The following is a 71573-nucleotide window of genomic DNA, read 5'->3' on the forward strand; positions in this document are numbered from 1 at the left end:
ACTAAAAGAGATTATCCAGAGATAATCTTATTTTGTCGATTTTAGCTTAGTGTTTAGTTTAGTGACTGGAAGTAACTTGTTTGTTTACTGTGTGACTTTAAATGAGCCGTTGTTCCCTCACATAACAGACTGCAGTGGTTTCTGTGGACAAAGAGCACCAGTATGTGACAAGACTGCAGAGGCCAGAGCTGAATAAACAGGCTTCTTGCTGCTTCCAGCAAGAGTCAAGAGTTATAAATACAAATAATTAGCATTGTTCGTTCCACCTACCGGGGCAACAGAGGAGCATCACCTAGACTCATCATATATCAAGTCATTCTCATGTCTTACATCACACTTTCTGCTGTGCAAGTGCTACATTGAGTCAGCTAGATATATAAAGTGTGTGTGTTCAGCACTGCATACCTCAGAGTAGCTTTCCTCCTCAGACCTCCTCCTCACTTGTTGTTACATGTGAGCAATAAACTACAGCTGCTCTATTGTTTCATCAGCGTTGGAGCTACAGGAGCTGTCGAGGTTATCTTCAAGGACATGGCTGAGCAAAACAAACTTTTACCTCGTCCCATCTTCCGTAGAGATGTGACCTGGGAACCCTTCCCGAACTGGACCCAGCCAAGCCGCATCTTTGCTCAAGACTTTGGGCTCCCTCCTTTCCTGGAGCCCGGTGACATCGATTGGCTTGACTGGGCAAAGAAGAGGCTCGCTTCTTTCACCTGGCCGGGGTACATTCAGTCCCCTCTTCTGCCTCCATTGACCAGTCACCGTGGTGAACAGGACATACCACGGGTAACGTGTGGTGTGTCAGAGATCCAAACCGGGCAGAACTGCTGGAAAATCACCCTAGATGTCAATCACTTCACACCAGAAGAGATAACAATCACAACCAAGGACGGGTACTTGCAAATATCAGGTAAAGTATTGCTTTATTTAAAAATACATTTCTGAATTAATCTTTGCTAAAATTGCAATAAAATATTATTCTTAAACATTGATATTCTTTGAAAAATTGGTTTGTTGTCAAGGAACTCATGAAGAAAGGCAGGATAAGCATGGAGTGGTCTCAAGGTGCTTCAGTCGTAGATACAAGTAAGTTGTCTGACAGTATAATCCATTTCACACATTATACTGATTATTAGACCTGTTCATGAAGCACAGTTGTTGACAAATGAACTATAAAAATCAAGTTAAAGAAGCAGGCAAAAACGAGAAAGCAGTATCAACAACTCAATAGGCTTTATATTTTTATATGTCAATAACATGCAGCAAATTTTTCTTTCATTAACTTTCCTCTCGGAAACAAACTATGTGGTTGAATAAAAATTATTTGAAATCTAAATCTCTACTTGGATATGACTCAGATGATGCAAAGTATATAACAGACATCAAAAAACAAACTATTACTACATTTTGTTTGGTTTCACTCAACAAAACAACCTCAAATGTGAAGCACTTCTGTTTGTTATATACTGACAAACTGTATCTGTTTAAGGTTGCCACAGGGGGCAGATTTGCAGCACATCAGTTCGGTGCTGTCTGATGGAGTCCTGTCTGTAGAGGCTCCCGTCTCTGGCACATCTGTCAGCAACGCTTACAGTGAGATTGTTGTTCCAGTTCAGATCAAACAGACAGAAGATGGAGAGAAGTGAGCCAAAGACTCGGCTATGTAATAAAAGAAAAAAATTAATCAATCAGCGTCAATCTTTTAATATGATTACTTACTAAGTTTGCATGTTTTAAATATTGTAACGTAAAAAGCATCTAGACTATTTTAACACTTTTGTTTTTCAAATTGAAGAACTTAACCTAAATCTTTCCTGTTTCAAGCAAAAAATAATTTTATTTAGTTTTCTGACTTCTTTAGCAAAATTTGGGGTGAATAATCATCAAAATGCTACTTTGATATAAAATAATCTACAAATGTAATAATAAAACGCTTCTGGCATCTAAATAAAATAAAAAATGATTTTTTTTTTATAACTGTGGTTCAGTATGTTTGTATTTTCTGTATTTTTGGGTTTTTGCAAATAGGTTAACACCGACATCTAGTGGTCAAACCGAGTACTACATCCAAGTGGTTCAAAAGCAAGAAAAGCGGAGGCTTCTGTTTAAAAGTTGTTTAGAAATACTATTTCATTGATCAGCACAAAATTAAAAGCCTTTCACACAACCTTTGCAACCATCTAAGGGAAGTTATCAAACTTTCAGTCATCTGTGGTAACTGATATGGGCGGTATAATTCTACTATTATTATTTTTGGTTTCCTACCATAAACGCTAACCATTTACACCAATCAGTCATAAAATTGTGATCACTTACAGGTAAAGTCAATAACATTGATTATCTCTTCATCATGGCTCATGTTATTGGATGAGATATCGACAGCATGTCAACATTTTCCCTCAGAACTGAGTTGCTAGACAATCATAAAAATGGGAAAGTGAAAGCATTTGATTGAGACTGGTAAAGGCCAAATTGTCAGTCAGTCTGGCCTCTTTTAGCAGGGTTATGCACCCTGCCACAAAACAAAAACAGCCCAGGAATGGTTTGTTAAGCACCACAAGCATGAGGTGATAAAAAGAGCAGCAACTTCAGATCACAGTCAGTAAATCATCCATGCAAGGTGCTGTACAAGAAAATGGTAAGATCAATGCAGAATGCACCGCAGAACTTAAAGGATCTATTGGCAACATCTGGAAACCAGACATCACAATGCATTCTTAGGTTTCTGGTCCAGTCCATTCCTCAACTGCTCAAGGTTTTGGCTGAAAAAGGTGCACATTTACACCTTTATGTGGTAATAATATTATGCCTGATTACTGCACAGTAAATTCAGACTCTCAACATGTCACTGGACAGGAGGAGATAAAGTAAGAGGACTGTCCTGCCCCCTTATGGTAGCTTAAGGACATAGCGACATACATCAGGAATGGCATGTCAATAAAGCGAAGCAGAAGAAACAAATGTTTAAAAAGTGGCAGTTGCACCGTCACATCAGAGGTCAGAGATTAAAACAACACAGCCAAATTCAATTCCACTTGTTATTCTCTTATACATACATGCTAGTGTTAGCACTGCTGCACAGCTAACTGCTACAGGATGTTAGAATAGCAGCTGTTTCAAAATCCCTTCACTCATTACTTCACAATCTATAGGACTGTTTATGATCTGGTTATTAATTTGTGTTATGAGCAATTGCGTAACTTTAATGACAATGATCATGGTGAAAACACTTATGTTGCCAGTGTTTGTAACATTCAAATTGATGAAAGCAAAGGTAGAAAAGTTTTGTGTCAGTATTATTCAGACATGTTGTAAGAAGTCAGATCTAGTTTATTCTATTTTTTTCTTCATAATACAGTAATCAGACAGCATTTGAAGCTCCATATAATCCAATTTGATCTTTCAGAAAAACAATGTTACATCATAATAAAGGTATGTAAGCTTTAAAAAATATATGTTTTATATTGTAAATCCCTTACATCATGGAACATTATTCGTCTCATATTACAGATGTCTTAAAAGATGATAGTTAAAAAAAGGAAGAAAAGAAAAATTGCATCCCTTTAGAAATTACCTCAGCCTTGTTGAGATGTGCCTCTACTGTTGTGTCTCTTTAAAGGAAGGGGGAGTGTAGGAAAGGGACAGAGGAAAGAGATGAATAGAAGGCACCAGAACCACCTACCATGACCAAGTCCGCTGTAAATGTAGGGCAGAAATTCGAGTGGAGTACAAGCGGATCATTGAACGACACATTCGTGGAAAAATCATGTTTGGATGTGCCTTATCAGAATCAAGTGTTTTTCAACATGGTACCACATTCGATCACAGGAAGACAGGGAAACCATTTTTTCTCCCAAATATCTCCTGCATTTTGAAACGGAAAAGAAGAGAGTCAGGAAGACACATTACTGAGGTATCTTTCTGATTATCCATGGTAGGCTTTGTATAATTCGCCTTCATCCAGCGGAGCCGTTTAATTCCTCCTGTTTTCCGAGAGGAGGACGCCAGAGAGCGAACGACTACATCCAGAGGCTGCTCCTTTCGGTGTTGCCTGCAATTGGTTTGGCAATGCCCTTTTCTCTCGTAGGAAGGACTTGTACGCAGTAGTCGGGGAGCAAGCAGGGGAAAGGATGCATTTAACGCTGGATGCGTGCTGCTTTCGGGGAGATTCGGCACTGACAGCAGCTCCAGCGGGAAAAACGAGCGCGGAGGGCCTGGGAAGCACCCAGCCCCACTATCTCCTCCTTTTCCTCCCCCCTGCAGGACCATGCTTGCGTGAGGGATGAGGCCGTGCACAGGGACGCCAGGCCAGAGCTGCGGCCTACATCTAACCAGAGTCGGTCTCTCGACTGCCAGATCTGTGAACACATCACCACCATCAAATCAGCACCTTTGGTACGCTGCGCGCCCGAGTTCCGCCGTTTGCATGAAAATACGCGCGCGCGCGTGCACGGGCGCGCGCAAGTGTCTGTGTTCTCAGCTGTACAGCTGTAGTCATGGCAACCAGATCCAGTTAATGGATGTCATTCCCCCCCCCCCATCTTTAGTTTCCACTCTGCCTGCGCTTTTATGTGCGTGGATTGCGTTTGTAAGGACAAATATCAGCCAGATGCCTTCAGTCCCAGCCGTCTTGGTTTTTATTATAAAATGTGAAAGGTGTCATTAAAGATATTCCTATTATTCTGATTGGAGAGAGGTGTCTTGATCAGCCTTTTGTCAAATATTTTTTGTTCATTGTGCTAGCTTTTCGTCAAACCTGGCATTAAAGAGAAAATACTGCAACAAAATTTGATCCTAATCAACAGAGCTGACACTTTTTATGGGCTTTGATGTGATTTACCCGCACAAAGTGGCACGTCATTGTGAAACGGAGGGAAAATTTAACTTCCCCCCCACCCCTCAAAAAAGCTCTGATGTGCCGAGCTTTATATGACTATAAGCTGAGATTTTTAAGGATTTTTTTATTTTTTGACGGTCAATTTTAGAAGAACTCCCACAATTCCTCAGTTTGATTTATATAGCTCTGCTTGATGGTTCAGAGTTGTTTTCCACCAAGATCAACGTGGATTTTGCTCCTTAATGTTCTCATTAGTTCTGACCAATTTCCCTGTTCCTGCCAAAAACATTTACCCACAGCATGATGCTGCCACCACCATGTCACTGTGGGGGTGGTCTGTTCAGGGTTATTGTTTCATATGTTTGCTTTGTTTCTAAGAAGTCCACCCTTTAAGCTGGACTTCTTATGCAGTTGTGTTAGTTGTTGTTCCTATTGTTGGACAAAGAACTGAACAGCGCACCTTTAGATGGGATATAGTTTTGTTATCTACTTCTGCTTTAAACTACTCAACACTGCTATCCCTGAGCTGTATGATGTTCTCCCTTGTCTTTATGATGCAGTTTGTTCACTAATCTTCTCTAACAAAACCGAGGCCTTCACAGAACAGCTTTATTTATGAGGGTTAAATTACACACAGGATGATCCTGTCTATAGGGCATTCAGAAGGTCAAAGGTTGAACTGGATATTATTTGGGAGCGGAAGGGTAAAGGGGACTGAGCCACACTTTTCAGATTCCTTTTTTTACACTTAAATTTTTGAACACAACCATTTTACTTTCAGTTGTGTGGATGTAACTCTGTGACAATAAGCAGAAAAGCTGTAAGAAGATGTAAACACACTGACTGAATCCCACGATTAGTGAGGTTTGAAAAAGGCCCAAGTACAGAGACCGACTGTGGCACAATGAGAATTTTAATAATGAGACAGAAAGAAGACTTACAAAACTCAGAGAAACATGTGCGGACTGGAGAACAATAATGGTAAAAGGAGAATAAAAAAAATAAAAAATCCAGAAACTTAAACACAGTGGAGTGTGATTGTAGACAAGAGGCTGATTACTAGCAGGGTGTAGCTGGGAGAGGAAGAGAAAATGAATAATTAACACTAGGGGCAGAACTGAGACTCAAAGAAACTACAAAGCCGTACAAAAAGAATGATACTGATCTAAGAGGGCTATATGCAAATTCACAAGAATAGTTGCAGAAACTGTAATTCTATATAATGGACAGATACAGAAATACATTTCAAACAACAATGAATGCAGGAACCAGAATAGGGCATTGCAAAACATGTTAAGCAACAACAAGGAACAGAAACATAATCAACCCCAAAACCAAACACCAAGAAGCTTAAGAGAAAACTAAAAATAAACACAAAAATCACAACAAGACAAATGCTCTAGGCTCAAGAAAATCCCACACACTTATTTAAAGACTTAATCGAAAGTATAACTCTGCAAAAGCTGTTTTAAAAGGTCGCTGCACATTGCTCAGTCAGGGTAATGAAGCCACATCAACCATGTTCTTTGTCGAAACACCAAGATTTTCATCTAGTGGTAATGATGTCCAATTAAGCAGCTCATAAAGTTTGTAATGGTGAGTCCTTGCTTTTGCACCTGTTATAAATCACATAACAGCATTATAAACTATATCTACTTTTTGAAAAGACCATGCAGTTTCATTATTATAAATTACATCATCAATGTCTAATAACCTAAAGTAACCTGTGTGCACAAGTGTGCAAAACTTTAAACTGATACTTTGTTGAAGCAGATTTTAATTCACCTTCAACTTTGAGTCTTCTTTAGGTCACAACTGATATCAACTACAATGAAACTAACCTAAATAAAAGTTCAGCAGTCCTAGTAAGATTATTTGCATCTTTTAACTATTTATAAAGTCTCAGAATTATGTAATTTTACTCCTGATTTTGTATCAATCAGGAGAAGAATAGAAATGGCACAATGTAGAGTGTCATGTACAACTGGTCAGATAAAACATTGCAAAAACTGGACATTCTCTTTAAGCTGATGAAAAAACAAAAGGGAAACTAGACATGGAGGCCGAGAAAGGAATGTTTTTGAGTGATGTAGCCAGAGTTCAGAGCTAAATTTGAGAGAAAATATATGGAACCACATAAGGGGGACTGCAAGGAAGAGAATTCCTCATAATCTTGCAGCTAGAGTGGGCAATGCTGATTAAAATAATGATTAAAACCCATTAAATAAGACTGAAAGCTGAGGTTGAATCAAAACTTCCAGAGAGTATTAGTTTAAGGTTTTACACACTTATGCAACTACTTTATGGTTTACTTCTCTTTATTTTGTTAGGTGAATGTGACGGCAATGTTTGAAAGTTTTTATTTTGCCTTTGCTTTCGCCTGCTCAGCTTCTTTCCCTTCCTGCGTTCTCCTGTCCAGGGCATCAAGTAGATCCAGGAGCATGAGCAGGACTTTGAGCTGCGGGAGCAGATGTCTGGGTATAAGCGCATGCGGCGACAGCACCAGAAGCAGCTGATCGCCCTGGAGAACAGGCTAAAGGCCGAGATGGATGAGCACATGCTCAGGCTGCAGAAGGAATTAGAAACTCATGCGAACAACACTTACATTGAACTGGAACGGCTGGCCAAACGCCATGTTGCTCAAGCGGATAAAGAGGTATAAACAGCAGCTAGTTATGAATGAGCAGGAGACTAAGGAGGGATTTAAGTCTCATTTGTGTCTGTAGAAACGTGAGCATGTTCAGGATGGAGTGATTATTTCACTGTCTGTTCACAGATTAAATCAGTTGCAGCAGAGGAGAGGAGAATACAGCAACAGATTGTTGCTCAGCAAAAGAAAGAGCTGACTGGTTTCTTGGAGAGCCAGAAGAAGGAATACAGGCTTTGCAAAGACAAGATCAAGGATGTAACTATCACCAGCAGATACGTTCATGCGTGAATTCTGCTGAAGACATCTTCAGCATCTCCAACCTTCGATCCTGTTTGTGCTTTGTTGCAGGAGATGAGTGAGGATACTTGTGCAAGCAAGGAAGAGAAACAGGAACGACTGTCCAGGTACAAAGAAACAATGCAGCACTCCCAGGCTGAGGAGGAAGCTCACCTGCTGGCCCAGCAGAGGCTGGTCTATGACCGCAGCTGCCGGGCGCTCAAACGCAGGAGTCTGATCAGGCGGCACGAGTTTGAACAGGAGCAGCTAAGAGAGGTAATGGGATTTTCTGTCATTGCGCATCACTCAGCATTCAGGCTGTGAAGGCTGCCGCCGGTTTAGGGGAAATATCTTCTGTTTTCTGAGAAATTGTTTGTGACAAGATTCCAAGAAATAATCACATGAAGCTGTTTCTTGGTAATTTGTTTAACTTTTGCATTCATTATAATGTGGTACACAAGATAAGATTTCTCTGTTACCTTTCACATGTTATTCTTTGCAACTTGAGTATTATGACTACTTTAAAGTGTCTGGGAAAATTCTTTATTTCCTTTAAAAACCTTAAAAACAGATAGCTATCTTGGTAAACCTGCTAAAAAATTCCTGCAATAAATTTCTGCTCTCAATTCTTTTTGTTAAAATCATCAAATATTCGCCATGCAGGTTTTGTGAGATTCAGGAGGAAAGAACGGTTTGTCATGAAAACCTTGTGCATTTAGTTTGGCTTGGCGTAAAATAGCACATCACCAGCATAGATTAAAAACACAAAAGTGTAAGAAGCAAAAACATACAATTTATGTTTCAGATGTCAAATTTTGTCATCTTGTCAATGGGGCTTGTCAGACTGAAAACTAATGGCTATGAAATGTAATGTTGGGAATAAATACATGAATAAATAAGTACATAAGACATAAAAAATGCAAAACTGCTCTGAAACATCGTGTTGCAGGAGCTGAACAAAAAGAGGACACAGAAGGAGATGGAACATGCCATGATGATCCGGCAGGATGAGTCCACCCAGGACCTGGAGCACCGGCAGCTACAGATGCTGCAGAAGCTACGTGTGGAGCTCCTGAGGCTGCAGCACCAGACCGAGCTGGAAAACCAGGAGGAGTACAACAGCCGACGACAGACAGAACTGCACAGAAAACACACTCTGGAGCAGCGGCAGCAGCCCAGAAACCTCAAGGTGTTTGAGAAATCCTGCTTAGTTCTTTATTGTTTATTTAAACTTCATTGCTAATTGGGATTTATGTCTTCCTTACCTTTTCACAGACTCTGGAGATGCAGATCAAAAAACAGTTTCAGGATACTTGCAAGGTGCAGAACAAGCAGTACAAGGCTCTTAGGAACCATCAGCTGGAAGTGTCTAACAAAGGCGACCACAAAACTATCCTGAAGAACCTGAAGGAGGAGCAGACTCGGAAACTGGCTATATTGGCTGAGCAGTACGAACAGAGCATCAACGATTTGATGGCCTCACAAGCGGTACGTCGTATTGTCTTTTCAAAAGCATCATTATTCTTCATCTTTTGGATAGTTGTTTGATAGCAGAATCTTGACAATATATAACGTGGACACCAACATTTCCCGTTTCTCACTTTTTTCCCCCCAATCGTTTAATTTTCCAGATGCGACTAGAAGCAGAGCAGGAAGGTGAGATCCAAGCTCTGAAACAGCAGCTGAAGCAAGAGATGGAGCTCCTGGACGCCTACCAGAAAAAAACCAAGTCCCAAATGGAGACCCAACACGAGCGAGAGCTCCAGAAACTTGAGCAGAAAGTTTCCATTCGGAGAGCACACCTTGAACAGAAGGTAAAATCAGAGCATAAAATACTTCACGAGACGATAGCTGCTGATACTACATTATCAGTGGAGCATATATTATCTGATTAATAACTTTATTATTCAGATACTCTAATCCAGGGGTGTCAAACTCAATTTCACCAAGGGCAACTTCAGCATATTGGCCACCCTCAATGGGCCACATTGACGGTATAAATCAGGAATGCCCAAGTGCAGTCCTCCAGACTGCAACTTTTAGATGCGTCCCTGCTAAAACATACCCCGGACAAAAAGTTGACTTCCCTCATTAACAGCAACTCAGTTCTGAGGAGGCCTATGAATGAGTCCAGGTGTGTTAGAGAAGGAACGCATCTAAAGTTGCAGAGTGGCAGGTCTGGAAAACTAGACTTGGGCAACCCTAGCATAAATGTATGAAAATACAATCTTAAAAATAAATTAAACAACACCACATATTGTTAAATAACTAATTTTATGTATTCAAGTTTTAAATATTACATTTGAGTTTGCATGGATGTAAAATCACTGCTCAGTTTAAAAATATGCTCAGTATTTTTAAGCTGCTCAGCTAAACTTCGCTCTTTAGCTTGTTAGCTTGTCGATGTTTCAGTTTTTATTCGCTGGGAAAATTATTCTTTGTCTGCTTTAAAAATAAGCAGACAAAGAATAAAAACAAGTTTTGATATTAACTCTCAACTTCATTCACAAAACCTTTTCCTTATTTATTACACAACGAACATGTATTTCACATAAGAACAAAACAATGAGGTGATGCTGCCTGTAACTGAACACAAAGCTGATCCTCTTCACCCTGTCACCAACTCACACACATCCTCATTGTGTTCTGTAAATAAACACAAAACAAGCTAAATCAATAAACTATATGCATGTTCCATTATACTGAGTTTTGGTTTTACATTCATTCTATTTAAATTTAGTTTGTTCGTGCTTACTAATGTTTTCTGGCCGGATGTCTGGCACCGTTTTCCCCTGGTCAGTTCGTCATGTCCGGATTTAGTTCTATTCTGTGGCAATCCGCAAAACGGCGTGTAGGTTTTCGTCAGTAATGCGCGATCTGGTCTCCGTCTTGTTTAAAGTCATTATTGAAAACATCCGTTCGCACAGAGAGGTGCTTCCAAACATGGACAAAACACGAGCTGCATGGAGCCGAAGCTGTGGCATCAAATCAGGGGGCAGGAGACGGTAAAAGTCCTCGATTGAAACATCACGGGACTTCGCTCTTTAGCTTGTTAGCTTGTCGATGCTTTAGTTTTATTCGCTGGGAAAATCAGCTTGAGGTGACTCTGCTGCACTCTAGTGGCGAGAAGCCGTAATGTTGACTGGTAACAATCGGGAAGGCATTATGGGAGATGTAGTTTGTAGTCAATTCGTGCGCAAAACCTATTTTAAGTCAATCAATGGGGCTGTAAAACGGTGGTGGGGGGGAGAGGGCCACATAAAGTGACGTAGCCGGCCACTTGTGGTCCGCGGGCCTTGAGTTTGACACATGTGCCCTAATCCATGAATGCAGGGTAGCTACAAAACAGCGATGACGTCATCTTTTTCCATTTCTCTGACACAGGGAATCAAAAGGAACTCTTAAAAATAAATTAAATCTGCATACTTTCAACATGCATGTAAAAATATTTGTGTAAAATGCTGTGGAGCTTAAAAATTGGCAAAAAAAAAAAAAAAAACAGGTTCCTCTCATTCAACTAAGGAGGCCATGATTCATGATGTAAAGCTTCTCCCCAAACTTTAATATGAAATATTTTCTGAATATTTTAATTAGAAAACAAACACACCTGTTAGGGGAAAAATAGGAAAAAAGCAAAAAACTTCAATATCTTGATTGCATTTAAACTAATACAAGATGCACAAATATTGTATTTGTACATCACTGGATTTTGCAAAAGTTTTCCAAATTTGTCAGATTGTGAGGAAATCTCTTGTCCATAGTCCTTATCAGACAGATTTAGCTCTAAATCACCTCAAAACAAAGAGAAGTGATCAGGTGAAATCTTATTTTCTGAGAATGATTTTGAACAAAATGTAATGAACATGTTTTGTGTAGCCCAAATACCTTCCCTAACTTGTTCAAGGAAGCACAATAGGTCACCTTTAAAATGAATTTAAAATGAAATTCATTCTATTGGACCTTAGCTCTGCATAAAATGCCACTGAGGTTTGCAGGCATTAAAAAAAAGGAATGAGCAATACTTTTTCCACAGTTAAGTTATAAAGAAGATAATTTCTTCAGGTTTACAACTGTTAGAAAAAACATAGCTTTTAAAACATCCGAATAATTAATGACACCGTTTAATACGTCAATAGAATTGGATCTAGGAAACAGGAACTACCCAAAAGAAAGTCAAAGGGGATTCATAAGAAAAAATATTCAATGTGACCATAAATTTAAAAAGTTGCTGTGTCAGCCTAGCTGTTAGGTATTTGGAAAGTCTCAAGCAATTTGCAAACTGATTCAAAGACATGTCTGTCGAGACAAAACACAGTGTCTGGCTTCTATGACATATTAAGGTAACACTTTATTTGACGGGTTGGGAATAAGACTGTCATGATACTGTCATAAACATGACATAACACCTGACATGAACATGAGTAAGTCTTCATGAATATTTATGACTGGTGTCATAAAGTATTACTGATTAAACTTTAGCTTTAGTAACATAAAGCTAAGGTTTAATCAGTAATACTTTATGACAAATTTATGTCAGATCATGATTTCTTGGTTAATGACATGTTGTCATAACAAAGACATTTTGAATAATGTCAACTTTGTATTAAAAGTGTCATGATTTACCGAATGGCACTTTATGACAGCAGTCATAAATATTCATGAAGACTTACTCATGTTCATGTCAGGTGTTATGTCGTGTTTATGACGGTGTCACAACAGTCTTATTCACAACCCGTCAAATAAAGTGTTACCCATATTAATTGTGAAATGTATAAACTGCCCTTTTATTATATTTTATTGATATTTTAGAAAGTCTTCTTTCTTGAGATGTAACAACAATCAAAAATGTGATGATTAATTGAAATTAATTCACACTTGGTTGCTCAACAGTTTTTTTTTATGTTATTTGCTATTCAAGCCAGAGTTACCTTGTAAGAAAGAAAAAAGTTGTTTTCATGCAATATAACATCTATTTACATAATTTTTAGTGAGAATTAAGATCGTTTCAGGTATCAGACAGGCTTGTGGTTTCAGACAGAAGAGAGACCGTGGGTTGGCATTGTGCAGGATAGTGTGCACAGCTCTCCATTGCTGCAATAATTACCTGCTTTAAGACTCTGGTGGTAAGGATTTCCAGATTTAGGAACTTATTGTTTGTTCCAATGTTTTGTTTTTATTAATGGAAATTGTGTTTAGTTGAACAATCTGGGGAGAAATGGTGTGAAACTGTCAGCAGGACATATTTATAAAACCATTCTTCAATATAAAGTGCTGTCAATTCAGGATTTGCTGATCAGTATTTGGAAACCTAACAAACCAACACCCTACCCCGAGTTTTAAAAGCACTCCATAGCCAGGCTAGTTAGCATGTAGACAAAGCATGCCTTCTGGTCCTCTTCAGCTTTGTTACTCTGTATGTACAGACATCACTACTCAAATTTCTTCAACAGCTGTCATCAAAATAGCTAACATTAACTTTCCAATTACTGTTTTTAGTAGGTAAGGTGAAATTCATCCTCACAACTTGTGTTTACTTTCACAGAGCAATATTAATAATTTTGTAGCATACATGCTCACTGTAGTGTATTGTGCCTCATCAGAATGGTATTTTTGTCAAGAAAATAGTTTAACATCATTGTGTCTTTTAAACTCACCAAATTTAATCCCCAGATTTTGGGCTAAAGTAATCTTTTAGTTCATTTAGTTTCTTCTGATTGAATATATAATAAAATTTTGGAGTGGTTTAGCCACTCTGGACTTGAATTAAAAAGAACTATAGATTGATAACAAGGAGCCCTTCCAACACCTGGAGCTCATCACCAAAGATAAGTTGTCAAAATAGTAATAGAAATATATATAAAAAAGTGATTTGGAATCGTGAGAAGAACTTGATTGCTGCATTGCCATGAAATATTTCTTTCATGAATTAGATTGAGATATGCTATGATAAAAAAAAGAGAAATGATTTATTTCAAAATTAGTACGCCTTTTTTTTGATAAATTTCCGTCTCATTTACAATCAGAAACAGACTTTTCAACGAAATAAAAGATGATTTTGACTCTAAATCTGCCAGGAGCATGAATATTTCCAATTCCATCTGCGTCTGTTGTGCTGATTACAGATTGAAGAGGAACTGGCTGCCCTTCAGAAAGAGCGAACTGAAAGGATCAAGCACCTGTTGGAGCGCCAGGACAGAGAACTCTGCGCTTTTGACTCGGAGAGTCGGAGCCTCGGTTTTGGAAGCCTTGGATCTCTGGACTTCCCCAAAGAAGACAACAGATGAAAACGGATCTTATCTTTTTAAAGGACAACATATTGGTGCCCTTCTCATATCCACTCGGCCGTTTTGCTGCATCCACGATGACAAAACTGGATAACTTTCTCCGCTACTCTTCTTCTCTTTCTCTCTCTCTCTCACACTTCAGATATTGCATCGTCGAACAAGAGGATGTTTTGCTTTTGCTGTGACATTCGGAGGGAGAAAGCAAAACAGAAGAATCCTTAAACACGTCCGCTAACGAGCAAACTTAGTGTAACTCAATGTGTTCAGAAAACAGACTCTTTCCTCCATGCCATCTCCTCTTCTTTGGTATGAATTGAATAAATCAGGAAATTTGAGTAAAATGGGCACTTTGATATGTTCAATTAGAAACCCATCATGTTCATGATGCTTAATGTGTGTGTTACATGGAGGGACATTGTGGAATGTGAACTACGGACTCCCCCGTGGTGTTAAGCTGCTTTTATTTCTTTTTTATCATTATTTGATTTTTGCTGTATTTATTTAATTTAAATCTTTGAATGTGAATATTACTGTACGGGGGGTAACTAGGGGTTTTCTCTTATTTATTTATTATTTTTTTTACAGGATTCCTTTCTCCTACTGGTCACATATCCAACATATGCTTACTCAGTATACTGTGTTCCCTTACTTTTCTACCAGATTTTATTTATCAGTATGTAGAATCAATTGGCATCAACTCGATCGACCCGTTTAATCCTCTCACAACTCAAGATCCCACTCGCTCAAACTGCTTATTATTGCATGCACTTTAAGGACAAATTCAGGTTGTGAAGTGAAGCATGAATCTGTCAGAGATTTTAGCTGTTTGTAAATAACTGGTCATAGCATATGTTTTTTTTTTCTTCTTTCTTGTTTTTTTATTTTTCTTTTAAGCCTATCAATACTAGACATAAGCGCCATATTTGATATGATGTTTTTTTTTCACAAATGCCTTTATTTGAGTTGTGCCTGAAGCAGGTTTGCGTTAGGTGTTTGTAATATCAACATTTTAAATTACTTATGACGGCACATTTTCTTTTTGTTTTTTGTCTTTTTTTTTTTGTTGGGTTTGTCTAAACTTGTGAATCATTTAATTGTTCACTAATCTTGTAAAGGAAAAATGGTGAGATCTGTGCTGTATAATTTTTGATATGAATATTTGTACATGAAAACATAGCTAGAATATACAGAGACAGTGGTCTATTACTGATAACAGAGGTTAACGATAAAGATTTTGCTTCTTTTTTTATAACGTCAAGAAATGGTCACACAATAGTTCAGTATATTGCTAAGTCAGACCATTAGACTTTCAGATTGTATAAATGCTGGTGAATGGAACCACAGACTTCTTGTTATTTTCCCTGTGATGATCTTTTAGAGATCAGAGACTCTGCAGACAATGCGGGGCTGGACTGCATTCAAACGATTCGCGTCTGAGGAGTTCAATATTTTCCACCATGTTCATTATAGTCATTGAACAGGTTGCACAATTGTTCCATTCATGGTGAATGGAAAGATAATTTTCGGTGCTTAATTTCTAATGTCACCTTTAGCCTTGTTGTCTTTATTTTATTTTATTTTTTTTAGTTTCTTTTGTTTTTTCGGAGAACGATTGAGTTTCACAAACTGTTCGTAAGCATTTTGCAACCCCCTCTGAGTAAAAACACAACAGGTTTTTCAAAGACTCGTGACCTATTTGAAGCCCCAATGCAGTGAATTTCTCAAATAATGAACTATATGTATGAAGAAAAAAAAATAAATGCTACTTCATCATGGGTCACTTTTTAAACATGGTCAAAAGTGTTGATCTTGAATGCAACACTTTTCTGTTCAACAGTGTCTTTTGAGTTTTCTTTCTCTCCACAGCAGAAGCTTGTATTAGTTCCTCACAAGGGGAGCTGGAAAGCTGGAAGATGTCCCCAAAATTCACAAAGTATTTCAACAGGAGGAATCTAACAACACTCAAGTTTCTGGTGGCAATAGAACCTGACTGCTCTCGTCCAACTCGACTGAGTTCTGAAGTTGGAACGGTGAAGCTCGATTTTTCATGAACTTTATGAAATTTAATGAAGCTGTGTCTCATATGCAGTAAAGCCTTTCTTTGTCGTCTGGTCGCGTATCAGCTGAAGCTTTGTGGACAAATGGTTTCATAGAGAAAAAGTGCTTTTGAGGTGCTCGAGTATGTTTGCCTGAGAGCTTCAGAACAACAGACCTTACAATTTGTGTACATTTTAGGTTATTAGAAAGATGTATTTAGTTAGAATAAAGGGGACTTTCCTAAAGAATTTTATTCACCATTTCCTGTGCAGTTCGAAGACAAAATAAAAGAGATTTTGTTGAAAACAAAAAACGTCTTGGCACTCAACATCCTGCTTCTTGACACAGAGAAATCCTTGGTGTGTGTGGTTTAATTTCTTAGCAATGTCTCTTTTATGTGGTGTGAAACTTCACAAGTTTTCTTTTGTTTGGTGGGAAATGACCGCCATGACCTACATTGATTCGTTTGCTGTTTTCTATATTTAACAAGCATGCAGTAAATGCGGGTCAGAAATAACTAAAATAATCAGAAACATAAAAATGGGAACAAGAGGTGAGAGAGAACTTGACCTGCAGAGGCTTACTTTCATTTCAGTGAGATGTTGCTGCATTCAAATGCCAAATATGAGTTTCTTTTGACACAGTGGCAGGAATTTTACTATAGTTTCCTTGAACTGCCAGCCTCTGAGACAGACATCTGCAGCAGTCGCCCACCTCAGCACCACCACCCCACTTTTATAACCCTGGGGCAACTGGAAAGCCCCGTGGGATGGCATGAAGAGCGGTGAGACTTTACCTGAAGTGGTGTTGACACGGTTGTGGTGCATCGAGTTTCTCTGCCTATTCTCAGGTAGTCAGTGGTTTGGCAACTAAAGCATGCCTTCCTGTGCTGAAAATGCTTTCAAAAGTCATGGAGGTCATGTCAGATCACAACAAGCTGTTTCACTTTCACTGCAGTCGTTGCAAAGGGGAGCTGGGCTACACGATACACACACACACCTACCCCCATGCACACACACTAACCAACTTACTTGAATTGTTTCAAGTAATTCAATTAAGTTTATCCAACTTAATTTATTGAGTTGGTTTAACTTGACAAATTTACGTCAGTCTTACTCAAATCATTTAGTTTATTTCAAATAAAGACGTAAACTAATAAAGGATCTTTCTTTTTAAAAGTTTTTTTGGACTCAGACGACCTTTATTTGAGAGTAGTTGGACAGGAAAGTGGGGGAAGACATGCAGCTAAGATCATCAGGCCGGGAATCAAACCTGTGACGTCTGTGTCGAGGACTAAGGCTTCCTTATGTGGGTTGTCATCTACCCCTTCACCACCACAGCAAGTTGTCATCACTAGACCAAAAGAATTAAATGAGATTAATATAAGTCCATAAAATGAACTACAGCTCAAATACATTTTTAGAGTGCAGGGGGGTCTCAAACTCCAGTCCTTGAGGGCCGCTGTCCTGCAGTTTTTAGATGTGCCACAGGTACAAAAGTGCTGGATTGAAATGGCTTAATTACCTCCTTGTGTAGATCAGTTCTCCAGAGCCTTAATGACCTAATTATTCTATTCAGGTGTGGTGCAGCAGAGGCACATCTAAAAGTTACAGGACAGCGGCCCTCCAGGACTGGAGTTTGAGACCCCTGTGACTTAAATAAATAAGCAAGCTTTGGAAACCAATATCCACTTCAAATCTGTGAAGTGGAGGGAAAAAGGTAACTAGTTTCAACTCCTCTTCACTGTTAACCTTAAATAAAATCCACAATTTACTCTCAGGAGTCACTCGTTGGTAGTTAGTCTAGTTGTTTATTCTGAGGTTAATACAGTTGTCCTGTGAGTGACATGTTCGGATTTAACCTTCTGACCCACATGCAGAAGCAACAAGTCCAAGTAATAAATAGGTTTTATTTTCTTTCAAAGGAACAAACAATTAACAGGTTTCCTTGACGTTTCTGGGAGTGGTTAGTGTCACCAACATGCAATCCGTGGCGCCTGGAACGAGAGTTGGGGTTATTGGTGGCCTGTAATGAGTTGATCAGATGAAGTAGATAAAGCTTACTTTCGAATGGGTTTGGTGAAGCGTGGGAGAGAGGTGCCCAGGGGTCCTATGTGGAGAGTGGTGATGGCGCTTCCTGAGGCGAGTGCGAGGTAGGTGGTGACCGAGAACCAGAGGTCTGATGAGCAGAGTGGAGATGGGGGGGAACAGTGGAGCAGGCAGGCAGGTCCTTACTGGTGGGTTCCACAGGAGGAGAAAATGGTTGAACTGATTCCTCCAGAAAGATCCAGTGACAAATCCTAAGGGAGCAAACACAGAGACTATGAGCTTCAGGTAGGTACTCAAGAGACTGATCAAAAAGCTTAAAATAGCCTGACAACAAGAGGTGGCCAGAGTGACTACCTGTAGACGTTAATCATCCAGCACTGAGTGAAGGCTCTGCTGCTCCCAGCACTCTGATGAGGCAGAGGAGCTCCACCTGTGAAGGCTGCCCAGGCTCTCCACCAAGATCCTCGCTGGAAGAGATGCGTTACTCGCACTCACACATGCACACAGGGACCCTGACAGTGAGATTTGTTTTTAAACTATCCTAAGCTTTTAGCAAACCTACCAAGACATGGCCGTCCACCTAAACCAGGGGTGGGCAATCCTGGTCCTCGAGGGCCGGTGTCCTGCAACTCTTGCAAGTCTCCCTGGTCCAACACACTTGAATCCAGCAGCTGAATCACCTCCCAAGTGCAGTCAGGTTCTCCAGAGTCCTGCTAATGACCTCATTATTTGACTCAGGTGTGTTGAAGTGGAGATGCATCTAAAAGTTGCAGGAGTCCGGCCCTCGAGGCCTGGAGTTGCCCACCCCTGGCCTAAACTAACATGAAGGACGAGGAGAGCATTAGTCAGAGAAGGTTTAAGCCTGGCGCTGATGTTCACCACAACAGGACGACGATACTAAACATGCAGTCGAAACAAAAACAATAAATGCAATGAAGAATCTGTGGCAAAGCTTGAATATGGATGTTCACAGAAACTCTTCGTTTGTCCTGACCAAGCAGACGGACTGAGAAGACAAACTGCCTAACATTTCAGTCAATTTCATAGATTTATTCCTTTATTCTTTTAAGGATTGACTGAGGGTTGAATACAAATACATGCCATGAGTTTTATGCTGGTATCTCTAAAAAAAATATTTTATAAAGCATGTATCATTTTTCTTTTACTTCACAGCTATGTGCTACTTTATGTTGGTTTATGAAAACAAAAGTGTATTAAAATAAAATGAAATCAGGCATCTAAAAGTTAAAAAAGGTAAAAAAAAATCTCGGGGTAGGAACAATTTTGCAAGACACAGTGGTATTTTGTTAACATTTTGTTTGCTTTCAGGATTTTGTTCCTCAATACCAGCCGCGGGTATTGTCAAACGGAAGTGACATCTTTCCTAAAAAGCTTTGTGTGGCTAAAATCCCTGAAAGACGTAACACAGCAATGTGTAGCAATGAACTCATCCGCTCTTTCTGCCTGTCAGAAGTTGGGCTCATTGCTTCTTGTTACGCAGATTCACTCATCTTTACGTATATGTAAAGTCTGTGATTGTGAAACGCATTTCCTGTGACCTGACAAGCACCCTGTACGGAATACCACATAAAGCTATTGCTGCAAAGCAGAAAAGTTTACCAATATTTAGAGAAAATAAGATGTCATTGTTTCTGGAAAAAAAAAGCAAAGAAAAAAAAATCACACTAGTCACCTCAGAAATGCATTTAGCTCTCATTTTATTTTTTAAGTATTAATCAACTAAAATAAAATGAAGGTTTCATCGGACAGTTAAGATCTTCCAGAGAAAATATGAAATAAAGTCTTTTGGTAGAACGTTCTTTAATTTGTGTTAAATTAAGTAAAAGTAAGTTCAGAACTGTGTCACAGTTTGAGCTGAGCAAAGGACAGAGAACATTTCTAGTGACTTGACGCCTAATCGCTAACTCAAGATGGTTTTTTGAAGTGACATAAACCCACCGCTTGTGCTGATGTTTTTCCAAGCCTGCAACCATTTTGTCTTAAATACCTCTGCAACTTTCAAACCATCCCTCCATATAAGTCCTTGGATTAGGTCATTGCCCTGACATGTCTGGACACAGATCAAACATGCATGAGAATTGACCTAATCTCATAACACATATTGTTGTTATTATTAAGTTTAGGTCAGTGCTATTCCCAAGAAACATGTCACAGTTAATACAAATAATAAAATGAATAATTGCAATAAGAAGAACTTAATATTTTAGTCAGGAGGAAATTGCCCAGGATGACGTGCCGTTCATGAGGTTTGGTGCACGTCATTTCCTGTGGGTTCTTCTAAAGAAGTTTCAAAGGAGTGTGATCATGACAAGTCCACACAATTTGACTGTGAGACACAGAGGAGAATGAATGGTCATGTAAAGAATATGCATTTTCAACAGCTTGTGGAAAGAGCAGCAAGTAAGTTTACCTACATTCACTTCTTTTGAACTCAAAAAGCAGCTTTAAACCTCATCGGATCGTTTTCTTCTTAAAATTATGCAACCTATTTTTAGTGACTTGTGGCTGTTGTGAAACTAACTGAAGTTTGCAGTTTCCTGCATGAATGAGTCTGATTCCCTTTTAGCATGTTTTTGTCCAGTATTTGTGTAATAGACATTTTTTCCACACAATTTCAGAATATTTAGACTACAAAACAATAAGACATTCTGTTTTTCCTGTCAGTGTGTTCTACAGTGGAAGGAGTTTGGTTTTGCGATTACAGTTTTGTAAATGAACTTCTCCTGTAATGTGAGGCAGTTTACAATGACTGACCACTTCTGTTCTCCTCAGCAATACTCTGCTTCCTGCTGCTTGTATTTGTTGATTCAACAAAAACCGTGGCAGCCGCCAGAAATCAGGGGTGCAGCCATGACCTGCATCAGACTCTGAAGCTCACCAGGTTTGTCCATAAGGACACTGGTGATCTAATAAAGCAATATGTGAGTAAATTCATAAATCTGCTTCATTTTTACCTGAACTATCATGTGTTGTCACTGCATTAAATTATGTTTTGAATCTGATTCGAATTTCCATTCATCTCTGGCAGAAAGCGTCCCAAGGGGAAATGGCAGAGCTCCTCTGCAAGGCTTCGGTGAGTGACATCCCTGACCCAAACATCTCTGGGCTGGAGCCTTCAGAGAAAACAGCAAGCATGTATGCACAGCTCCAAGCCTTCGCCCCTCATCTGAGGAGGGTGTACGAGCAGCAAACAGACTTGCAGCCCCCCAAGAGTCCGCTTCTAAATCTGCTTAACATGGTGATAAATCGGACCGGGATGCTGACTCGCCGCATAAACAACTTTTATCACAAAGTCTTCCCGAACCTTCCTCTACCGGAACCGGCGGGTGGATCCACAACAGTACCGTCGCCTCAGAACATCTTCCAGCAGAAGGTCTACGGCTGTGTGGTCCTGACGACCTACAAGAAGCTCCTGACAAACATGTCCAAAAACATGAGGACTCTAAGAAGCAAAGTCTGCAGAAAGGCACCACCAAGTGAATTCAACTTATTTTGATGACCTGGGACTGACCTTCAGCGGTCAGTTTCCAGCAGCACTTTACTTACTTGTAATAGACTTACAAAAACATTAGCTTGAAGATGGCAGGTACATTGGAGTAATGGAGGATATTTATCGTATTTAATATTTATTTTCTGAAAGTGTTCCTGGAATGAGTGAAGTGTGAAATGATTAACAGGCTTATTGTTGCATGTTTTGTAATTTAAATGTTTTTTTTTTTTTTTTTTTTTTGCTTTATACATAACATTAATCTCTTGTTCACGCCTGATTACATCAGTATGGAGAATTAAAAGATGCAACACAAGCTGATCTGTCTGTTGGATTATTTCTGTAAATTTTTCTAATAGGTTTTTTTCCCCCCCAAAGTGTATGAAAAGTATCATGTGCTGTTTTTTTTCTTTTTTGGCACAGAATCACTCCCTAAAAGAGGAGTTAAAAAGAAAATCGGGAAGCTGCTGAGACGCTGACTGTGTGATATCAACTTCTAGTGACGCATGTGTTCAACACAGGGCTGCATCAGATAGGAAAGATTTCATGAAACTAGCAGGCTGTCTGGTCAGTCACAAGGTGTGTGTGGGTGTGTGTGTGTTTTGGGAAGGTCAGACCACTAAATTTGTTAACGGTGTGCCATTTGCAGCTTTGCATCGTTATATAGATGCTCATGTAAGGGCGTATTAAGATGGGGAACAAAAATGATAACATTTTGGATAAAGTTGCCCCCATGAGTGAAGACTTGAAGACTTGAGCTTTATTATTCTGGATAATATCGTTTCCACAAAATTAACTAATTTTAGTTCAACTTTCCTCCAGTCACAAGCTGTCAGGAAACTAGAAGTAGATAGGGGATTTACTCTAGGTCATGAATCAAGTTCCCTGTTATAACTTTGCTTTATTTAAAGCAACACTGAGGGCACATTAGGGCAACACCTACTATTGAGTGTGGATCATGCATTTCTTTTAACTGTACTTATAATATATACCTCAGCCCACATTTGAGGAAATATAAAAACAGCTGCTGACATCTCAGTAAAAGCAAATTTACCAAATACTGCAGAAATAGTATTACCATTAAACTTGCCCACATTTTGTCACATTAGAACCATAAACTTTCATGCATCTTATTGGACAGCACAAAATATTGTGTGACAGCGATATGAAAGAATTACGATATGTAGTTATTTGAAATTTTCATAAATAATTTTCCTAAATGTGTGATGCACATTTACATTCAGCCTATTCTGAAGAATGATCTTTTGCTGTGGATACAGCGGTGAGTCTTTTGGGGTGTGTCTCTACCAGCAGACTGAAAAGTTTGAACTCTGTTTTTTTTAATTTTTTTTATAAAACAGCAGCTTAATCAAACTGAGTACATTTTCACACAAATTCTAGATAAGATTTAGGTCTGGTCTTTAATCTATCCCATTGTTGCTGAGCATGTTTAGTGTAGTTGTTCTGAAGGCAACTGAACCTCTGCCAAACCCTGCATGTTCTGCACATTCAAGTTTTGCTTCCGGATTTCCCATCAACTCTGACCAGCTTTTCAATCCTTACAAAGCAAATATGAATCCCTTCAGCATGATGCTGCCACAACCCATATTTCACAACGAGGATGGTGCACTGAGATGTGCAATCAGTCAGTTTCCTGCAAGTGTGACGTTTCACATCTAAGTAAAGACTAAGTAAGCTTAATCTTTTTTATGGCCTTCTTTCAACAATGTCTTCCTTTGGAAAACCTATGTATTATTTTCCTTCCACTTCACAAATATTAATGTTAGTCTATCAGATCCAAACTAGTATTAATTTATTACATTCGAGGAAACAGTACACTGTCAGGTTTCAAAACCAAAAAAGGATCTAAGTCTTAATTAACCCACTGGACAGAGACTGAGCACAGGGCCACCCATAGCTGTTTAATCACTACTCATCTTATAGAAAATCTTATAGAAAATGTCAACTTCATCAGTTGGTAGTGTCAAATTAATAATAATAAAAAAAATCTCTTTGAATGAACTTAAGAGTGTAAATATAAGCCAGGGAGCATGACAAACCTTTAATAGTTGCAGGGGTCTCAGACTCCAGTCCTCAAGGGTCGGCATCCTGCACTTTTTAGATGTGCCACAGGTACAAAACGCTGGAATGAAATGGCTCAATTACCTCCTCCTTGTGTAGATCAGTTCTCCAGAGTCTTGCTAACGACCTAATCATTCTATTCAGGTGTGGTGCAGCAGAGCCACATCTAAAAGTTGCAGGATACCGGCCCTCCAGGACCGGAGTCTGACACCTGTGGTTTAAAGGGTGTTACAGGTTGATTTAATATCCCTTCCTTGAAATTTTATTTCTTTAAACTAATTATTTTGACTTTTATTTTGAAGGGCCCACTCAAAACTCTCTTCTCAGAGAAACGGACTGAAAGAGGCTTGAAATAGTGCTTCCGATAAACTCATTTTATGAAAATTATGAGTCAAGTGGAAAATAACTTCTGAAACTTTGAGTGGTTGAATCCTGTGGTGACACCACAAGTGTTTTTTTGTGTGTTTCTTTTACCTACGCTGCATCACAACTACTCATATGCAATAAATTAAAGCATTATTGGAACTCAGTTCAGTTCAGTAATTGAAACACAAGGAAACAGATGAAAACATGACAGAAAAAGTTTCATGTTTAATAGCAGATTGAACGGTATTCATTTTCAAAAGATACTTTTAATTTTACAACTGATTGCGACACATTTACTGAATATGAATGTATGAGGAGAAAATGCAGAGTCCAGGTGTAACAGGACTTTAGATGTGGCACACATGCACACATTGTGTGTGTGTGATTTAAGTCACACACACACTTTAGCATCAGAGTGGGCCCAGAAGCTGTTTGGGACCCTTAACATAATTTAATCTGAACTATTTCTGACTACTAATGGCCACTAGAACACAATATTTTTTATCTTGTCATCCATGTTTCTACATTTGTCTATTACCCATCTAATTTAATAATTTAATAACTATTGTTAAAAAACTCAGATATGAAACAAACGATAGACATATTTTGAAAAATACACATTACTCATACATTTGTAAATATGCTTTTTATTTATTTCGTTTGTTTGTTCCCTGCTAGTAATGAGGCCCTAAACTGCTGTTTCCCGATTTGAGAAATACTGCCACTAGATGGCAGCATTTCTCAGTAACAAAGCAAGATAAAAACTGAATAATAGGCAATACGCAATTACAATAATAATATTAATAATGACTAACGTTTATGAGTTCTAACTTTTTTAAGCAATTTCATTATTTTATGATTGTTTTCAACGTTTGACAGTCAGAAAAGCGTGGGTAGAAGGAAGAAAGATGGCAACATATCTTCCGATTGCTGCAACATTTGGTGTAAAGTTCAAATGCTGACTTGCCGTTTTTAAGTTTCATTTTGTTTTGATTTTTATGCTTGTATTTATTTTTGTTCAGTTTAGAAAGCTTCTCAAAGACTCTTATGTGAAAATGTCCGTTGTGTTTGTCAAAAATTGTATCATGAACTTTGAGAGAAAAGTAAATGTTTTAAGTTGCTTCAGTTTTCTCACCATTGCTCAAGGAAAATGGTTTCCATTACGGTACTTATTTTTATTTCAGGTTATGATGTTTTTTTTTCTTCTGATAAATCTTTGCACCATTTGCTCAACTGTAGTTCTCTCCCCATAAAGAAATGTTTTAACCTTATACTAACCTTAAAATATATGAATGATCCTCTTATGATGAAGTAGCACAAAGATTATATACATGTTATTATTCTGCTTATTTGAAAATCATTGAGCCTTTGTTGCACAATAACTCCATCCTGAGAAATAAAGGGTTCATGCATCGTTCAAGGCCCTACATTAATATGGATTTTATGCCCATACTTTTTTCTTTTGAGAGAAATGCAAATAATAAACAGTTTCAATGTCCTTTATTTTGCATCTACAGAGTGCAGGGAACTGGCACTTACTGCTCACAACCAGAAATAAATATTTTCTGTAATAGAAAGAAAATGACAAAAAAAAACATTTTGCCATGAGACAAACTATACTGTCTTTGATCAAGGAGCATTATAAAAATAAAACTTTGCATGTTGAAGCCCCTGCGTTGACATATATAGTCATTTTTATCTAAATATCATTCCGTTTCTTGAACAATGCTAACAATAAAAGTGGATATTGATTTTAATAAAGTTCCATTCACAAACCTACACTCATTATTGGCATGAATGTTAAATCAATTTTTGGCTTTTAATTCTTTTTCAGACTTGACTGGTTATGGTGCAAATTTATTAAATAAAGAAAATCTATAAATGAATCAGAAAATGGCCCATTCTGGCAAGAACAGCAGTCAAACCATGTTAAAAGCTGTTAGCCATATACAGCTATAAGAGTTGTGTATTCGAGGCATGATGCCATAAAGGCTTTAACCCCGTGTTTGTGGTGGCTTGGTTGAGTTATGACATTCACTCTGATCTAAAAAAGACAATTTAAAAGTCTGCTTTATGGCCGAAAGCTGAAAGAGCATTCATGCCCATGAAGTGTATTGTAAAGTTTTTACTGGAACCAAAATGTTATTTCTTTTAAAATAAATGCAAATAATAAAGTATTTTTGTGCAAACAATGCAAGGCAAGCACATTCTATAGTAAAGAAATAAATATTTTCTGTGATCCTACAAGACAACTATAATATCACATGAGATTTATGAAAATAATTTGTATATTCATTCCCATTTAGATCAACAAATAGAGTCATCTATATTTGAATATCATTGCTCTGTCTTGGCATACAGTAGTGCAATCTTATTGCTTAGAATTAAGTCTTCTAATAAATTCAAATTGCCGTTCAGTTTGCATAGTTGTTCCAACATGCAGGAGGCGTATCGTCAGTGCAAGCATGTTGCTACAGAGCAAAACAAGAAATTAATATCACACAGTTAAGGCATAAAACTTTCTATTCCCAAAGCTTACTTAAAACAGCGGGACACTTCAGGCTAGCAACACAATTGGCAGAAAGGGTTCACATCCGACTTTAAAAACCGAATGTTCATCCTTGATTCGATGTCAAAGTTAGACAACAGCTGCAAAGAAAAAAAAAAAACCCGTCAACTCAGCTACGCGTTTCAGACTCATACAAATTCATTCAAACTAACTAAAATCAATTTCAATGTTATTTTAAAAACATATGCTGACTAGCTGTGCAACACATTAAATATTGGATGAACTATTTTTCTTCTTTTTAAAGCACAATGTGAACAAACCTTCAGGAAATGCTCGAAGGTGATTCCCTCATAAAATTCATTGGGGTCCTGAGTTCAAACAGAAAACTTGTGATTTAGGCTGTGCAAGGAATGAAGCAAACGACTTTATCTAATCAAAAAAACTTCCTTACCTTGTGACCAACTGTTCTGGCCACTTCAAACATGGCTGCATCAGCAATGGCTCTGGCTGTTTCTTTCCCCAGTGCTCCGCTGCGAGATAACAACTCCTCCACCACCTGGAAATATCAGAACAAGAACAGCTCTGATTTCTGGAGGTGAAATCCTCAATTTCCAGGTGACTGACAAACAATAATTCAAATGATTCTTATTACAATAAGGATCTTTTGAATATTTTGGATTCAATAAGAAGCTCACATGTCTGTAATCCTCAAGCGTTACCAATCCATCGCCGTCTGAGTCATGCATGTTGAATATAACTACGGAGAAAAATGCAACTTTTATGCCAGTCACTGGCAAACATCGATTAGAGATTCCCTGAAGACAAAACGCACATTGAAGTTTTTCCCTCCTGATATTTTTACGCTGTTCATCTGTTATTTTTGGAGATGGGGGCCTGAAATGAGACATGACCACCAGAAATTCTTCAAAGCCAATCTCGTCTGCGCTGCCCTGATGACTCGGGGAAAAGTTTCTGCAATAAAAACAACACAAAAAAAATACATGCCATAATTATTCTAAGAGTTAACTTGCACGCACAATAGTACCAACTGTAATAACAAGCAATTAAATAGAGAAAACCGAGCCCAAGTTTCATAAGAGTAAAGTTATGTTGTAAATGCAAATGTAGGCATCAGTGTAAAATGCCTACACTTGTCCATATATATATATGTATATATATATGTATATATATATATATATATATGTTTAGTTTTTTTTTTTTTTTTATCTGTCTCTTCCTGGTTATTTCTGTCAGCCAGCAATAACAGTAGGCAGGCCCAATAAACTTTCACTTGAAATTTATTCGTCACTCCTGAGCCAAACATGACAGATTTTCTCTTCAGCAAGAAAACTTAACTATCAAATGGTGATGTTAGTTCTTATTAAAAGAGTGATGCCTGCATTTTTGGATCACCCTTCAAGATAAGACTGATCAGAGTTTGTGATTGGCCGGACATTGTTTTGTTCAGAAAACAGCTGACAGCACACGGGTGTAACACCTATTTCCTGCACAGAGGATATATGGGGAAGGTGAAAGTGCTGACACCATCATTCTGCATTGGCAAAAAGCTGTGACACATCCAGTCCATATATTTCTTTAATGAAGAACAAAACTGTCTCTTTCTCTTTATAGCACAGACTGCGTGTCATTGCCCATATATGGTAGTGCTTCCTGTTGCAGGGACAGGAGTGATTAATATCTTATTTCTTAATCAAGATATAAAATTAATTACCTGCTGTAAAAAACATGGAAGTGCGAATAAAGATTCATTTATATTTTACATTTCTTGCTTTGTATGTTTCTTAATAAAATAAAGAGAATTGTAAGAGAATATGAGAAAATCAAAAATTACTGTTAAATATATTTCACATTGCTACAATGTTCCATAGATTTCTTTGTTACACTCTGGGGTGTTTGCTGTTTTTTATTTTAATTGTTTTACGTTATAGAGGACAGTTAGAGGAATTAAATAATAAAAAAAAGAAATTATTATTCATAATGAAGATTCATCGCTGTACTGTACCTTCGGTTAAAGAAAGCCTCTATGATCTCTACACGAATGGGATTGTATTTGAGAGAAGAGATGCATCGCAAATGTTCCCTCCTGAGAGAAGAAAAGGAAATTAAGATGTCAAACTTGGTGCAATAGTTTCATGTTAGATGAGATGACTGAAGCTTTGCAATTAAGGTCTCTAGTTTAAAAATAATTAAGTTGGCATTTCATGATCTGTTACTGACTGGAAACGGTTTGTAAATGAGTCAGAAGACCCAAGGAATCAGTGAAAAATTACGAACTTACAGCTTACCTCAAAACATCATCTCCATCACTCAGCTCTCTGAACCTCTTATGAAGGACTCTAATCTGCTTAAGTGAAACTGAAAACAAACCACAAAGTGAGCAAATACTGTAATAATTGTACAATTTGTAAGTTTAAGCTGGAAATTCAAGGCTCCCTTTTCACTAATGGATGATTCCGAGCTACCTATTTTGTGTATTCAAATTTCATTTTCCACTTATTTAGTTTGCATTCTGTGCGTCTACCAATAAACCTCTGAGAGAACAGAGGAGTTCACTTGACAAGTAGTGAACAGTGTTGCAGCAACATCTATTATTAACAGCATTGTGCTGTGTAAAGGATAATGTTACACTTACTTCCCTTAACTTTCACTCTAAATTATTCACCACTCCTGCGCCAAACTTGGCACATTTACGCGTCTTTTCAGCACGAAACCAAATGGTGGTTTGTTCTTATTAAATAAGGAACGCTTGCATTTTTTATTTTTTATTTTTTTTTGCATCCCCCTTCAAGATAAGACTGACAATTATTTATACTTCCTTCTCGTCCAACAGGAAAGATTTTGATAACAGATAATGATTACTCACAGCCAGTTTTCTCCGACAGATCTGCGTATTCAATCGGATCCGGTGTAGACTTTAGTGCTCCCATCGTTGTTAAAGGCTCTCTCTCCCCTCTCTGACCTGTGGAGTTATCAAAGGATGTACTCGACAGGGATCATGCGATCATGTTTCACAATAATCCATGTCCGTATTAGTGTTTACCTCAGATCCCGGGCTCCCACCTGTTTTTTGCTTTCGTGTGCAGGCCAAGCAGTTCTCATCCCCCTGCAGGCGGCGATGGCTACTTCCGCAACACCAGTTGCTATGACGACACAGTCCTTAAAAACAACACGGCAACGTCTGATTCAAATTTCTGAAGCTTTTATTTACCTAATGGCTGAAAATAATAGTAATTAAAAAAAAAAAAATCTAAATCCGGGTTTGAGGTTAATCATATTCAATAAGTCAGAATGTTATTGGAAGATTCAGTTATTTCAGTAAGTGGTGATTAATTATTAATAATTATTTCTGTTAATTGTATTTTTTAAACTTACAGCTACACAGGAAAAATAGGAGAGTAATTTTTTCGGAGTTAACATCATTTTCATCTAAAAGAGTCCTGTTTATACATTAAAGAGTGAAATCATTTCCATTGGTCAATAGAATCGGAGTAAAAAAATAGAGGAAATTATATCGGAGTAAAACAAGAACACGCCCACTGAAGTTCCTTAAGTTTCGTTTCTTCCACCATCTTGTTATCCTGCAGTGGAAACGGAGGCAACGATTAGCTGTGTGCCAGGTAAGTCCCCAAATGGGTTGTAGATATATTTTACGTGGGGTTTTATGATTTTTTTTATTATTAAGACTAATTATGATGACGTGCTGCTGTATGGTAGTGGGGGAAGGAGGGGTGCAGCGAGGAATTAACATGGTTGGCTAATTAGTTAGCATGTGTGCTTCAGCTAACTTAATTTAGCCGTTTACAACAATGTAAGCAGAAAAAAAACATCAGTGTTGTACAATTTTACGTCCATTATTTTATTTTCAGAAGTCAAGGCTGCCGCTATTTTTAAGCTGAGAAACGGAGTTTAAAAGAGGAGCGAGCTGTACTATCGGAGCTAGCTCTGCTAGCATGTGGAGTCAGTATTCCGCCCAGAAAATGGCGCGGGAGGACTATGCTAGTAACTTTTCTTGAACGTAGAGCAACGATTAAAAAAAAACAAGAATTAAAGTTGTGCTTTGTATGCAAACTGTGTAAGTTGTCAGTAAAACATTTTTGATTTACTATTTTGTCCATAAACCCCGTTTATATCGAGTTGTATGGAGCTGATATGTTTTTTTTTTCCGTTTTAGTTGCGGTAATTGGCTAAATTCAAGTAAATCCTGCAACCAAACTGCACAATAAGTTCCCAAGCTTTATTTATTAAATCCTAAGATGGATGTGAGAAAGTTTAACAAAATGATTTTTAAAACCTTCACTTCATCTAGGTTGAACAAGATTTTACATTGATGTTTGGGGAAGCCATCTCTGCAAAGTTCCTGGAGACGTGGCCCACTGTCTACAAGCAGAAAGTCCTCAAACAAAGTCGTGGTCTCACACAGTCTGATGACCTTAAAAACCTTCTTGACAATGCTGAAGGCACAACAGAAGAGGAAAATGGTAAGTTGCAATGACTTATAAAGAAAGTGTTTACTGTAACAGAATTTTATATGAATTGGTTCAATATAAGTGCACCTCCTCCTGCCCTCAGTGTTTGGTAAGCTTACTCTGGAAGTATTAACATCGTTGCAAATAAGAAGTTTTGGTAACATATGTTTATTTTACTTTTTCTTCTAGGATGGGACATTGACATGTCATCCGTTTTGATCCTAGTGCACCTCCTGCCACCGTCACCTCATGGGCGCAAGAGACCAGGAAAACTCTCAGCCAGACAAGCCAGTGAACATCTTGTGAAGTTTGTCAAGGTAAGGTTACAGTAAAGGGAACATTTATGTTGATCAAAATTCTCTATTTTTCCCTTTTTTTATATATAGATTTATTTATTTGTATTTCTTGTGAAGTTGGTCTTAAATTTAATTTCAAGTGACATTTAAAAGATGCTGAAAAGTAATTTGCCTTATCTATTAGAACCCTCTCTTCTTTGAAACCCAAGACTAATCATGTTTTATTCTGTTTTTGCCACAGACAGGAACCAGCATCCAGGAGCACCTTGATGGCATCGCAGAAAGCCGTCAACCATACCTGCTTGCAGTAGGGACTCAGAGGAGCGTGATTCACAAGTACTTCATTGTGATTGACAAACATGCCATACCTTGTAAATCACAAGGTTCTCTTGCCTGTTTTGATGAGCTTTTTAAAGCTCACTTTGTGTTCGGCACTTCATATGATCATAATCTGGTCAATGTGTACAACTTTCTGCAGACCGCCATTCAGTGGCGGCTGGCCAGTAGGGGGCGCTTGGGCGCCGCCCCCTTTAAATTGTTTAGATAATAAATGATTTCTATTCTGAACTGCAAAATACTTAGAAATGTATTTATTCATACTGTGTGTCCAATAGACATGTTAGAATTTATTAAAATAGTAAATACATAATTCTAATTGCTCACATTGTGCACACTTCCTATGTGCAGGGCGCCGTCCTAATGAGTGTGTATGTAGGCGCATCAACTTTTGGCAAGCAGGTGATCTGAGGCTGACTTTTAATTGGTTGTTTAAGGTTTTCCACAGGGCGCAGCACTCTGCGTCCCGGACACACCCATTTTGTTGTGTCATTACTGGTAGAGCGTCAGTACTGGCTCATTTTTTTTAAAACATTGTGTGATTGGACAATCCCCGATTCGACTCATTAGCGCAGCTGCAGTTCGTTAGGTCGATTCACGTTTACGTTTGCATTAAGCAATGCATTTTACTGCTTTCCGTGTTTGCTATTTCAAAGTTCTGGCACGGAGGCAATGTGGACAACAACTGGGGTAAGAGACTTAAAACATCTTTCAGAAAAATGCAAACGGCACGAAAACAGCCGCAGCCACCTAGACAATGCAATGAAGCTAAGTTTTTGGGGGAAACTTAGCATAGCTGAAAGGTGCTTTTCAACTCTGAAAAGAATCAAGACTTTTCTGAGAAACTCAATGACTCAGGACAGGCTGAATGCATTGGCCATGTTGTCAATGGAGAAAAGACTAGTCACAGAGATGACTGACATCAACTTTTGGGACATTGACATGTCATTACACAAGAATGTAATTGAGAAATTTGCAGGACAGAAGGAAAGGAGGGCAAAATTCATGTTCAAATAGTGCTATTTTTTAAGATTTGTTTTGTTTGTTTTTCATTTGTTTGTTTGTGTGCGCCCCCCTCAGTTTTTTTAGCACCAGCCGCTACTGCCGCCATTTATGAGATAGATTTTGAGACAACCAAAGTGAATCCTAGGGTTGCAGAGTTGAGGGCTCGGATGCTGCGTTAAATAGTTGTTTTGCTATGATTCAGTTACCAATCAGCACCAAGGTATTAAATGTAAAATGGGCCAAACATCATGGAAATATGTATCGTGCAGATTTAGTTGTTTGTAAAGAAGTTTTTTGTGAAATGCCAGTTTTCCATAAGATCTACAATGTTGTTGTGAAAGATGAGAGGTTACTGTTTGTTACATTTGCTCTGCAAACAGTGTCTAAATGAGCATTTCAGTGCTTTTCAAGTTTTGTATACAAGAGACGGACCTCATGTTATTTATGTAGAAGAGCTTTACTGTTACAGAGCTTTTGATTTACATGTGTCATACAGTCATGAAGATGCAAATGTTTATATTGTTCCATACTGTTTCCTGTGAACAATAAAAATGGCTGTTCAAATACCGATTTCTGGTCTTTGCATTGTACTCTTACAAACTCAGCTGTGTATTATAGCTATAAAACAATTGCTTAGTGAGTGAAATAAAGTTAAATTTGGCACTGTTTTAGAATTTAATTAAATGTTTAACTGCACAATATAGAATAAAATTAAATTAGGAGTAAGATTTTATACTATTAAGAGCACAATTTTACACTATGGAATAAAATGTTATTCTATTTTCTGTCAAATTTATTTTTAGTTAGACTAAAATTTTTCTCTACTTAGAATAGAAAGCAATTCTTTTTAGAGTAAATTATATTCCACTTGGAGTTAAAATACGGTAGAGTACTTTTTCTTTTAAACAACTTGGAGTAAATTCTCTTGGCATTGATTAAAACTTTTGCACTAAATGGTGTTGATTTTAATCTGTAATTTCAACTCTTCCATGAGAGTAAATTTTACTCTATTTAGACTGGGACCAAATGTTGTCTTTTTTAGAGTAAAATTTTTTTCAAATTGAGTACATTTTAATCTGGAAATTTTACTGTGTATATAAATCAGGATTACATCGAAACAACAAAAATCATGTTTTACTTACAGAAATTAGACCTTAATAAATGTACGTTGAAGATTATTTTCAAAATGTACTTTTAATTTGACCACTATAGTTTTATCAGAATGCACACTAATTTATTGAAAATGACTAAGTGCATAATGTAACCCTTCTTTTTCGTTCTGAGTCAGTGGGTTCACTTGACAACACACACTTGGGTTTATTTTTTTTATTCTTACAAGAAAAAAAAAAAATCTAAGTTGTTGGTTACGATCAACCAGAAGCTTCAGCTCTAAAGTTGCAAGAGCAGCAGAAAAATGAGATAAACAGACTACATACATTTTCATAATTAATTCACATAACTAACCTTTAGCACAAATAACAATAAGCATATAAATTATTAATAAAGAAAGGAGAATGCACTCACACATAACATTCAAAGACTATCCCAAGATTGTAATTAAAACATTACTTTGTATATAAATAAACTAACAGAGAAAAACCAAGTTGGTGATTAACATCAATCTAGCAGCTTCTGTCCGTATGCATAACAAATAAATACAATAAATAAAGCTAAACAAAGTACAGCGATTAGTTCCCAATGAACAGTTGACAAAATAGTTTACAGTTACAAATTAAAATACAGCTGAAATGGACAACGTTAAATATTCCTAAAAACCTATTTAATCTGCAAATTTTACTTGCAAGTTAAATTAAATTGATTTTGAAACAGGAGAAAAAAGATGCACATCTTTTTAGATCTTTGTTACAAATCAAAATCTAAAAAGTGTGGCATGAATTTCTATGCAAACCCATATACTCTTATATTCCTAAATACAATACAGTACAGACAGATAACCCCCAAACAAACAAACTAGTTTTATGCTGTGTGATATATATAAGTTATATATTTTCCAGAAAATTGTCATCAGATGTTTGCGACTCATCTCTAACAGATACAGATTATTGTGACTCATTATTTCCCCAGAGTGGTAAAAAAAATAAAAATTAAAATGAAAAACACCAAACTCCAAAAGAAATGTTACTGCACTAACTGAACAAAACCCCAGAGAAAGACTTTTGTGGTTATGGTAGTTGCTTACATCCATCCTGCTGCACATTATGTAGCATGAGGTTTAAGATGTCTAAGAGTCAGCGGTATAAACCACAGATAAGAACATTGCCAGTAACAAGTTTCTGCCCCGTTTGAGTCATTTGACAAGTTCCATTTAATGCTGAATTTGACTTGATAAAAAGATAATCTTGACAGACAAACAAAAATTTCTAGTATAGCATACAAAAAATATGTGTGAAGGTAGAAAACCAAGAACAGTTGAGGAAGGAAAAACAAGCAGTAAAAGAGTAAATAAGGCATGAATAAAAGCCTAAAAACTTGCTATTATGTTGTAATCAAATGTAACTGATCTAAAAAAAAATCATATGAACCACATAACAATATGAACTAAGTTATATTATTCAAATTTGGAAACTAAAAAAATCATAAAAAAATACTGTACAAATTGTGTTACTTGCAGTACTTCTATGAGTCGCATGGGGGCAACACAGGAACACATTTGTGTGTTTTCCAGCCCAAATAGCTGTTAGCAGTGGTTAGCATTATTTACTTTAGAAGCAAGAAGGGTTTGGATTCAGTTTCTTGTTGTGGAGTTTGCATGTCCTCCATATCCATTGATAGATTTTCATTATGCAAACTCAAATCCTTCAGCAAGAAAATATGATAATCTTAATACATCACTGTAAGTATTTACTTTAAAGATTTTAAAAGTAATTTTTGTCCATTTAAATTTTATACACACAATATGCTAAAGAAAATGTAATTGAACAAATAAAATCATATTCCTCTTGACAATTTACAAAAAGTCAGTAAAGCATAGATACCGAAGCAACTCTGTGGTTTCCGGCCGACACTAACCAAACCTAAAGACAAGGTGACCACTCCCTTTGTTTCTGGCATTACACTGCCCTCTTGTGCGCAAATGATCTAATTACCACATTAAATCAAAATCACTGAATAAAAAATCACTGTAGTTCATTTCCTGTGTAACATAACACCCAGAACCAGTTGCCCAAACTGACTAAATTCAAACTATATCACGTAAAGAAAAAAAACTAATTACGGATTAAATTTCATGAATGCTTAGCTGTTTTGAACTTGTAGGCTGCTGCTGCTATCAAGTTCCTCCAGGCTGCACCCTGACCCACCACCATAATGCCACCACCAAAATCTCATCAAAGAAATTTTTATAATACTTCAGAATGTAAAAAAAATATTTATTATTGACTGGAGATTGTCAAAACGTAATATCATATAAACGCTCAGAACTGTACACTGAGTCTAGATTACCTCTGCCTATGCAAAATTATAATTGTAACAGTCTTCCCATCCAAAATGGGACAAATCTTAAGACAAATGTCATAGTTAGTCAAGTTTAAAGCGTTTGTGAATTTACATAATTCAAGAATATAACATTTAGGTAGTAAACAAACTGAAGGACATAAAAACGAAAAAGTAAACATTTGCAGTAGCCAAGCAGGACGTTATGTCAAATAATCTCTAATTTCTTCAATTTCTCTGTCAGTGTCGCTAACAGGGCTTGTTCTTTGAACACATTATGATCTGTCACAATCAGTGTCTGCAGCTTGAAGTTGTCATTCTTCTGTAAGTCAGTCAGGAACTTCACTGATTCTTCTGAATGACTGTTGCTCAGCTCCAGCTCTCTCAGGTGTGAAGGGTTTGACCTCAGAGCCGCAGCTAGCAACTCACAGGTGCTCTCTTTAACAAAGGACAACCTGGAAAAAAATAGTTAAATATCGAAGTCAACCAAAAGAGGGTGTATTATGAAGACTTTAGAGATAATGTACAAGTAATTACAATTAAACAAAATATGAAAATTTGTTCCTCTTGAGTCCAAAGTTAAAAAACGTTCAGTATTTAAGTACATGGGTACGAAATGGTTTCTTTACAGGCTAAATTTGTTAAATAAACTGCAGATATACATTTATGGATATAAAATTAGCGTAGGACCAAGGAAACTGTTGTTTGGCTCACAACTTCCTGATGTGAAATGACTAATGTTCAAAACTGCTGAAACTGTGTGTGCCTTCAAATTAAGGCTAAAATACTCCACTTGTTTAGAGCTGAATTATCATAAACTTACTGCTTCCTTTACTTCGCTACTGCATTGTAATGTTTTTTTTGTTTGTTTCAGTCATGTAATTTACTTTCAATTGTTGCTGATGTGCAATACAAATAAATTGCCTTCCTAATTTACCTGCCACTTCATAAGTTAATCTGTATTTGCATATATTTACCCTTTACATAAGTTGGCTTATTGGAACAATAATTCAGGTTCTTCATTTAAATATTTTTGCTCAGGACTCAAATCTGAACTTTAAATAACTTAAACTACTTCTTAATTGTTCATGCTTTTGTTCTGAATTTCTGATTTTGTCAGAAATTCAAAGGTAAAAGGTCATCACCACAAAACATTATTTTTGTTTGTTGTTCTTCACAAAATACATGCGTTCAGTGTCATATAAACAACCACAACCAAGAAACATTTGGTTCAAATCTTCAGTTGTCCTACTAAAAAGACACAAAACAAGTCTCACCTCAGCACTTCTAATTTGCATTCGGTTCTGCTCAGCCAATCACACATCAGCGTCAGGCTCTCGTCCATGAACAGGTTGTACTGGAGGTTGAGCTCTCGGAGGGAAAAGCAACGACTGACAGCTGAAATCAGAGGCTTGCATCCAGCTGTGGTTACAATGCAACATTTCAGGCTGCAAGAAAAGATTGACATTTTTAGCATTGGTATTTTTATTCATAAAGAATCCCAATAGCAATCATTTTAAAAACAACAGTATTTCATGTAACTTGATGATCTATCAAAAATGCATACAGTTGCAATAACACAAGTTGTCATTGGTGAAATAGGTTGAGAATTACATTGTTGGTACCTTGATGAACATATAGTGTAGTATATAACATAATTTAGAAATTACTACTTGGGTGGAATTATGCATTGAGTTTTATCTCTATTATAGAGAAAACAACGTGAGACATGGTACTCACTTCAGTATCTCCAGTTGACAGCTTTGGTCTTCCAAGAACTCGGAAAGTTCTTCAATTGCGTGTTTTTTCATAATGTTTCTTCCCAGATCTAGATCTCTTAAATGAGCCGGGTTTGTCTTCAGAGATGAAGCCAACACGGCACAGCCTTCATCTGTGAAGCGACAACCTTGAAGTCTATGGGCAATAAAAGTGAATTGAGCTGTAAAATTGGACTGGAAAGAAGTGTTCATTTATGGTAAAAAAAAAAAAAATAATAATAATAATACAAAAAAACATAGAAAGGTGTTCTAAATATAACTCACATTGTTGTGAATTATATTTAGCCAGCTTAGTCTCTTTCCTGACTGAGCAGATCATGAAACACCAAGAGAGTCATGTTTAACTGACCGATTGCTGTACTAGCAAAACCTCACAAATTAGGTTTTCTTTTTTCACCCCCAGCACATTTGAGCGTCTTCAACATTTTCGAAATATTCTTGATCTAAATTTGTGTCAATATTTGTGCAGCATAAAGTCTTTCTCACCTCAGGGCTTCGAGTTTGCTGTTTGGACTCTTCAGCAGTTCAGAAAGTTTCTGTGCCCCAGCATCACCTATTGTATTGGCTCCTAAGTCTAATTCCTTCAGGTGGTCGGGTTTGAGAGCTGAAACCAGAACAGCTGCACCACCTGCTTGTAGGTTTGTTTTGAAAAGCCTTGGAACAAAAGTAGATGTTTGCTCACTTCTTAAAAACCAGAAGAGTTTACCTTGTGGAAAGACTTAACTTTATGAACTTAAGTTTAATCTATTTCCATGCACACAGTCAGTGAATCTGGTTGGCCGAAAGGCCACAAAATAAACAACTAGTCAATAAATATTCAATGTGCTTTTGAAAGGCTAGATAAATATTAGTAAAACAATAAGTGTATTCATTTTTCTACTCTGCATCTTGTGGGCTGAAGATGAAAACTGGAAAACAATAATTGTCTTACAATTGCATCCCTACAAAAAAAAGTCTTTAAGCAATCATGCATTTAATTATTTTGTTTAAAATGTTTTTCTTTTTAGGTGTAGAAATTTAGTAGAAGTGGAGAGATCTCTTTCTTTTTGTCAAAGCTTACCACAACCGTTGCAGCGTACTGTCAGGATGCTGCAAGAAGTTAGAAAGCTGATTAACTGATGTTGTGCTGAAGCTGTTCCTGCTCAGATCCAAGTTTTGTAGATAAGATGGATTGGAGCAGAGAGCTGACGCCAGATGTGTGCATCCTTTCTCTTCAAGACCACACCCAGAGAGTCTGCAGAGAAATTATTTTATTTCACCATGATCATGTGGAAATTTATACTTAATCACAAAAGTCTTATTAATTAATTTACATAAAATCTTGCAAATCACAAACTCTCATGATTTGTAAAGTTAAGACAAATTGTCCATTTAAGATCTGATCTATGATTAGTACTTATAAAATCTGGAAAATGTTTTACCTTAAAGTTTCCAAACGGCAATTCACTAGAACATCGCAAAGCAGCATCATTCCATTGTCATGAAGTTTATTTTTGCTGAGATCCAGCTCTCTCAGATGAGATGGATTCGATGTTATTCCTCTGGCCAAAGGCCGGCATCCTGATGTTGTCATGCCGCACTGCTTTAATCTGCATCACAGAACAAAAGTGACATAAAAACGTTAATCAAGAAAAGATCAGACTCAGGTCTGTATTGTGTCCTTAGTTTTACAAGAGACAAGTGTTTTATGTTTAAACCAGTATTAGTTTGGAAGTATTTTTGCACTTTATTTCAGTAAAGTTATGCTACACATATGAGCAATGGCAGTTCTTGCAAGAATAGAGCATTGGATAAACTGGTCCTTCTGCGCACTTCAGTGATAAAGCATGTTTTGCAAGCAAACAGTAACTAAAAATGCAACTAAATATAAAAAAGTGGCCCTGATTCCTTAGAAAAATAAGCCTTGAGGATATTTTCAGCTTTATTAATAGGGTGACATGTTCAACAAAATGTTTATACAGTGCTTACACTGTGCACAGTCTGTTCCCTACAGAGCTGACATGCAAACAAAACACACATCAGGAAATTTGTTTGATGAAACTGACTGACTGCTTTTCCCCCTTTTGAGTTCCTGTTCTAGTTAGTGGGCATGAATAGCTGAATGTGGCTCTGGTGAGTGCTTGTTGTGACTAGGAAAGCTCAGTTTAAATTAATTTTACTTACCATTTCTAACTCATGTTAATCTTTTTCTACTTGGTGCAATAGGATTTTTTTTTTTTTTGCAAAATGCTTACCATAATTTTCTTGCTCAATTCAGGTTAAGTGAGAGTAACCTCACTGACAGGTGCTGCAGGTATGTTTCTTCAGTTCTTACCATGAAGTCTGGAGAACTGGAAGAGCTGGACCTAAGTGGAAATAATCTGAACGACTCCGGAGTGCAGCTGCTCGCTGGCAGCCTGCAGGATGCCAACTGCAAACTTTCCAAACTCCGGTAAAATATATAAATCCTTCCCTTTGTAACTCACAGATTTAGAGTATGAATTTGTTGATTTGTAATTTTTGCAAGCAAGGTTTCTTGGATAGACACGAGACACTTTTGTGTCTTTTTAGAGCTCAGCATCAAAGGAGTTAGATTTACTTACAAAGCTATCTTTGCTACTTTAAGCACCGGTAGCAGCCGCTCTAGAACAGCTTCAGATCCATAGTACTTTCTCAGATCGAAGACAGACAAGTCTTCATTGGAAACAAGCAGCACGAAAGCCAGAGCTGACCAATGGACTGGTAAAATTTTGCTGATATCCCCTGACTTGTAATACTTTTGGACCTGCTCCACAAGAGATTGGTCTCCTAACTCATTTAAGCAATGGAATAGATTAATACCCTTGTTGGTATATGAAGTCTTCTGGATTTTACGGTGAATGTAGTCGATTGTCTCCTCACGGCTCTGTGGAAGTTTGTCCTTTTTTCCAAATATTTTCTGAAGAAGCCCCTGATTTTTGTCTTGAGAGAGACCCACCAGGAACCGTAAGAACAAATCCCATTGTCCATGATCACTGTTCAAAGCCATGTCCACAGCACTTTTGTGTAGAAAGATAATTGGGCTTTCTCCTCCCTCTGACACCGGTATCACAGCTCTTGGGCTGAGAAGATTTTTTCGCTGATCTACAAAGGTCTTGTGTACATACAGAGCTGCAAGGAACTCCTGAACGCTTAAATGTATAAAAGAGTAAACTTCCTTTTTGTGAAGACCAGATTCTTTTCTTATGATCTGTGTGCAAATGCCCGAGTAAACAGCAGCTTGTTTCAGATCGATGTTGCATTCTTTCAGATCTTCTTCACCAAAGATTATGTTGCCCTTTTGTAGCTGCTCAAATGCCAGTTTTCCCAATTTCATGATCATATCTCTGTCAGTATCACCTCCATGGTAATCTTTTTGATTTTTCAGCTCTGTCTGTTTGATCAGAAAATGCATGTACATTTCTGTTAGAGTTTTTGGGAGCTCAGCTTGATCCTCATTCACGAGGAGGCTTTGAAGTGCTGTGGCTGAAATCCAGCAAAACATAGGAATGTGGCACATTATGTAGAGACTTCTCAAAGGTTTTGACAAAAGATGATCCAAGACCTTTTGAGCAATAGTCTTGTCACTGATTTTCTTTTGAAAGTATTCCTCCTTCTGCTCATCGTTAAAACCTCGTACCTCTGTCACTCTGTTGATGTGCTTTGGAGGAATCTTATTGGCTGCGGCTGGTCGAGTTGTGATCCAAACTGAAGATTTGGGCAGCAGTGTGCCTTTGAATAAGTTTTTAAGTAATATAGCTACTGTTGTTTTTACTGTAGCCTTGCGACACAGCTCGTTTTTTTCAAAGTTCAGAGGAAATTTGATTTCATCCAAGCCATCAAAGATGAACAAAAGTTTGGAGCTTTTGTAATCTGAAACATCCAAACACTCAACCTCTTCAAAATAGTAGCATATTAAGTCAATGAGAGTGAACTCTTTTTCGTTTATTAAGTTTAGATCTCTAAATGTGAAGGGAAACACGAACGTGAAGGCCTGGTTGGCTTTTCCATCTGCCCAGTCCCGAGTGAATTTCTGCACAGCCACTGTTTTACCAATACCTGCAATTCCCTTTGTCAAAACTCTCTGTGGTGGCTCTTCTTCATCTGCTAAAGCACTGAAAATGTCATTGAGATCGATTTTTCTTTCATTTGCAGACCTTGTACACTCCAATTCAATAACCTCATGTTCGGTGTTGACTTCACCACTGCCTCCCTCTGTGATTTAAAGCTCCGTATAGATTTTGTTTAAAGAAGTTGATGATGTTTCTTCTTCTGTTCCTTGAGACAGAGTCTTTGTCCTTGACTGAAGGTAGGATTTTAGTTCATCTTGGCAATCTTGGATGTTTTCTGAAAGATTAAAACCAAAAATCGAATTTTAGATTCTTGATTCAAAGTTCATACACCATAAATATACAGCTCTGGAAAAAAATAAGAGACCACTGCACTGAACCCCATCTTCCTGAGTTAAAACATTAGTATTGTCGTTTTCTTTGCAATATTTGAGGTCTGAAAGTTCTGCATCTTTTTCATTATTTTGGCCATTTCTCATTTTCTGCTGATAAATAATTAATTTTTGCTTCGAATTTCGGAGACATGTTGTCAGTAGTTCATAAAATAAAAGAACAATGTTAATTTTCCTCAAACATATAACTATAAAAATTAAAATCAGAGAAGCGGATAATTTTAAGTGGTCTCTTAATTTTTTCCAGCTGTACATATCCATGTTGGGTTTCATTGGATTGTGAAAGGGGTCAATTTTATTGTGTTATTTCTTTTATTTCTTTTTCATCTTCTGTTCGTGTCATCTTTTAGTGTAATACAAATAGTGCAAACCTACATGACAGTATTAAGTAACATATTGTATCAGCCACAGAGATGAACAGCTCTATACATCTTACCTTTGAGTTTGGGAGCGACGCCCTTAACTTGGTCTGTTGCGACTGGAGCTGAAACAGAAATGAGCTGAAAACGTTAGGTCATTTTTAATCTGGTTTGAAGAAAATTCACAATTCTAAATTAGACAAATCTAAACTAAATCATATAATCAGACATGTTTTAAAATTCATTTCGAATTATTACCATGTGTGCAGTTTGTGTTGACAATAAGAGTGCCATTGGGTATGTTCACATTACTAAAAATGGGTGCGCTGATGGTGCTTCCATTCGTGGCGGTGAAAATGTTGCCTTCTGCTGCAGCTCGATCTAAAATGGAGCAGACAGCTTAGTTACATTTGTTCCACATTTAAAATATAATCATAGCAATCACCAACAAAGAAATCTTTGTTAAAATCTTACACTAATCTGGACCTCAAAAAATTATAAAAATGATTTGCCTTTTAGCAAAAGTAAAAGCTACACCAATAAGTTCTGTAGAATTAAAAAATGTAAATAAAAATGTTTGTGCCCGTTTTTTTTTTTTTATTGTAAGTATTTTTGCTTACTCTTAGAGGTGAGTAAATCTGGAAGCCATGAATAAAAAGCCTTACTTGACAAAACATTACTTTATTTACTAAGAAGACAGCCTGGGCCTATGTCAGATAAATTATCTACGAAACGTAGGACTAAATTTATACTGACTTGAAATTTATGACATAATGCCTTGTTGTTATGCCATAAAGCTGCTGTCTCACTGTTTCCTGTTTGGAATATATGCTAGTGTTTTAAAAAGCACATTGTGTGGCTGTAAACAGAAATAAATTACTAAATATGACTACAGCTCAAATTGAAACCTAGTTTAGCTATTATTTTCTTATACTCGGTGGTGCCTTGACTTGGTAAGTCTGATCTAAATGACTAATTTTGTTAATCATTGCCTGAGTCTAGATGCGTCAAACTTAAGGCCCGGGGGCCAAATGTTTATGTAGCTTTTTATGTAGCCTTCTAGAATCCAAATTACATCAATAAGTCCTTCCAGTTTTTCACAAATCTACAAAAGTTACTCAGAAATTTCACACAAATCAGCAGATCCCCACATTTTTATGATTTTACTGTAATTTTTTCCCCAAATTGGCCAAAAACTATGACACATTATGTTGCAAATATCATAGAAAGTCCTTCCAAATATTTCTAACTTAGCAGCACAAAAACTGTGATTTTGATTGAAAAAAAACAAACAAACAAAAAACACAAAAACAACCATAAAGTCCTGGATAGAATAATCAGTGTGAAAAGATGTTAAATATTATCCAATTTTAAGAAATTCTTACTGAATGCTGAAACAGCTATTTATTGACATTTTAGCAATTCAGTGGGTTTTATCAAAACATTCTGACACAACCAGCCCTTTTAAGAACATTCAGATTTTTTATATGGCCCAAAATGAAAATGAGTTTGGCACCCCTGCCTTAAGCACTTAAAAATAGTTGTTCATAGATAAATAAATCAACTGCTGTGCACTTTTGTTTTACTATCACCTTACCCACACATACAGAAACAAGTTCTCACTTGATTTGACTGTCTAGACAGAGGATGTGGGCTGCTATCGAATAATAATGTTCTCATTTCTGTCTTTGCCAACCTGTGTTAAAATGTAACTAAATGGCATTCTGGACCAATCTGGTCCGGTCACTAGCTTTTGTTTTGATAATTTGACAGATGATTATCTTTCTGCTCTCAATATATCTGAATTTATTTAGAACCGGAGAAAATATTAGAATCATATACTATGCTTGTTATTTCTTCTCAGAGTCAAACCAAGCCTTGTAAATACATAAGTGAATCACTGTAAAATTAAGCTTTGATCTTACCCTGTTGTGATGTTGCCACGTCGACAGCCTGACTAGTTGCAAACCGGTTTTCCATAGTCATTTTAAACTACATATTTTAAACTACAACAAGCAAACTAAGTGACTGAGACATTACATTTACTCTCTTCCTGTATGTCCATCCTGACATAGTTACTTCAATCTGTCTGTTCACTCTCTTCTAAGCAACACTAGGTTTAGACTTCCTCTTAACTGACAAAAAGGAAACCTAAGAGTTTGCAGCTGCCGGTTTCATTTGAATTAGGTCACGTGAGGCAAACATTGTGCATTGTGCATGCTATGACTCACTAGAAAAACATCCCTTTGTGCTTATATCATAAACCTGCAACGACACAAATGCACAATAAATGCCCTTAAAGTAATAACAGTGAATAACTTACTTAATGGTGCTTCAAATTCCATTTGGGTATAGTTTTCATTAAATAAAATACTACAATTGTAGAAGAGAAGCATATGGGAGTGGTTTTTGATGCAATCTATAAAGAAGTGCAAGGATTAAAATAGCAGTAAAAATGCTCTCTCAGGTTTATGTGTAGGGAGTTTGTGTAACCTGTGATCCTAAATGAATTTTTGCAATATCTTTGAATTGTGTGCGCTTAACCTTAAACTGACTCAGAAGCTTCAACTTCAAACAAAACCTTAAAAAACACTGTTAAACTTTAAAGTATATTGTTAAATGTAAAAGGGATTGTTAGTTACAATTTGAGCAAAGACAAAAACGAGGACTGACTAGAAATGCCATGTCATACAAATTGGACTAACTGCAAATTTTTGCTTGCGTTTCTTTTTCTGTCAGTTTCCTGTAAGAGTGAATGAGTGCTCGTGTGCTTCCTGTTTTAATGTTTTTAAGACCAAAGTGTAGAAATTGATCAGTTAAAATCCCTTAATTTTGTAAAAGAATGTGGTGTTGGACATTTCTTCTAAGATCCTAGATTTTTTTGTGTTAGGTATAGCAATTTTATTTAGACTTTTCATGAAAAGAGAGAGATTTGTTACTTTGAAAAGGTATAAGAGAAGTTTCATGGATGACTTATCAGATAATTGTTATTATTATGTGTCAAACAATTCAATTCTTCTGTATTATTTAATTGTTTTATTTCCAAGATTAATACGAATTTAAAACTATTATATATTATATAGAGCCCTCTATTCAATTAACAAGGAAACCTTTGCAGTTCTCTGGTTAACCACAAGGAGGCAGCATTAATAAGGTAATAAACTTTTCTAACAGCTAATCTCAGTAAGAGGGTATGATTATATCGTTTATAAATTAAGTGTAAATAAATCTGGTCATTTTTAGTTGTGTTGATGCAAAAGCAGACATGGCAGCACTTGCTCTGAGTCTAAGGTCACACATCTCTGTTGCCTTTCAATGTGTCTTTTCTGCCTTATTAATCATTGCACAGAAAAGTTATCATCTATCACCAAGTTCTCTGCAAAATGTCTTTTGTTGCTGTTCTTAAACATGTCTGCTTGATTCATTTAAAAAAAATGTCACATTCTCTAGTGACAGGAAAAGCTGTAATTGCCAATATAAAATCTAAGAACTGTAACTACCTAAACACACTGCCATATTCTATTCTAACTATTTTATCTTGAAACCCACTATTGGGCATTAAAGCTTTTAATCAATGATTTGATAAATTACTGCTCACCTCCGTCCTTTTTGCTGCGCTATGGCAAGTTCCTAAACAATGGACCCTGCCATGAATGCTCAGGTTAGTTAGCATAGCCACCGATCACCGCAGATAAATAGTGTTTCTGTAACGGTAAGTTGTTTTTCCACCATGGACCTTAACAAGCTTGCATATTGATCTGTTTAGCTAACGTAAGACTGTGTAGCAGACTTCAAGGTGTAGAAGTTGTATCAGTTTGTGAGACGGCCACGCACGTTGTAGCCATGCTACCACATAGAATGAGCATCAGCCAATGAAAAGCGGCCCCTGTAGTAAAGTCCATTAGCACATTGAGCAGCATATGCACAATATTGATTGACAGTGCTATGACCCTCCTCCTGGCTCTGATTGGTTGTGTTTGAACTGGACTTCTGCAGATGGCTGCACTGGGAGGAGCCAGAGGAACTTCATCCTTTTCCAGATTATCTGTCTCATATTATAACGTCACGACACAGTAACAGTTTTAACAAATATATAGAAAAGTATTTTTGTAAAGTTACATAATGCAGCTTTAAGGATTATTCCTGTACATTTTGGACATGTTTTGGTTGGGAAACAATGTGTGGTGCAGATGTTCAATATCTGGTGCTCAAATGTCCTACTGCTGCGAATGACGCACAGTAACTTGATTAGACTGATGAGTTTTACTTGCTGATGTGATGCTAACTAAGGACAAAAAAATTAGAAACCTCATGCAGCCAAACCAAAACTTTTCACCCAGAGGAAATAAAACTGAACTGTCTTCACCTTGACAAGGTTTTGAAACCACAATTTTAAAGTTAACTAACCAAAAATGCAGCTTCTCACTTTATTAAACATTGAAATTCTGGTTTTACTCTTTTAAACAAGTAACTTCTTCAACTTTCAGTACCCTGGAAGGGTTGTGTTTCACCACTATTATCAGATTATTTAACAGATCTAACATCAGTTGCAATCTTTTTGTCAATACAAAGTTTTTTAACAACAAAATAAATCAGCTGAATTCTCCATATATCACTGACCTTTGGTGATTAACAGGACGCCAGCAGTCGACTAAACAAAAGCATTTTTATTTATTCTCTCCTTGCGGGGGAGAACTGATGCATCTAGCGGAGTGCAATCAATCGTCAAAGACAAAAACAATACACTTCTTTTCATAATCAGTCTCTGCCCTTGAAATGTCCCTTCCTATAAAATTGTCACACTTTCCTGCCCTGTGTGTTTGTGTCTGTGTGCTTTGTAAGTATTACCAAGCGCACTCCATTTGACAACCTGAAATTGATTTGAATAAAAAGGCCAGAGAAAATAAGGAAGTGTCTGTTCTATACGGTGACAAAAAAAAAAAAAAAGGGGGCCAGAAAAGCACGGGTAAGGAGAGAGGGCAGTCTGTGTCTGCTTTGCATGCAGGGAGGGCTTCTTCAGGAGAAGGAGTTTGACAGGGCGCCGCAGTGCCGCCTCCAGCTCTCAGACAACAGCTGCTCAGAATGAGGAGACGTCCTGAGGGTGCTGCGACATGTCTCCCTCTTTCTCCATCTCTCTTTTCACCTGTCTGCTTCTTCTTATTCTCAGCAAACAGATTCATGCTAGACACATGCGCTACATGTTGCCTCCGCTACTTTTTAACAAACAACTCCTTTGCAGGGAAGCGCATATCCATTCGTGAGGTTCGTAAGGCATAGGCAGGCTGCTGGTGCTCAAATAAACAAACAAAAATAAGCCGGGTTCGTCTGAATTTTGATGGGATCTGTAATTTGCTCTGCCTACTTGAAAAGGTGTTTATGAGGATTAATTATCAGCCCTTTAAATAAAATGAAAAACTCCTCTTCAGCCAAGGTATTCAGGTTGACAAGCTTTTTTACGAGCAGCAAAAAACTCATTATCTTATTTATATTTGTCTCATTTGATTATTCACAAACTTTTTTTTGATTTGTTGACCATTTTCCTTTCGTGAACAGCTACATTTCTGTTTTCTACTCACTGCAGTTGTTTATTTCCCAACAAACACAGATGTATATCTCAGAATAACAAGATTGTGGTATCTTGGCATGGGCTGTAAATCATGTCCCCCTTCAAGGCCTTTGTGAATAATTTTACATCATAGAAAAAATGAACAAAAACAGAAACATAAAAATGTGCTGTAATAAAATGCAGTATAAAAGTAGGTATGGATTTTTTAAAATAACTTTAACTGTTCAAAAAACACAATTAAAAAACAATCAGCTGGTTGAATTGCCAAACCTCCTGAGAACACACAAAACAATTTCACATCCAAATAAAAAAATTAATAAATATTTTGTAAAAATTAGGATTTTAATCCCTAAAAATAAGCATTTTTGCCATTATCAACTCCCAGCCTTTGCTTGAGAATAATAAAATTGAAAATCTGTGAGCAATAATAAAATCTACGCCATGCCGGAAAATAGCACACTATTGTAAACTGTATAACAAAGAAGACGGTTTCTCAGCTTGAACAACTTACTTAAGGTCTTATTTATATGAGACTTATTTATAAGTCTGGTTTGTAAGCTTCTTAAAAACCAGACTTTGACTAGACCAATCCATTTATTCTCTTACTGTTGATGAATGAATATTGGCTTTTTAACTTGAACCTTTTGTTACACACATCCAAGTATGTCTGAATGCTAATTTACTACACTTACCCCTGCACATGCAAATTGTATGAAATACTGGTTATGATAGATAAACTGTATTTAACTTCAACACTTCATTAGCATGACATTATACCATATGAAATACTGTATATGTGTGTGCTGGTTTGCTCCAGAACAAAAATGTAAAAGTTTTTTTAAATGCAAATGCACGCAAGTAACGTCTTCAGTTTTTCTCAAAATGTTTTTTTCTTTTGCTTTTGCACTCAGGCCTTTGAAAGAGTAGAAAGATTGAGCTTTTCTATAGTTTTGCCCTTGCTTTGTCAATAAAGGGCATACTCTAATCTCCAGACAGAAAGAAATCAATTTCAGAGAAGACAGACATGTGAAGCAAAGGTACAGTGTGTGCATGTTACACAGATAGTCTGTTTGTTGGAGAAATGTAAACATTAATGATGAGCTATGGTTTTGTTTCATCATAGATGGAGCAGTAGCTATACAAACTGAATTAACAAACTTAGAAGTTCGACTTCCTGTTTAACAAAAAAGTTGTATTTTCCTTAATATGGAAGAACCTCCTATTCTCTTAGGCTGCGTTGGACATGCAGGCCTTTCAGTGCCTGTGTTTCCAGTTGGTCACACCTGAGGGAGCCTTTAAACACAATCTGGCATTACATTAGTTACCCAAGTCTGACTTTGGCACCTCCCAATTTAAAGGAGCTTTGGTTCAGTGCTAAAGGTTTTGCAGCATCACTGCAATCTTTTAACATATAAAAAGGTGCAGCCATCCAGTAGTGAAAACTTAATATGAATCTTTTAAATGTTTCATATGAAGATCATTTAAAGTTGATAAGGTGAAGATTTGAAAGAGGAAAGATTAGCAAATTATTTTACATTTACAAATACAATTTAAACTTCTCCAGGTCACACAGAAATGAAACTCATTGTCTAAAAATTTGTCAGGAATTATAGTTAATTTTAAAGGTAACACATATATCAGAACAGAATCTGTTTCAAATGCAACTCCATAAAAAGCTAAGCCCTTGCTGTTTTATTTCACGTGACTATTAATGTGCAGCATATACACACTACCAATTTACTTTATTGCTGATGTAAATGGGTGTGAATTACATCAGTTTGTGCAGCTCTCTATAGACATCAATGCCTGTTTTTAAAGGGATGATAAAATATAAAAACAGTATATGCCAATGCATGTACATATATCAGATACTGCAACATGAAAACTGACAGGTTAAAGCAATTGAGGTAAAGCATTGCTCGTCGTCCAACAACTCCGCTGAAAAGCTTCCACCCAGGTATCCACTTATACATTATTTTGATGCCTGCCACCCTCCAAACATTACTCCAATAATACTCTCAATAGATCCCACTCTTATACTACATTACATCTCTTGAACTGAGAAAAAAAAAAACCTTGGGAATGACTCAGTGAAGATGAGAGAGCATCAGGTGTGCCACATTCCAATCTTATGGGATCTGTGGGAGGCAAGTCTAATCCACAGAGACTCCGGCCCACAATCTGCAGTCCCTCTGGGCTTTATTACTAACATGCAGGTTCCAGGCATGTCAAAACACCTCTCAGATGTGATCCATCCATGCCCTTTTCCACAAAGAAAATGTAGAAGCCATTCAACATAGGTGCCAAGATATATTTTCACCCTGCATGCATGGATTTGTCATATGTGCCAATAATATTTAGTGTAACCCTTCTTTAGTATGCACAAGTATCCCTAAAACATTTAAAACTGACAAAGGTTTAATCAAATTATGGTCTTAAGAGGCTGCAGGTGTGAAATAGTTGAAAACTATAATCTGGTACACCTCAAATGGTAACATTTAAGTTTAAGATGTACATTGTCCTTTTTTAAATAGTCTTTACAGGATTGCCTACTGTGTCCCCAGTGGAGATAAAACCTCAAAAAGTTTAACAGGATCCCTTATTGTTTATTCCACATTTAGCTGAAATTAGATTTCATATATCTACACTTATAATCTGGGCTCATGGAAAGTAATTTTAAAATAATCTGACATTTGTTCGCTTTTCTTCACCCATTCCTGAAAGCCTTTATTGTGTATTAGGTCGTTGTCCTTAGAAGTTCAAAGACATGAGGCAGAGCTTTCCGACTGTGGAATATATTTTACTCCAGGATATCTTGGCCGTCTTGAGACTTTGTTGTGCCCTTCACAGATTCAAGGTTCCTCATTCAGAAAAGGAATGTTCTTTTCTTTTTGAACTTCCTTGTCACATTGTTTGATAAGTTCAGGTCCCAACTGCAGCCAGGCTCAAAACAAACGATTCTGAAATCTTAAAGAGGAAATCACGAAGAAGGTAAACAATTTGTAAGGAACATAAAGGAGCACCAGAGAGCAGATATTGCAACAGAGAACTAACGTGCCAACAGAAGGGCTCCGACAAAGAACAAAGTAAACCGAAAGGGATGCTGGGGTTTCTGTTAGCAAACAAAAAGCAGGTGGTTGATTGTTAACAGGCTGCAGCTCAGGGGAAAGACAAGGAGCTGAAGTCTACAAAATATGAGTTTCACGTTCTGAAATGAGTGAACATTTTCATGTTATTATTGGAATTTTTTGAGTTGTACTACAATCTTCTTTCTCTGTTTTATGTTCATTGTGCTTTAGACCACAATACCAAACCACGAGTAGTATGCTTGTCAACTTTAAATAGATTGGTTGAAAGGCTGAAGATCAAAGGTATCGATTAGGGTTTGATTTATTGATTAATTTCGACTTCGTACATGTGACACAGGTTCCAATTTAAGTCAATTTACCTTTTGTATTGAATAAAACCTGCTTTCATGGGAGTAGTTTGACTTGTTTCACAGTAAATTTTTGATAATTTCATCACTAAAGAATAATTTAATAACAATTTCTTACCAATACACAACTGGGAAAAGTCATAAGTTCAATACAAACAGGATTTCTATTGGTCTATTCTGCAGATGAATCACCTTGATAGGTGTCATACTCTTCCTAAATGTTTTCCTGTTGAAGGGCATGTTGGCACTTATTGTTAAGCAGGGAGCTTAACTCCAGTGTGTCAAAGTAAGTCTCAGAGCTTTAACCTTTGTACAGTCCTATTTGCCTGTATAATTACATTCCACGTGCAGGGAATAAATACTTACCTTGGAAAGTTCACTAAGTGGCACAAAATAAGAAGAGCTTCCGGTGCAACAGTGGAAAGAATAGTTTTTTACAAAAAGGTCATACTAGATTTCACTTTGAGTTCAGCTGTTATTCACCTTTATGACATAAATGTTTATGATCTTTAAAGTGTACATCAACTGGCTTATTTAGAAGTAAATTCTGTGCTATTCAAACGGAAAAATCCTAAATGCAGACTGTGTGGTCTTATCAGAACAATCCAATGAAATTTCAAAAGCACAAAAAAAGGGATTTCTGAAAGTTCACTATTTCTCTCTCTGCGTGTGTACAGTACGTGATATGCATATGTTTTGATATCAAAAGCAAGGACAGCTGCTGAAATCTGAAAAGAGAGAATACTGAGTACATGTGGGGCGTCACAGAGGTGCTGGATGGTATACTGCTGATGAATATCTGATGATTGGATTGAGCAGAAACCTGTGATTAGAAATTAGAGTCGTCCCATCTGGACTCTGTTCCGCCCCTTCTGTCATCAGTTCAGCACTCATTCTGAGCAGACAATGTTATTTGGAGGTGCAACAAATATTTTTCCAGGGTAAAATCTTTCTGCCTTCATTAGAAACCTCTAGATTTAACAGGATTTAACATCATCAAGATCTGTTTTGGAGTTAACTTCAGTTCAGCCAGCAGTAAGTTTGGATTCTCAAAACCAAAATCCTTCTGTCCACTTAAGGTAAGATACTCACTTTTCATGTAAAAACCCAGTTTAAACAATCCAAGCTTTTCCTACAGAGTTGAAAACTTAATCAGAATTTCTAAATCCAGTGTCTCCTTAACTTTTAAATAAAACACCTCGATTCAGCCGTTTTAAAGACATTTTTTTATTGTTTTAGACTAACTACAGATTTATTATACCCAGGATGTTTTCCCTTCCTCCTCTCCTCCTTCCTATCCTTCATTTGGTGGGCGTGACGGAGCTGCTTCGGTGCCTACACATCACCTTCATCTGCTCATCAAGCTGTCAGCACAGGAGGATCTGTCAGATCCTTCCTCTGGTTGCTGTAAAACTTACTATCCAATTTTGCAGGGCTTCCTTTAGAATTAGATAAGTTCTTTAGAGGAAATGTTTGATCACTGAAAACAGATAGCATTACAATTATTAGAGAAACAAGAATCTATGGATAAAAATGTACAGAATTAATCTTACTCTACATATGCGATCCACATGATTACCAGGCAGGATCTGTAGCTCTATTAGAGGAGTCGTTCTTGGAAACCAAATCTCCCTCTGTGTTGCTTCCTGTCTACTGTGGAGACAGCAGATTAAAATGGCAGCAGAAGTGAAAGACAGGGCTGTTCATGAGAAGTGTTTTAATAGCGCTGATACATCTAAATCAGACAGCTGTTGTCTGCACATACATCTTCCCCCTCCAGGAGCTTGTCTTAATTGTCAGCATGGCATGAGAAGAATATTGCAATCATCTACAGGCTGAACATTGAGATTCACACATAGTTTGCAATACTGAGATGCCAGGCAGGTCATATCAGTGGGTTTTTACATTTTGTATGAAAAGTACTACACACTTGGGGCTGTGGTGTGCAAGAGGAGACAGTATGGGGTGAGAACACTTTAAAAAGAAGAGGCAAAAATGTGAAAATTAAAACAGAAAGGAAGATGTAACGAGTTTTCTGAAAGTTAGGGTTTCACAAATGTTATTCATGGAATTGCATGCCTGGATTAGAAAAGGTTTTTCAGCCACATAACATTCTCACAGCCTGAAATTGTCACTTAATTCAATGACAATCCAATAAGATTAGGGCTGATTAGTAGGGAAAAGGAGCAGAACAAGACAGACTCAGGTGTATGAAGAAATGTAAGAAATTTCACAAACAGGACTGAGATTTGCTTGCATGACAAATTTTAGTATCAAGCCTATTTTAAGTGTTATGTTAAAGTAAAACATAACTGGTGACATGGCAGATTAAAGTGACTTTCACTCACTCCTATGTTCTAGTTATTGTGGATTTATTTAAATCTTTAAACCAGTTTTTTTAATCTACCCCTTTGTTTGCCTCTCTAAAAATTGTAAGTGAAAATAGACTAGATTTACTGAGAACAAAGAAGACAGTTGAGTGAAAGAAACCCACTTTGCTTCATGCTTTGTGCTCCAAGCCACTGGGCCTCTCGGGCACATAATCTCTTTCCTGAAGCAGTCCCCTCAAAATAAATGAGTTATTTCCACCTACCGGACCAGACAAAGCCCCAAACTCTCTGATGTGAAGTCTGACTTATCGGATCTGGATGGCTTAAACATCCAGTACTTAACCCAAGTACTTATAGACCTTAAACTTCTTCACAATATGGAATGAAAACCACATATCACAATGATGTGCCGTACTGCTGGATCTACAATTAAATATGTTGTTGTAAGATGACAAAACATACAAATATTTAGGAGCTCTACGTAATTTTGTAATTTTGGCTAAAATCTGAAAACTAAACTCTTCATCCAATAAGTTGAATTTATGTTTTCATGTAATAATAAGTGTGCATGTGAACATATCAGAAAGTACCAGACATTTATGTATACTTGGCAGGAATTGTTGGAATATTTTCCAAACATCCAGCTCCCAATTATCCGACAAAAATGACTTTCCTTCTTAAGAATGAACAGATCAATCTCAGAGTCGGTAGGGTTACACTTGGTGTGCAAAACTCAAACATAATCAGATAATCTTGGCTGACCACAAGTCGTGGCCCAGCATCTGATCCCAGCCCTCTGCGGGGATGCATGGCTCGAGTCCGATCAGAAACGGTCCTCTTCCAGCGGCTTGTTCCAGAGATAACAAATCCTCAGGAGAGGAGGGCCAGCAAGCAGATGAAAGAGTTAGGAGAGACTGAACAAACACTGAGTTGTTTAAAATAAACTTTACCTCACAGAGGACCTCATTACTTATGTAGGAGAAACTGCAGCTATATTAGACGTGGATCAGCTCAATTATTCATTACTTTTTGAGTGCATGTGTCTCCCCAAGATCATCACAGTGACATCCTGATGACACTGACCGGCGCTGTCCGCAAGCATTCTTCTGCAAAGCTGCTTTAATCTCATCTCCCAAATAATTGGGATATAATTAAAAAAAAACACCAGAAAATATTTTAGATGTAAAATAAATAGAAATAGCAAAAGGTACAATAGCAACATTTGAATTAAAATTGCACTGCAGGGTTTCAAATACATTTATATAGTAACAACAGGAGAAGGCGTAATGCATAAATACATAAATGCATAAACGAAATTCCTTATCTTGTGACAGATTGAACAAAAACTCGCAATGTAGTCTGCCTTTGGGACTCTTCTCGTTCAAACCTGGTACATTAGGACCCTGCTTATAATAAAAATCTGCAACATTATGCTGCTACTGCTGCTTCGGCTTCACCTGAGCGTCTGCTGGCTGGCTGGACTCACGCTGCTGGGATTTCCTTCCCTGTTTCACTGCGGTAATTGAATGCACAGGTGTGATGCTCAGAGCCCAGGGAGTTCATTAGTAAAGTGAGAAATTATACCTGACCCATTTTCCAGAACACCCTGAATGGTGCTGACAGCTTTTTGACATTCTGACTTCTGTTTTGACATAAAAAGGAAAGGTGTTTAATTTATAGTCGGGGTGTGAGGATCCCTGGAGGACGTCTTCGCATAAAATCCAGACCTTGAATATAAAATCTGTTCAAGTCGGAGGTCAGGAGAACCCAAGGCTAAATTTTAAATGCCGTCCTCTACATTCGGATTTTGTTCTGTGACTAAAATCTGACATGTTAGTCAATAATTAATCTGTAGTTTGTATGTTTGCAGAATCACTTCAAGGATGTATGCAGATAATATACTTGGGCAGTCACACTGTGAATGACAGAAGTAAACCTTGTGAAAATAAAATATCACCACTGATGGATTCAAGCAGACAATCGCACTGAATCGTCTGGTTGGGGAATCACTTTACTGTGAGCCGGCTGTCTACTCACCGCAAGCAAACATTGAAACATGACAAGAATATGAAGAGTCACACACACAAATAAGTGATTGTATTTTTTTTTCTTTTTGTGAAACAAAAACATCCTATACTATTATCACTGAATTTGAGCAGGAAAGCATTTCATGATATACATTTTTTGCAGATTTTTTATGGAGCTCAAGAGGAGTTATGATTTTTATTTTTGCAGTGATGGATTATTTATACCTTGTAAATACATAGAAAAACTCTCTATATAACAATATTAACAAAAACATGGCATCTGCAAGAGCAATCAGATCACAAAGCTTGTACAGCTTTTGGGATTTTTTGTTTGATCCAGAACAATCAAATATTGTTTTCTTTTGACTGCACAGTGAAAAGCATAAATCAATAATGAGAGAGTAACAAATACAGAAAAGCAAAAAACAAGGGCAAAGCAGTGCAAAGATAATTACAGTAAAAGAATAAATGAATGAATGAAAACACATTTTTATGAATAAATAAATTCTGTCAAAAATTAAACGGCGGAGAACTTACAATGTTGACACCAAAGTAAATTATTTCAGCTAGAAATTGAAGTTAAAATACTTTTTGCAACATTTTTGTCATGGTTTGAGTTTTTCTGTATATTAATTTTGAGTTTCCTCTTTTTCTGAGTCTCTGTGCCGTCCTGTCTCCCCTTGATCATTCCCAGGTGTGTCTCGTTTCTGTGATTACTCTCTGTGTATTTAATGCCACCTGTGTGTCTGCGTCCTCGTCGTGTCCCTGTCGTTTGTAGCGTGAATCTGTCTAGCCTGTTGTTCTGTCCTCGTGTAGCCTGTTGCTACCAGTGCTGAGCCCCAGTCTTCCGCTCTACTGCGCTACCAGGGTTTTGGACGGTGTATTTGTGGATTTTCATCATTAAAACATCTTCATTTCACTTACCTGGATCTACTGCGTCTGCCTCACCTCCCTCTACATCCGCACTTCATGACAATTTTAGATCATTTCTGGAATTGTTTTGTTTTAGTTATGTTTTTCCTGGATTGTTTTGTCTGTAATTTCAATCCGAGTCATCCAAGACTGGACTTTTGCAGACATTGATATTGATGTTTGGGATGTTCAGCCTTAATTTCATAGATTCTATAAAAACAAAATAAACTTTTCTTTGACATTGTTCTCTGCTGTTGTTAATTTTTCATTGTTTTTCCTGTAACATCACAGAATATAAAGTTAAACTGAAACCATTAGATGAAGAGCTACATTCATCAGTACAGTATGGACACTCATATTCATTAAATCAACAAGCTCATTTCAAAAGGTACACTTAATTGGACAAACAATCCTAATCAGATGGATATTCTGATTTATCCAAAATGACTACGTATGATTGAAACGGTAATTGTGATGCCGCCTCCTAGCCAATAAAATAGTCTGGGAGTTCTTGCCGATCCTTAATGAATCTGGAGTCGGCAGCCAGCACAGCAGCACCGGTTCTGAGAAGCTTATTTAACTACGAATCAACGAGGGAGGCCGATTTTGATTCGTCCTAAATCTACATACCCAATTTACATTTCAAAAGGAAGCAATCCTTTTAATTTCCATGAAATTGGGTGTCTATCAGAGGCTAAGTCAGACACACGCAGAACAGAAATCCAAAAACATCACACTTGGGAAATAGACACACAGATTTTTGATGTGTCAACCCGCTATCATAATTACTTTCTAAACCATCGTAAGCACTATGTTATCAATAAAAGATGTGTGATCCTTTAAGCTACGAGGAGGAAAATTCTCATATTTTATGCGTTCAGGTCCAAAAAAAACCCATTACAGTCCTTATCAGTGTTTTCTTTATTCCTAATATTTGTGTTAATTAGATTTAGTTGTCTTCTTATCTGAGCCAGAATTATGTAACTCCTTGTGGCGCTCTGATAGATTCTCCGATGCTTTCTGAGCAAGACAGAAAGATTTTGTGACCTAATTCTCAAAATGTGGGTCAGCTTCCTGCTTTTTGGGTCAGTACTGCTGTGGGCCTGAATTTTAGGGATGCAGGAAATATTGCATAAATTAAAATTCAGAATGAGATTTCTTTTTCCCCTCTCAAAAACTGCAATAAAGTTGCCAAATGTAGGTCTTTACTTCACAATGAGTTCTCAAGCATTTTATTTTCATTTTAATACTTAAAACTGATTGTTCTCAGCAAAGCTGCTAAACATTCTGCACAATTGTCTTTTGGATAATGTCCAATAAGGACATTTAATTAAATTTTTATCCCCAGAAGACACATTGTCTGAAATATGCTTTTACTCTCACTGAAAGATATTTACAGGACATTATTGTTCTGTCTGTGTGCCCACAATAAATTACAAAAGAGCCATGACCATTTACTTTCTTTCTTCTAAGACCCAAATCAAGCAGCCAGTTGGAGCCAGTTGGGATAATCGCGGGCCTACAGCTCTACAGCGGATTGACCTGTTTACCACGGATCTGCTCTCCAAAATTCTGACTAAGCATCTGCCCTGCGGTCATCCATTGTCACCTCTTTGCTCAAATGACTTCTGACAACAAAAAGACATGTGACAAAGTTAAATGTTTTACAGTAAGCTCCAAGAATAAAAGCATGGCTCATCATACTCTTTTTTTTTTTGTATTTATTTATTAGCCTTCCTTCCTTAGTTTCCCTCCTCTCCACCTGCCACAGCTGTACCACATTTCCTATGATTAGTTCTTCTTCTTCCATTGTCATTTTCCACCTCTGCCTCCTGGATTTTTATTGTTCTCTGCATTCTTCTGTAAAAATCTCTCTTCGCTACCTACATTGCTCTTCCTGCTCTTATGTGCCACCTTTTTCCTAGTACAGATTTATGAATTTTCATTAACATTCTCCAATGTGGATGACAGTTTTCTCTTAATTTAGGTCTTTTCCAACCACAAATCATAACAGGGGTTTGCTGTAGGTCAATACAGAGTGTATCCTCTGCCAGATTTTTCTCCTTCCAGCCACAAAGCACATATAAACCCCACCAAAACAACCCTGTCTCATTACCAGCATATCAAGAAAACGTCGAGTTGCCAACTATAAACTTTTCCCTGCTCTCACCATCTATTGGATTGACTTAAATAGTTGTTTTCTTCCCTGCTGTAAGTGAAAGTAACCACAAATCAGCCACTGACTGAAAATATTCATACGAAATCTGTTTAATTATTAGGAAGCTGACGAAATATACAGCAGATGCTGTGTCCAAAACACTGAAAAATATTTTCATACTGTTTCTGAGATTTAAAAAAAAATATATTTTTCTTGATTGTGTTGAGTGACATCACCCTCTTTGAATTTCTGTCGCTGTGTGATGTCAGTCAGAGTGGGACATTCCACTCTTATGCAGCCTCCCTTTTTTCTTATCTACTGTTTTTTTTAGTGTTATTTAAGTGGTGTGAGAACAAACCTAATTGATTATAGAAAAATATGCATTTTTTGCAGTGAAACATTATTAGAGGGTTACAACAAATCCCCCCATTACACCTCAAAGGTGTTTGTAATGTATCTTCAAACCAGAAAAGCAGATGTTTTACAATGCTCTTGTGATTTCATTTGAGGTTTTCTTTGTGACTAACCTCTACCTAAAAAAAACAACAATTCCAGTGTGGTTTTACCCATTTAATAAACTACAAGGGCAAATCTTGATAACTGAAGATGTAATGAAACAAGACTACGTGAAGCTTGATGATGCAAATTGTGGCAAACAAACACAGGGATTCGAAGCGCTCTAATTGCCTGCCTGAGTTGTCATGGCTGCTGCTTCAATTGTAGTTCAGGGATTGCTTTCAACTCTGCAGGGGAGCTTCTCGGGTTTCTTTGATAAACTGACCATCCTCTAAGCCCAGGCTCCTGCTTAGCCTGTAAACACATGAGTGGTAGCAAACATGTTCAAGTAGCACTCAGCAACAATAATGGTACTAGAATCTCAGAAATCAAGGTGCCGTTTCAGTCAGTTCGCATTTAAAATTTGAGAAAGGCTAATAAAGAAAGAGATGATGTTTAAGTTAGACAAAAAGTAAAGAAACTGGCTTTACTTTAAGGGATAAAGAAGCATAAAATATTGTGAACAGTGACGGGGATTGAGTCATATTTAAAAAAGAAAGCGGGGGTTAATGAAATGCTAAGATAATAATGTCTTTGTAGGGAAACCAAACAATCCTCCACTTAATTTTCCAATTAACTCTCTCTGACAGGGATTTGGGATGTTGAAAGAGCAACCAAGACAGCACGAGAAGATAAAAGACGGCCAAACTCTACAATTATGCTCTGAACTTAAGAAAATGAACAGAAAGCCTTCATTTGAAAGGTCACGTGAAACTAAACATTAAACAAACCATTATCAAACTTTCTGTGAGGTTTTGGCTTTGGCATGTTTGGAGAACATGGCTGCCTGAGGACATGACAGAGTCACAGGTGTTTTTGTTGATATCAATTTGAGACAAAAAAACAAGACGGAGAGAGAAAACAGACTGCTGCTTTGTGAAGCAGCTGAAGCCTCACATTCAGAAAAATGCAATCGTTTAAACAAATAAGCCAATTAACCAGGACAGAGGCAAAAGAGTGTTTTTATTGGCACTAAAAATATAGCTGTTGTTACAGCTTTCCCACAAATATATAATTTTTTACAGCCACATTAAAGAACATTTGTTTTACTTTTGTCTTTCAGGCGATCAGCATCTGGAGGAGATGATTGTTAAATGTGAATAAAGATCAAATAAAATATGATGAATATTTTTGTCTGGCAAGGGGACAGAACGCCGCTGGGATAACAGCTTGAAGGATCTCTGAACTGTGAAACGTAATATAATGTTTATATCTTATGAAGGTCTCTTTAAGGGCTCATTTAAAAGCAATAAGTAAAAGTGACTCTTAGAGCCATTTCTTAAACAAATCTGCCGCTTTAGTTCTGGTCTTCAACCTGTAGTAGTTGGAAGAGATTTTGAGTAGATTGTCTGCTTGTTGCCAGAAAAAATAGCTCCTTTTGCTTACAGGTTGCAAAGTTTAAGACCATCCATTGGTTGGTTTGTTGCCATGGAAGTCAGAAGAAACATTACAACCCAAATCTGCAGGTGTATTAATAATTTTATTTCTATTTCTTGAAATAATTTCCGAAAGAACATGAAATTGTTCCCATGCAGATTCAGAGAAAAGTTCACTCAGGCAGTGTGATTGTTGCTTATGTGATCTCCTTTTTTCAGTTAAAATATAAAAACCATAAAAAAAACATAAAGCTACTCTATATTTCAAAACATCACAATAAGTATTCTTTTTATTTGCTCAATAGATTTTTTTTTTTTACTTAATTCTAAAATGTGCTGCCTTATTGTAAAAGGTTGAGACGAAATTAAAAGAAAATAAAACTTCCTTAACATTTTGAAATTTAAACATACAGCTATATGAACAAAATCTCTGACAATTATGTTTTTGTTATCTTTTATATTTCAAATCCAGCGCACATACCAGAGATGCTGTATGTTTTTTCCTTCTCTATGTAAGGTGAAGGTTCAGAAAAATCTTTTGACCCAGCAAGTGTATCTTTTAACCATGAATTCGGGGGCTTTCCTTCAGCTTGGTTCCAGGTCAACGCGCTGTGCACATAAATGAGCTCATCCATCGTATATCTACTGGACTTTCTTCACTCCGCCTCCCACTCTCCCAAGAGAGACAGTGTTAGGAGTCAAGTTTTTGAAACTAAGGTGCAGTCAACCAAATACTTTTACTCTCTCCAGGCAGCTGGATGTGGCGGTGGACAGCTAAGGTGGGCTGTAGTGATTCTTCTCAGAAACAGAAACATGAAAAATGTGTAAAGGATGAGAAGCGTCTCATTCTAATTAAATTGATCGTTTTTAAAACTTTATAAACCGAGAAACTCCCTAAAGTATGACACAGCTATTTCAATAAACATTACTTCCTAGGTCATTGATGAGAAACATGCTTACGCATGCTGGTGTAATTCTAAAAACATTTTTGAAAAGGAAAACAAGCAACACAATAAATTAAGTTACCTTCCTTGAGATATCCATTAGATAACTTCCTTAAGGGAAATAAGTTACAAAACTGCTTGTGTTAAAAAAATTACATCATGTAATTTTAAGAAGGAAGATCTAATACTACTGCAAAACCAAAACAAGATTATTTGCTTTGCTTTTAATTTTAAATTTACGTAATTGTGACATTAACACGAATGCAGTGTGATTACACACAAGCTATGCAAACAGAACTGCTTTCAGTTTGACAGAAAAGAGGCACAGGGATGTTTACTGTCGTTGCAAATGAAAATCACATAACATATGCTAAAAGTATCTGGTTTTGCAACAGAATCATTGCACAAACAAATAATTTCTGGGTATGTTAGAACATTATTCAGAGGGATTTACTTTTACCCCTCATTGGCATGGAAATGATTAATTAAACATCATATTTGACAGCTGTTTGACCCAAATAGTACCAGGACAGAGGCAGGAGTGTGAAACGATAGATTTGGAAGGGTAAAAATCTTCCAAAATAAGTAATTTAACTGTAATTTATCATATTCACGTGTCAAAGAACAGCATAATGCAGAACTAAAGACACTAGAGAGATTAAATACTTTGAAAGTATGATTGTGATTTGAAAACTAAATCCACAGAATGAATGGCAGCTTGAGTGGGAAGCAACAATAACGAGTTGGGTTGACTAGACTGATGACAGGACAGAAACATAGAACAATTTCAAGTAAAACCAAACTCTTAAATAAGCAGAACTAAATATGTTAAGAATACAGAAATAACCCAACGCACAGAACTGCAAATAAAGCAACCAGTCTGTGGGATCACAACATTCTGGACTTTTACTGATAATCCCTGAAGCATTTACCAGAACTCTGTTGAAAACTTGTTTGCTGTCATTACAGACAGTGCCTCTGCCAGTAAACCTGTAATTTAAAGGAACATAACCTGCTGCAAAAAGAAAAGTGCTCAAATATCCAGCCAGAATTTTGCCAGAAGCTTGTTAATGGCCGTAGGAAGTGTGCGGCTTACCTGAAATATGCTTTTTACTCATATATTACTGGGAGTGTATTTATATACATTTGAGGCATATATGACAAAAAAATAGATCATATGTGTATAAAAGCCACAATTTAAACTGATATTTATGCAAACATCTTGCAGGCATTGCATATGTCCCAGTACATCCAGCAATGCTTTGAAAATTTATGAGCAACAAAACATAAGATTTTAAGTTCTGTTTTCCAAGGTTATTAAAGTGTCTCAGTAAACTCTAATTGCTAAATGAAACCCAGGAAGACGGCAATAATCACAGATTCCTGGCTCTACTTCGGAAGAGACCATCTGCTGTGTCATTAAACTCTCCTGCCAGAGGATGAAACAGACTGTCTTTCCTTCAGATCCAACAAACAACAAAATATTTATTCTATTTACAAACTTGGAGAACAGAAATGCATTTTTTTTTCTGCAAAGCACAAACGTATATGTACAAACAAACTGCTCAGTAGATTTGTTGACATCCAAAATGTGTAAATTAATATTTCATTGCAGTAAAATCCAATAATCCAACCTTTAACTTAAATGTATTTCTTCCGTTTTAATGGCATCCCTGCTACTTTTTACTACTCTCTTTTTGCTAATAGCAGAGCGCTCATTCTTCTCCTGTAAAATTTGACTGTGTTATCTCTTGTGACTTCTTCTCTTCAGCTCTTTAGGGTTTTTCTAAAGAATAAGGTAAGGGAACTTAGAAGAAGATTATTTAGTGCCTAGTGAACCACTTCTGTGTTGGTTTGGTCATATAGTTTAAATCACTAGCCTCATGAAAGACCAGGTAAAGCCACATTTTCTGATTCTATTTAAACTCTTCTGGTACCCCAAAGAGCCTCTAACTTTTCAATACATTCTTAATTTGTTCTTAATCTAGAGCCATTGTTTCTGAAAATCCCAGTCTGAACAAAATATGCGGTTTCTGTTAAAGTCGCAGTAGGTTTTAAAAACTTTACATGTTTACTCTTTTGATATTGGAGAGAACAGGCCTTTTCAGAAACAGATGATTTATTTAGCATTTAATGGTCGTTATGAAGACTGGCTGATTTTAAGATGCTGCTCTTTCCTGCAGATTTTTTTTGTTGCCAAGATAAATATTAGTCCTCATACTTCAGTTACATTTATTTTTAAAGATATTGCTAGGTGACAATAATTATTTCTTAATTTAGGTTTTCTCCTGGATGTATATTAGTACTCAAAGTAAATGTTTAATTTGATTTTTTTCCCAGTGGGTTATTATGCTAATGCTATAAAAGGTTCATTTATTTTAAGGCTTTTGGTACGCTGGGGATGGCAACAAATTTAGGACATTATTCCAAGAAACAAGGACAGCGTTAGCAATCCCCTGGCAAATTTGAGTTTTGAAGTAATCTTTTAATTTTACTTACATGTTTTCTGACTGGAAATAGTATTAATGTTTTGAGGAAGACAGAGACTCTGTTCAGGGAGATAAAGATTAGGGGGATAGTGATGAGGCCATCCAACTTCTTATAGATTTAGACAGTTGGCAAAAATAAATCTCCAAGATATCTGTGAAAAGCAAAACCCTAGTCAATAATTATCAGAAGAGTTCAATTGCTGTCATGCCAAGAATTTTTCATTAAATACTGGGAAAGGTGTTTTTCCACAATTTAAATAGTCTTTTAAAAATGATTCTCAGTTTTAAAATAAGCAAACTTCTTGAATGAAAATAATTTTAAATGTAAAGATGCCAAAAGTATGAACAATTTTGGGCCAAAATACAGACTTTGAGACATTACAACACCTTATCTATTTAAAGTATGAACTCTGGCATTTCATGATGATGACCGGCTGTCATCTGACTGTCTGTGCGAAAAAACTCTGTGACATGAGAGCAAAGTGTAAATCCAGCCGACCTTTCACAAATTAACCATCTGTTCATTTTCTCTGAGAGTCGGTTAATTTGGCACCACAGGTGACTCTCAGCTATTTAAACTTTCTTCAAAATTGTGATTGTCTAAAGGCTTCTGCACTAAGAAAAACAAAATATCCTGTAAGTAAAATGTTAATTTATTATTTATTTACCATTTAGCTTGAGTTTTGGTCAAAATGATCGACTTTAGAGCAGGAAATAAAACATGATGCCATAATATTGCCAGCAGTCACTGTACAGCCAAGACTGAGGGATGAGTGAAGAAAACAGCTTTATTACTCCAGAGGCAACAGAGCCACAGAACTGTAAAATTGGTCACAGAAATGGTATTGATCTGGCTTTTCAAAGGGCTGTTGTGACCAGACTCATAATGTTCCCATGAAAAGGCTCTCGCTTTCTTCTCTGTCTTTATCCCATCCTACCAGCCACAAGTGATGCTATTATGCAACGTAGAGACAGGCTGCGGCTGAGTGCCCGAGATTACACGGTGAAATGAGAAAAAGTCCTTCTCTGCGTCTGTGTTTAAAAAACAAAAAATGCGTGACTTTTGGGGAATCTATTGGAATAGCAAGACCTACTCACTCAATGGAGATTTCTCCGCTAAGATGAAAACTTTTGATAATTCATCCTGAGTCATGCAGATGTAAATATACAGAAAGCTGCATGTTCTGAGCAAAGCAGTGACCTTGCTAGAAAATTCCCTTTTTCTTACACATATCCCCACCTGGGCTGCAACGTAATGGGATGGGAGATGAGGAGGATGAGCCAGTGCCACCAGCTCGTGCAGACAGTGACTGATTGTCTGGGGATTGCTACCTAACGGTATGCATTACCAAAACATAATTGACTTTAGTGCAAAACAACATCCCGAGGGGTTACGGTTTGGCCTCAAGGTCAGAATTTTGGGTAGAGAGTGATACTGGAATGAGATGAAAGAATAACAGCGAGATCCATTAACCTTGACCTTGCATTGAGGAGCTTCTATTAAAAATGTTGTTGTTTTCTCTGTCTCAGAAGAGCTATGAGTGTTGTTAAATAACAACAACTCAGACCAGTGCAACACAGTTGTGGAGCTTCTTTGTCCCATTTTAATATTTTCCTCTCAGGGCTTTAACTAATGGTGGATAAAAACAAAAAAGGAGATTAGAAAGCATAAACCTTCCTTCTTTAGTAAATGCAGTCACTGAAGCTGCTTCTGATACTCTACTGGGCCCACCGACCAACTCAGGCACTAGTCTCAGACAAAATGACAGCATATTTAGTGTCATCACCCATCAAGCATCTGTCACTCGGCTCTGCCTCTCTCTCTGATTGATGGACACCCCCTGGTGTGCAGGGAACAACGAAACATCCAACTATCGTGGCAGTGTCTGCGGCTAATGACCCGCTGGAAGGCGTCTGAGAGTGAACAAAGAGCAAAAGTTAGCTGCATGTCCGCACCAGCAATCACAATCAATGATTTTAAACACACACGCCAGCAGACTTGCACACAAAGGAATGGAGAAAAGCATCCAGATAAAATGTGCAAAGAAACAAGTAAGCATTTTAATAGGATTAACTTGCACAGAGCACAGTACTGCAGGGATTTGTCTTCATGGGCATAGATTATATTGATAGAACCGAACTGTAAAAACGAAGCATTGTTTAAACATTAAAATATTACTCTGACTGTTTCTTACAAAACGGTGCATCCAAGCATTTTATTCAGGGATTAGGCTCACACCTTCATTCCAGGAGAAACATTTGTGTATTTATTTTCTTTAATCCACAAAGTGGCTTAAAAAAAATATTCACATTGTTTGAACTTTCTCCCATTTTGTCAAAACACAACCATAAATTTTGATGTATTTTATTAAAACTTTATATGTTTGGCCAAGTACACAAAAATTAAAAAAAGGAGAGTGCATACTTATGGTATGACTGGGGGAGTTGCAGAAATTAACTGCTCAGGTGCAGCAAAAACTCTGTCAGACATTTTTCTAAATAAAGGAGGGGTTTATTTCAAATTGGTCCATGATGCAAATGCTGAGGATGGAACTGCCGGGCAAGAGACTTAGAGGAAAACCAAAGAGGAGATTTATAGATGGAGTGAAAGACAGCATGACTTTGTCATTTAGCTGGTGTGAGAGAAGAAGCTGCAGAAGATAGGGTTACATGGAGACAGATGACGTGCTGTGGCTGCCCCTAAAGGGACAAAGCCAATCAGTACACACAACCAGGGGAGGATTCTGAAAGTGATATTGTAAAAAGAATCTCCAAGGAAATTATTAAACTATTTGGGAGACATGCAAATCACTAAGAGTGGTGGAAAATGAGCATAGCCTGTCACCCTGACCACACAAACCTTGCCCTGAAACTCAGTGGTGGTGCTGTGGTACTAGTTAGATCAGTGGTGCCCAAAGTGGGTCCTGAAGGGCCGGCATCCTGCATGTTTTAGTTCTCTCCCTGGTTTAGCACACCTGCATCAAATAATGTCTCATTAGAGCAAAAAGAAGAACATTGACATGCTGATAAGGTTGTTACTACCACCAGGAAGAGAACTAAAAGATGCAAGATACCCGGCTTTCGAGGACCCACTTTCAGCACCGCTGAGTTAGATGGAAGAAAATAAATTCAGGACTGTCCTGAAGAAGAAAAATCTTTTAGAGGATACAAAAACAACACCTTCCAGCAAGACAAGGACAGAAAGCATAAAGCCTGAGCTTTCACACTCTAGATCAAAGCATAATGTGCTATAATGTGTGTTAACACATCCTGACCAAAATATAACTAAAAATCTTTGACTTGAAAAGTGACATTCAGCTTGAGCTATTTTGCAAAGAAGAAAACTGAGCAAATGCAGCTAAACGAAAATGTTCTCCACACTTGCCATAAAAAGTGTGAAAGGTCAGGGGACGTGAATACTTTTACATGGCTCTGTTTTCAGCGGGTGTGATGAATGTGCTGCTCAGTGTCAGTAAAGGTTACAATCTGCTGTTGACATTTCATTGTTAGCTGCAGCGAGCTATGAAGAAAGACTTCAAATGCAACCGTTCAAGTCAAATAACTTTTCCTTCGGGCAAAATGTTTATGGATTGAATAATCTACTGGGGATGTGTGAGACAAATACGTTTTGCAGGGTTCATTCGGTGCAAATATTTTAGGTTGACTTTACTTCCCCACAAGCTCAATAGATGCTGAAGATCTTTCACGAGAGCAGAGGAAAACCTCTGGTTTAACTAGTTAAACTCTTTAAACCTGTTAAGTCCTGTAGCTGTCCAGATTATACACTCAGGAGAGTTTATTGAAATTGAACATCAGGGGTCTTTCCCAGTCCAATTCCATCACATAAAATTTTAAATTAATAGTTTTTGTTGTGGTTCCCTCTGTGAGTATGATTTTGAGCTAGCGTAAAAGTGAGCGAACCATCCAATTAGAGTTTTATATCGTTCCTATCAAAATGCTGAGACTTCAATAAAGGGAGCATGGGCGTGCCGTGGTGGCGGAGGGGTTAGCGCGACCCACATTCAGGCAAAACGTAGCCTCGACGCGGCTGTCGCGGGTTCGACTCCCGGACCTGACGACGTTTACCACATGTCTTCCCCCCTCTCCTTCCCCCTTTCCTGTCAGCCTACTTTGAAAAAGGAACACTAGAGCCCACAAAAAGACCCCTTGCGGGGCAATAAAAAAAATAAATAAATAAAGGGAGCATGATAAAAGATCAAGAGAGAGCTTTTAAATCCACCACATTTTGCCTTCAGATACTTCCAGAGGGCTTGTTTTCCTCAAAAATTTTAGCACTGAGCATGCAGGCTTCCCCCTGAGCTGTTTTTCACCTGTCAACCAGATTTTATGTCTGTCGGGGTGGCACTGGCCATGTTTTACTGATTGGAGGATTAGAAGAGGAGTGGGGCTGAGATAGCATCGACTCTGTCCTCCAGACAACATGACGATAGCAGTGTTGTGTGATGTGCAAGTTGAGGGTGAGTTTAAACGATAACTAATATCTGCATGTCCCATCAAATCACGACCTCACAAAATGGGGATGCTTTAATTAAAAAACACCCAGCAATAAAATTTAATCTGCCACTGAAAGTCAAATAGATGCAGAAAAGCAGCTAAAAAATACACATTTGATCTGAGATGATTGTTGAATTATTTCTCCCTCTTAATATTCAAAGGAATGTATTATTTCTGCTGATCTCTTACCGACTCTTAGATTTTCAGAGTTGTTTAGTCACAACTCTATTGAATAAATTTATTACTTTATCTTAAACAATCCCATTAAGGACAGGAATATAATCCAAGTCTAGATAGGTTCTCACTGAGCCGTAGTAGGCAGGATAAGTAGAGAGAATTGTAGGTCTATTGAAGGGGTTAAAAGTAAGTTTCACTTTGAATTTTCATTTATTTTGGTTTGGAAGTTGATCAGCTTATAATAACTCCATACCTTTCAAAGAGGAGTTGTATTCAGATGTTATATATTCTGAGTACTCGAGTTTCCTCCTGCAGTTCCAAATCTGCATGCTGAGTCTCTTTGAATTTCTAAATTAACTTAACGTGTAAGGAAAGTTTGAAGAGACTAACTAACCTAATGCATGTTTTAAACTGTGGGAGGAAGAAGGAGTGAGAACCCACATACACAGGGGTTAAAATACTGCAGGAAATGAAGGAAAACATGAAGAAGGCAACTTGTATTGACATTTATAAAGGTTTAACACAGGTCATAGACACAAATTAAGGAAGTAACATTGATCAATAGGTGGGATGCTTTGCAATGCAGCCACGTTGCTTTGAAGTCCAAGAGGTACAATTTCTACTTGAAGCAACTGAGAACTTGTGAATTGTCTCCTTATTGTTTGAGCGCTCACTGAATTTACTTCTATAACGATGACACTCTATTAACCAGAGAATCCAGGATGTCAATGTGATTCATTCCTAGATTAGAGTGAAATGAAATGAAATCAATTTTTCATGCTTCGTGTATATTAAGCTTTTTTTAGCATCAGCTGTTAACAGCTGATTAAGCAGCTTGATGCTGAGTAATAATAAAGCATGGCCATAATTTAATTATCATGTTCCTATACTTTATTGATCTTGTGGCCACACTTCACTGGTCCTCGACTGTGACAAATGCCTCCCGAAAAATATATCACAACAGAAGCTCTACAATCTGTCTATTGACTGTTTATATATCCGAAGATTTGTCAGCTTCCAGTTTTCTCGGCGTCAGTTTGGAAGACGGCCAGTCACGACCTGGGATGGATGGGCTGCACCAGAGCCGACCGGTCGGGTTTCTGGACACGCTTGGCACCTGTTCAGAAATCCCCAGGCTGCCTGAGGTATTCAAAAGGTTGCACCAGTTGATATCCTCATTATGTTTCGATACATTATTTGAATAGGTGATGATGTAACAATTCACTAAGCGCTCGTCGGCACTCCGGTTCTCATTTGGCCCTCTGAAGGTGCTGGAAGAAACAAATTATATCGTTATTGGTCACGAAGTTTCTTGATGAATAATTCATCAGGATGCAGGGGGATTCTCACAATCGCTGTTAATGACAAAGCGTGCCATCTGCCACAGCAACAGGTAATTTAAAGACTCCATCATAATGTCAAAAGCGTAAGTGTAGACATGATACAAATGACATCGCCAAGAGGCAACAGACAGTACCCAGATGTTCTCAAAGAAAAAAAAAATTCTGTTATTTTCATGCTCATCTGAGTGAAAAAAAAATAAACAAATGTTTTCAAGCATTGCTTGTTTTCCTCCCAATTTAATATGTCATGCAGGAAGATGACATAATAACCTCCTGGAGGAGGATGGTGCATTAAACCACTGTTTGCATTGTGTCCCACCCAAAATGGAGCGAGGAACAGACTGACCATGCCAAGGACAAATTACTGTCAGGGAACTTGATCGAACAAGAGCAGGTGCTCACTGTGAAACGTTGGGATAATGCATTTCACCATCAAATATTTATGAGTCCATGCACATTACGCACCATGCCGTACGTCATCCACTCGCCAATTATACCTGCAGCCCCAAAGAGAAAGACACACCTAAAGGGTAGTGGGAACAACATGTAGAGTCATAAAGCTGTCCAAAAGGGGTAGATTTGCATAAAAAATAGTCATCTCTGTGAATGTGCTCTGAAATCTAGGCGCTGCTAGACGATAATTAGGAGGAATTCATCGTCCTTAAAATTGACCAGAAATGAAGATGAGGAGATGTCTGCTGCTGCATGGGGACACCCTGTCCTTCTAATGTTAAAGACATAAAGAAGCATGAATCTATTTCTGTTGGCAGACTTTTATGTGAGCATTATTCTTCACTTCAGTGTATGAATAAACCTCATAATTAAATTGTCAAACAGTCAAACTGAGAAAGGTAAACAGCATAAAGGGGGTGATTAAATTAAATAGCTGCTTATGTGTATTTTGAAATTAAAAGCTGTCATAAACTCTTAGTCTGAATTAAAACATAATTTGCAATTGCACATAGCTGTATTTAT

At 37.3% G+C, this 71573-nt stretch overlaps 4 protein-coding genes, 1 long non-coding RNA gene and 1 pseudogene across 8 annotated transcripts; 3 read left to right on the plus strand and 3 right to left on the minus strand.

Annotated features, from left to right (window-relative positions):
* The first annotated feature begins 381 nt into the window (after positions 1-381).
* Positions 382-1772, plus strand: LOC114149095 (heat shock protein beta-1-like). The gene is made up of 3 exons (XM_028024664.1): positions 382-910; positions 1023-1086; positions 1490-1772. The coding sequence occupies exons 1-3, from the start codon at positions 532-534 to the stop codon at positions 1644-1646; spliced, it is 600 nt and encodes a 199-aa protein (XP_027880465.1). The 5' UTR covers positions 382-531; the 3' UTR covers positions 1647-1772.
* Positions 1773-3613: 1841 nt separating this feature from the next.
* taok3b (TAO kinase 3b) lies at positions 3614-15881 on the plus strand. The gene is made up of 8 exons (XM_028025572.1): positions 3614-4395; positions 7257-7493; positions 7614-7742; positions 7836-8039; positions 8713-8952; positions 9039-9251; positions 9395-9577; positions 13886-15881. Exons 2-8 carry the CDS (start codon positions 7308-7310, stop codon positions 14045-14047), a joined length of 1317 nt encoding a protein of 438 aa, XP_027881373.1. The 5' UTR covers positions 3614-4395; positions 7257-7307; the 3' UTR covers positions 14048-15881.
* A 2092-nt stretch (positions 15882-17973) lies between these two features.
* Positions 17974-18650, minus strand: LOC114149585 (uncharacterized). The gene is made up of 3 exons (XR_003596542.1): positions 18487-18650; positions 18148-18383; positions 17974-18080 (listed from the first exon to the last, which is right to left on the minus strand). It is a non-coding gene; the product is annotated as an uncharacterized LOC114149585 (long non-coding RNA).
* Positions 18651-20111: 1461 nt separating this feature from the next.
* Positions 20112-21961, plus strand: m17 (IL-6 subfamily cytokine M17). The gene is made up of 3 exons (XM_028025573.1): positions 20112-20553; positions 20926-21074; positions 21182-21961. The coding sequence occupies exons 1-3, from the start codon at positions 20499-20501 to the stop codon at positions 21647-21649; spliced, it is 672 nt and encodes a 223-aa protein (XP_027881374.1). The 5' UTR covers positions 20112-20498; the 3' UTR covers positions 21650-21961.
* Positions 21962-24293: 2332 nt separating this feature from the next.
* On the minus strand, positions 24294-29793 carry tescb (tescalcin b). 4 transcript variants are annotated; one of them, XM_028025577.1, is made up of 10 exons: positions 29659-29793; positions 29482-29577; positions 28904-28973; positions 28621-28701; positions 27430-27569; positions 27293-27354; positions 27049-27153; positions 26918-26965; positions 26628-26737; positions 24294-25653 (listed from the first exon to the last, which is right to left on the minus strand). In XM_028025577.1, the coding sequence occupies exons 2-9, from the start codon at positions 29543-29545 to the stop codon at positions 26651-26653; spliced, it is 657 nt and encodes a 218-aa protein (XP_027881378.1). In that variant the 5' UTR covers positions 29546-29577; positions 29659-29793; the 3' UTR covers positions 24294-25653; positions 26628-26650. The 4 variants fall into 4 exon arrangements, with proteins under 4 accessions (XP_027881378.1, XP_027881376.1, XP_027881375.1 ...); XM_028025575.1 differs by having other exon boundaries at positions 25572-26559; XM_028025574.1 differs by having other exon boundaries at positions 25572-26737.
* Positions 29794-34018: 4225 nt separating this feature from the next.
* Positions 34019-44918, minus strand: LOC114149584 (NACHT, LRR and PYD domains-containing protein 12-like; annotated as a pseudogene).
* Positions 44919-71573: the final 26655 nt, after the last annotated feature.

This window comes from Xiphophorus couchianus, chromosome 8, assembly GCF_001444195.1.
Source record: "Xiphophorus couchianus chromosome 8, X_couchianus-1.0, whole genome shotgun sequence".
NCBI lineage: Eukaryota > Metazoa > Chordata > Actinopteri > Cyprinodontiformes > Poeciliidae > Xiphophorus > Xiphophorus couchianus.

Coding starts and splice junctions, on each gene's coding strand:
- taok3b (XM_028025572.1), top strand. CDS start 7,308: ATGTCTGGGTATAAGCGCATGCGGCGACAGCACCAGAAGCAGCTGATC. Junction 8,040..8,712: donor AACAGGAGCAGCTAAGAGAG/GTAATGGGATTT, acceptor ATCGTGTTGCAG/GAGCTGAACAAAAAGAGGAC. Junction 9,578..13,885: donor GAGCACACCTTGAACAGAAG/GTAAAATCAGAG, acceptor TGCTGATTACAG/ATTGAAGAGGAACTGGCTGC.
- tescb (XM_028025577.1), bottom strand. CDS start 29,545: ATGGGAGCACTAAAGTCTACACCGGATCCGATTGAATACGCAGATCTG. Junction 28,974..29,481: donor TCTGTCGGAGAAAACTGGCT/GTGAGTAATCAT, acceptor GTTTGTTTTCAG/TTTCACTTAAGCAGATTAGA. Junction 26,966..27,048: donor CCAGAACAGTTGGTCACAAG/GTAAGGAAGTTT, acceptor GTTTGAACTCAG/GACCCCAATGAATTTTATGA.
- LOC114149095 (XM_028024664.1), top strand. CDS start 532: ATGGCTGAGCAAAACAAACTTTTACCTCGTCCCATCTTCCGTAGAGAT. Junction 911..1,022: donor CGGGTACTTGCAAATATCAG/GTAAAGTATTGC, acceptor TTTGTTGTCAAG/GAACTCATGAAGAAAGGCAG. Junction 1,087..1,489: donor TGCTTCAGTCGTAGATACAA/GTAAGTTGTCTG, acceptor TATCTGTTTAAG/GTTGCCACAGGGGGCAGATT.
- m17 (XM_028025573.1), top strand. CDS start 20,499: ATGAATGGTCATGTAAAGAATATGCATTTTCAACAGCTTGTGGAAAGA. Junction 20,554..20,925: donor GCTTGTGGAAAGAGCAGCAA/GTAAGTTTACCT, acceptor TGTTCTCCTCAG/CAATACTCTGCTTCCTGCTG. Junction 21,075..21,181: donor GTGATCTAATAAAGCAATAT/GTGAGTAAATTC, acceptor CATCTCTGGCAG/AAAGCGTCCCAAGGGGAAAT.